We start from the raw sequence: 72,089 nt of genomic DNA, 5'->3' as shown, positions 1-72,089 counted from the left end.
TGTTTTCTTTCTCTATGCTCTTAACAATCTAGAAGTCTCACATAGCTTTTGCATCAGAATAATTGTTAGAAACTTAGGTTAATATGTAGGTAATAATCTTTGCATCTATCTATAAATATATTACATGAGTATCTATGATTGTTAGCAGTAAGTTTCTGAAATCTAGGCTAGAGTACTTATTCTACAAATCCTGTGAGAATATAGCCTAAAGCCTTATATGAGTGAAACATTTGAGAAATGACACAAGGGAGAAGTAAAATCTGGATAGAGAAATCACACGTCCACTTGCTTGATCACTATGCCATATCCTAAGCGAAAATTTAGGCCCTCTTTGGATCGATATAGCCAGAAATTCAAACCTATGAATTATTTTCCGCTAGTCGCCCCTTTGAGCCTTTCTTTAGCATTCCATAAACCACAATTTCTTTACCCTGTTACAAAAACAAAACAAAATAAAAAATTCAACTTACCCAATCTAGAATAAGTCTGAGAATAGAATGAGTGAAGAAAGAAGAAGAGAAAAACCTGTGTAAACAAAAATTAGTTAGTTGCTTCAGAAAAAGAAAAGAAGTTTCCATCCAAGGAAAAGAAAAAGAAAAATAGAAATAAATAAAAAATCCAAAAATAGAATAAAAGGGAGTCAAAAGCCAAAGACAAGAAAAAGAAAAATATTGCTAAGGATGGAAACAAAGTATAGAAGCAAAAGAAAATAACAAGGTTTTCTCTAAGTTATATAATATGAAGACTCTATTATCTCAGACTTGTCCTTTTGAATATCCATTTCCTTCCTTCTTAAACCATCTCCCTAATCCCGCAACACCTAATAAAGACCTCTAGCTCAATTAGGAATAGGTTAGTGTGATAGTAAGTGGCAAATATGTTTGATCGACTCCGGCTTCCTTGTTTGTCATTGAGATTGTAAGGTAAAGTGTGCCCATTACACATTAGAGTAGCGAAACTTGAGCTGAAAAATCATAGTGGTTTTTGTCTTGACATTTATGTGAGGACCTACTTAAGGACGCTATTCCGAGTTTTCAGAAATGAACCTGCTAGGCATTTCATAGTATTACTCATAGTATATATATTTGTATCATAGATGATTGATTATTATGCATATATTAGCTTAGGTTTTTGACTTGGTTATTCTTATTCATTTGCTAGTGAGATGTATAGATAGTTGAGACATGAATGAGGAAACAATAGTTTTATTTCTTAGTCGTTGTAGTATAGATGAAGTTTGTGAGTACCTTCACTGGAAAACTCTAACGAGGCTATAACTCGTCCACTAGGGAATTCCCAGTGGTTTAAGGCCTTATTGCATATGGTAAATGCAATCGCACTCAGCGAAACGAGAGTAGTTAGAACTCTATTTTTGGTCACTTATTCTAATTTCTCATATTTGCTTGAGGACAAGCAAAATGCTGTTTGGGGGTGGTTTGATAAGAGCCCAAAACTGTAGTTTTAACTCCTTAACAATCGTACTTTTAGACCAATTATGTGAATAATAAGTAAGAGTTAATATTGATTACGTGTTTTTATGCATTTCAGGCTTCAAAGTCCATTATGTGCATAAATGTGCCACTTTAGCGAGATAAAGGAGCAAAGGTCGGTTGCTAAGGAGTTATGTGATTAAAGGCCAATTTTCAAGAAGACAAAGCCTCTGTAAAGCCCAGTCAAAAGATGAAAAGTCAAAGTCCACGCGCGCAGAAATAGTGTACAAAGTCAGCAGAACTTCCGAAGACCATATCTTTAGACTTAGACCTTGGAATTAGGCCTACCTTACGTCAAAACGACTGGATCGGAAAGAGCTTTCCAATGGTCTAATCCTTCACCCAATCAGAGGAATAAAAGTGGACGAAAAGTTTGTCAAAGCCAACTCTAGCTGAAGAGGCCTTTTTGGACTGAAAGAATTGGGTTTTGGGCCTGATTATCTGGCCCAAAACATGGCTCCAAGCCCATGCATGATTTTGGATCTGAAACATATAAAAACAAAGAAAAGCTTAGTTATTAAGTTATCTAGTTTTATTTAGAAAACTAGTTCCTTGTAATGGTAGCTAGGGTTAGATTAGAATAATTTAGATCTAGATTTAGTTTTACATTAATTCATTAGTTAATTCTTGTTCAATTTCAGTATTACATTATTGTTATTCGTTTGATTAGATTAATAAAATAGTTTATTATTATTCAATTCATTTTTTTGTCATTACATTTATAGATCTAGTTTAAATTCTTGTTGATATCATTTCTTAATTATTAATTAGATTTCAATTATTGTTTGTTAAATTAGTAAAGTTGGAATCTTGATATTATGTTTAGTTTAGATTCATATGGAAATGATTGCGGAATGATTCTCGGCTAAACCTCCATTAGAGGGGGTTGCGAAGCTTTGATGAAAGCTTGATTTGTGTTAGCGTAGAATAGTCATAATTCCTTTCCACTCTAGAAATGATTAGTCACCATGAGAATGGGTTTAATCGTTCACATGCTAGTTATAATTGGTAGAAATGCCATGTGTAATTAGGGATTAGGAAGAACCAATTGTTCTTGAAGCGATTCAATTCGAGATTCTGACGATTAAATGGATTAGCAAGTTAAGTTGAGTTAAGGTGGAATCAAATCCCCCCTAATTCCTTATCATAGGATCAACTTAGTATTTTTGTAGTTGAATTATCGTATCTTGTTAGTATAAATTGAATCCGTAGTATAATCGTAGAATAGAAATTTCACATAACACATTACTCTCACCATTGTTCTTTGTGTTTGTTCAATTGAATTTGTTTAAGTCTTGAGAGTTAAGAGTGGAACGAATCCTGACTCTATATATATTACATGAATCTATATGTGAGAGTAGGAAATAAAATATTGATACCGTAAGAATAAGGTTAGAGTAATCTAATTGAGTTTTTACGGGTTATCAATATGCAACAAGGCTTTAAACCACTAGGAATTCCCTAGTGGACGAGTTATAGCCTCGTGTGAGTTTTCTAGTGAAGGTACTCACAAACTTAATCTATATTACAACGACTCAGAAATAAAACTATTGTTTCCTTATCTATGTCTCAATTATCTATACATTTCACTAGCAATGAATACAGAATAATCAAGTCGAAACCTAAGCTAATATATACATAATAATCAATCATCTACGTATAAACATATATACAATGAGTAATACTACGAGATGAACTAGCAGGTCCATTTCTGAAAATTCGGAATAGCGTCCTTAAGTAGGTCCTCACATAAATGTCAAGACAAAAACCACTCTGATTTTTTCACTCAAGTTTTAGCTACTCCGATTAATGCGATGGGGCACAGTTTACCTTACAAACTCAATGACACACAAGGAAGCCGGAGTCGATCAAACACATCTGCTACTTACTATCACACTAACCTATTCCTAATTGAGCTAGAGACCTTTATTAGGTGTTGCGGGGATTAGGAGATGGTTTAAGAAGGAAGGAAATAGATATTTAAAAAGGACAAGTCTGTGATAATAGAGGCTTTATATTATGTAACTAGAGAAACCCTTGTTCTTTACTTTTGCTTCTACACTTTGTTTCCATCCTTAGCCATATTTTTTTTCTTTTTCTTTGGCTTTTGACTCCTTGATTCTATTTTTGGAGTTTTAACTCTTTATTTTCTTTTATTATTATATATTTTTTATTTGGATGGAAACTTTCTTTTCTCATCTGAAGCGACTAACGAATTCTTGATTTCAAAGGTTCTTCTCTTTCCTATTCTTCATCTCTATTCTCAGACTTATTCAAAGAATTGGGTAGGTTGATTTATTTTTTATTTTTTATTTTTATTATTTATTATTTATTTTGTTTTGTTTTGTAACAGGGTAAAGGATTTGCGGTTTATGAAAGGCTAAAGAAAGGCTCAGAGGGGTGACTAGCGGAAAATAATTCATAGGTTTGAATTTCTAGCTATATCGATCTGAAGAGGGCCTAAATTCTTGCTTAGGATATGGTATAGTGATCAAGCAAGTGGACGTGTGATTTTTCTATCCGGATTTTACTTCTCCCTTGTGTCATTTCTCAAATGTTCACTCATATAAGGCTTTAGGCTATATTCTCATAGGATTTGTAGAATAAGTACTCTTGCTAGATTTCAAAAACTTACTACCAACAATCATAGATACTCATGTAACATATTTATAGATAGATGCAAGGATTATTACCTACATATTAGCCTAAGTTTCTAAAAACTATTCTAATGCAAAAACTACGTGAGATTTCTAGATTATCAAGGGCCTAGAGAAGGAAAACAATAACAATATTCCTAAGTGTATAACATAAACTTTTTATTAATATTTTTTTTAAATTTTTTTGAATTTTTAACTAGAAAACCAGTGCATATTATACATATCTATATCCTAACAGATGCCTTAATTACACGTGTTTCTATGCCCCCCCCCCAAACAAGAAGTATGCTTTGTCCTCAAAGTATTTAATTACATAGGGTAGAGAAATTCTATGGAAATGCGTGAAATTCTGGAACATATGGAAAACAAGGTTAAACATACTAATATAGAAATGAAAAGCTGATATATAAGAGTTCCACCCGATAAAAGGACATCTCTCTTTTTACTCGAGAGGGGGCATCAATGGAGGCATTACTTAAGGCGATTCTATGAGTGACGTTTTGGAAGGGCAAAATCATAATCAGAATTTGAGAAGACACCGCTCACAAGGGTAAGAATAGCTGAAGAAAGAGTCTTAGCAGGAGCAAGTTCAGCTCTTTTGGCTCCGAACCAAGTCGAGAATCAAGCTCAACGAAGTATGGGTTCTTTGTCGACAAGGTTAGAGGTGACCAACCTCGGCACTGGATGTAGAGGACCTACCTATACCGGAAATCAAAGGAAACATGCCGTCTATCAAGCTCCCCAAGAAAGCAGTAGAAAGGGGTCAACTTTATTGCAAGTATTGTTTGGTGGGTCGGTTAGATTTGCAGAAAATCAATTTGGAAGGCGACGTTCTATAGCGGTAGAAAAATGGAAGCCTCAAGGTGATTGGAAGATTATTCCTTTGGGAAAAGGCTTCTTTATCATTCGCTAACCGATGAAACCGATTGGAGGAGAGAATTGGGGGGGGGGTCCGTGGAGATTTGGGGAACAAACTCTAAGGCTATCAAAATGGACACCGGACTTTGATAATCGATGTTCATATCAAAACCAAAGCTCTTATCTGGATAAAAATCCCTAAGTTGGCCAACATGATCTTTGGGATTACAAATCCCGATGACAATGGGTAAAACTATCGGTTACCCAATTGGTGTGGACAAAAACACACACTAGAAAGAGACTATGGTTTCTATGCGGTGTTGTTTGTTGATGTCGACATCTCTAAACCTATACCAACTCAGATATGGGTCAAAGAGGAGGAAGGAATTTCTTTTGTGCGGGATATTGAAGTAGTCAAAATGCCAAAAAATCTTGTGGACACCGCAAGTCGATTGGGTCATCCGGTAAGAATGTAGGGTGCTCGGAGGAACACAAGAACGAGAGGCAAATGAGAAAAGGAAGCTATTATTCCGGGACCAGTTCCTGATGCAAGGAAACTTAACAAGAAGAGAAGGAGAAACAAGGATAAGCAAAATGCAGGAACAAGTGGTACTAAGGACTCAACTGGAGACTACATCTCTACTCCTCCAATAGCAACACCAACTGCTATTGATGTAGAGACTGTTATAGTAAACGATGATAATAATGTTGGGGAACAAGTCTTGCAAGAGGCTCAAGCAACTCAAATGATGGCAGAGGCTACACGAGGCACTAAACAGAATGCGGTTGAGGTTGAGACTGGGACTGGTATGGCTGAGCAAGAGGCCCAGACAACTCACATGGATGGTGAGTCTGCTAGAGGTACTTGGACGAGAATGAGGCAGATCTGAGACCGGGGACTGGCTTGGATGGGAATCGGTCTCGGGGAAAGAAATGAGACACTTCGTGAAGCGAGTGAAACTAGGGTGGTATCTCCTGTCATGATGACCCCAGTAGCTTTAGTTGTTGAGACACCCATCCCATTTGCTGAAGATGGAAACAATCTAAAATTAGTAAATGAGTGTAATGATCTACTGAGATCGGTCAATTGGGCTGATTTAGCGGGATGATGAGTCCCGACGAAGTCTGCCGAGGGCGGTGAAAAGCCATGGCGAGGCGATAACAAAGAAAAAGTCTAAGCCGGAATGGATGTTGTAGAAGTACTCTCCTCCATCTACGAGGGCAAGGAAAGCAACTCAGCACAATCAACGATGAATGTCGATCCTAACATCAGGACCTTATTTTGTAATCAAAATCGACAGTACAGTCAAGTCGTACTTTAGAGTTCTCTAGAGCACGCTCATTAAATTTGCTTTATGGTGGGAACTTATCCTGTAACTTGAAAACTTTGTCTCCTCGTGTACCCTTCTACTTATATTAAAAATATATTCACATTTTGCAAAAAAAAAAAAAAAAAAAAAAGTTCCACCCATAATGGGGTTAATGAGAAACAAATTGCTTGGGACATAAGCAGACACTAACTGAAACTAACACTTACTTGCACTTTGGAACAAGTCTTCAAAAGACTATTCGGTATGATACGAGGGAATGTCATCCCCAATAAACTTGCTGGAATAGCTGCAAAGGATTCTGGAACAACCTACAAAAAATCGGATTTTTTTCGTGCCCACGGGGTCAGGGCGCGGGGTGCGCTCAACCTATGCTTGGGATGGGTGTGGGATGCGCTCTAGTAAATTTCGAGTTCAAGCACACTGTGAAGCAGGCTTCACTTTTGCTGGGATGGGGCGGTCGCTTTTCGGGATGAAAAATGGAATTCCAGTGTTTTGGGTGCATGTCGTGCTCAGCTCTGGGCTTGGTAGGGCGCGGGTCGCACTCTGATGAAATTCTGACTGACAGTGCCTAGGGTGCAGGTGGTGCTCAACTGGGGCGCAGGCGCACTCTGAGCTGCTGAAATACGGAAAATAGAGAAGAAAAATGGGAATCGTGTGAGTGAAAGGTGAGAGATGTGAGTTTTGTGTGGAGAATGAATGAAGTTTATATAGGTTTGAGTTTCCAAAATGAATCGGGAAGTTTCCAAAAAGTTTTAAGGCAATTGCCAAAAATAAAAATTTCTAAAACCAAAAATGGAAACAACCCATATTCTTGATTCTAATACAAACCTAATATCTCTTAGACTGAATTTAGAATAGTAACTTCTAACTCTTATATATTTCATCCAACCACTACATCTAATCATAGGCATGCCAATATCTGCAATATTCTCAACAATCACTCCAAAACAACTTTGAAAAATGAGGATCATATAAAAATCATGCTAGAATAAATAATACCACCCCTAAACAATTCGGGAAGGTGGGATTAACAATAAAACAATGCACAATTTGAAAAGAACCATATTATATTAAAATTGAAATTCAAACAACATTTAACTACCAAATTCAAATTTAACTACTGAATTTAACAACTTAACAACCAATCTACTAAAAAAAAAATAAAAACAACATCAAAACAACAAATAACAACAAATCTAGCTAAGAGATGAGGAATGGATAAGAATAGGAAGTTGAGTGATCAAGAATGGAAAAACCAAACACCCCACCCCCAAACAAATTTTATAAAACAGAGTTTAGAAAATTTGTTTTAAACGTGGGTCTTTTAAAGTTATATTCCCCTAGACTTAATATGGGGTCGTTTTAAGTCAGATTCCCCTAGACTGTGCACACCCCTAAACAAGCAAGAAATTGGGGTGGCACAAAATAGATGATGTGTGGTCACCTATAAACTAATAGTTGAAAGAGTTGGGGGTCTAGCCATAAAAACATGATACTAAATGCACCTTCAAACAGAATGAAGTTGTATAATTGGAAGCAATCATGTAGAAGAATGAAAGAAAACTTATGCAACCCATCAAAGAGCATATGCAAACCATCATGTTGTTACTGCTTTAAAGAGTTAGAATGACCCAAAAGATGAATTAGTGATATTTTAGGTGAGAAAGGAATGAAGTATGGATTTTGATGTCTTTCATGAGGCTTAGATGAGGAAAAATAAGACAAACTAGGTTTTTCACTACACTCGATCAAAGCTTGGCTCTCAACTACAGGACTGGTGTACTCATGGGATTGTGTACTAGGCAAACACTTTTCACCGTGATGGTTGAGAAAATTATAGAGGGTCTCTGAGGCAATAGGCTAAAGTGCAAATTCGAGGTTCTTCTAAAATGGTGGGTGAATGGATGGCTTAGTTGTGGTAGATGGTTGGATTGTAGGAGGTGGTAACTCAGGTGGATGGTGGTCAGTTGATGGTTTATCAATTGGTGGATCCTCACATGCTCTTAAGAAATCATAGAATTCTTCATCTAGCTTAGCTGAACCTATAAAGTTGTGGTTGGTGGCTTTATCTATAAGAATTTCATCCATGTTTTCCATTGTTATTTCCTCAGCTGCCAAACTAAATTTAGATTCATATTGCTCTAAAGATGTTACTTCCTTTAATTCCTGCACATTACCTTGTTCATGCCTTAGATTAGAATTGTTGATTTCTATTTCCTCACTCTCGTCCTCTAAAACAATATAAGTTTCCTCAATGGCATCATGGTCATTCGAAACAACTCTTACAGAGTTGTCTTCAAGAATTTCCTCATCCAGGTTGTGTGTGGAGTTAATATAATGGTTAATGGTAGGGTCATGGGAAGGTAATGGTTCATCTTGTGTGTCGATCTCTGGCAAGGTTGAAAGTTCTGTGTTAGGTGAAGGGATCATGGAAATCATTTTGGCTAGATTCTGAAGCATAGTTTGGGTTTCTGCATTTTGATCTCTAAACGTTTTTCCATTGTTGGCTATTTGTTGGGAAATTTGGTCAGGGAAGGGTGGCGAGCTAGATGGGTGGGTGATTTCTGGCATGGTGGAAAGGTCTGGTGTAGGTGAGGTTAGCATCAATCTTGTCCGTTCTAGGTTCTGAAGTATTATTTTGTTTTGGGCCATTATTTTATCAAATGTTGTTAGCGGAGGGGAAGCTTGGTGGTGTGGTTCTGGTTGGTATGGTGTTTGATAGTCATAGTTATTGGCGTTAGAGTAACTCTGGTTGATTTCGTACTGTGCTGGGTTAGGTTGACTCCATGTATAGTTTGGATGACTAGAAAACTCTTGGTATGATGGGCAATGAGAAGCCCAATGGTAAGGATGAACATGGTGAAGGGTTTACATAATAATCACATGATTGTTCGTCTACATATTGATATGCCATATTGGTTTTAAAAAATATATTCTAAGACAATTAATATGCAAATGAAACTCTAACTATAAATTTCTAGATAGGCATGTGTGTTGACGTTTACGAAAAAAAAGCTTGATTATACTAGAATTAAACTCCTCCTCGGCGAGGAGGAGTGGAAGAAGGAGTACTGAATGCCTCCTTGCTACAGCGTTTGAATAGCGTCTTGTATACGATCTCGGTGTTTATAACAAGTTAGAAACGAAAACCTTGAAGAAATGGAAGTTTGAAACAAAAACTGTGGAAATCGGGCGGTTTCAAAGAGAGAGGGCTTGGTCGCTCAAAATAGGCCTAAGTAGGGCGCAGGTCAAGCTGGAGTTCCGGGCGTTTGGGTGCGGGTCACGCTCCAATTTAGCCTTGGTAGGGCACGGGTCGCGCTCAGGGAAAAACTCAAGGTCCAGGCGCTTCAGCGCGGGGGGCGCTCGTGTTTTGCCTTGGCAAGGCGCGGGTCGCACTCAGCCAAAAAGTGGAGTTCCAGGCGTTTGGGCGCGGGTGGCTCCAATTTAGCTTGCCCAGGGCGCGGGTCATGCTCTGTTTAATTCTGCGAGGAAAATTTTCAGTGCTAAAATGGACAACCACAGTGAGAATCAAACAAGGGTGGGTGGGTTATGGGACTTTCTAAGACTAACAATTTTAAAGAAAACAATACTAAAGGGAACTAAGATGGCAGCGGCGCTATTTGTTAATACGATAAAATTGAATATAATTCTACTCCGAATAAACGAAAGTAAAACTAAAACTTTATACATATACTATTTATCAAAGATTTCTACTCTCGATACTATTGAAGTAGAGTTGGAATAGAAGATTTGTTCCACTCCTAGTTCTTTAGCATTTAAGTTTTCTACGACTATCAATCCAACCAAAGTCAATGAGAGTTTTACGAATTATACTACGATGCAATTTATACTAACAAGATAATGGGATTATAATGATTCAACTACGAAATTCTACGGAATACTAAAGTTTGAATCTAGAATAAGAATTAGGGGGGAATTGAATCCACCTTGAATCCAACTTAATAAACTAGCATAGATTGTTGTAATCCAATTCTTACGTTCTTACGGTAAGAATTGGTCGTTCTAATCCCAAATTATATATGGTATTTCTACCAATTTATAACTAGCATGTGAAGAAGTCCAACCCATTCTCATGGTGAATCAACGACCTTCTAGAGTGGAATAGACTCTTACAACGATTCTACACTACACAATCAAGTTTTCATCAAGGTTTCATCAAACCCCTCTAATGGAGGTTTAGCCTTGATTCATCAAACTATTATTTCCATATGAATTAAAAGTAGACATCATAAAAAGATTGGAACTTTGCTTATTTAAACTCAAATGGAAACTACTCATGCAATAATTGATTTAAACTGATAATGACAAATAAGTAAATCTAAGAATTGAATCTAATAATTAATGGAAAACAAAATTAGATTATCAAGAACTAAATATTTTATTAATCTAACAACTAAATAACAATCATTCAATACTGAAATTAAAACAAGAATAACAACTAATTAATTAATTGAAAAACTAGATCTAGAACTAAGCTTTAATGGCTACCCTCTATTCTACCCTAACTAATACTTCAGAGCTAAGTCTTGTGTATGGAAATGGAGGAGATCAGATCCACATTTTCGTGCATGGGCTGAGGGTCTATGTTTTGGGCCGAAAAATCGAGCCCAAAACTCAATTTCTTCAGTCCAAAGGGCCCTTTTCAGCTGGCTTTGACTTCAACAGACTTTTCGTCTAATTTTGCTCCTCTGATTGGGTCAAAGTTTGGACCATTGGAAAGCTCTTTACGAGACTGTCGTTTTAACATAAGGTACGCCTAATTCCGAGGCCTGAGTCCAAAGATACTGTCTTTGGAAGTTCTGCTGACTTTTGTGTGCTGTTTCTGCCCGCGTTGACTCTGACTTTTCAGCTTCTAATCGGGCTTTACAAAAGCTTTTTCTCCTTGAATCTTGGTCTTTAATCACAGAACTTCTTATCAACCAACCCTTGCTCCTTTATATCGCCAAAATGGCACATTTCTGCACATAATTGACTTTCAATGCCTAGAATACATAAAATCACGTAATTACCATTAACTCTTATTTATTACTCGCATAATTGGTCTAAAAGTATTATTGTTAAATTAAAACTACAGTTTTGGGATCTTATCAAATTACATTAGGGACTTCAACAAAAGTTTTGTATTATTCTTTTCTGAATGTCAATAGTTCATTACCGAAGACCATAATTTGATAACTTAACCATAAGCTTTGTACCATATTAGATGGCAAACGAACTTTGAAATTAGAATTTGAAGGAAGAATAAAATATTGTGAAACAATACACTTAATAAGAAAAGGTCACAGATTTCAGGCTGCAAAATTCTTTTGAAAAAACTCAAAAAATAATTAAAGACTATAACTATTAAATGAAGAACAATAAATAGATAAGTGATGAACCCATCAATAACCATTAAAATAACTAGCAAGATGCACGTGCTCTGCACGCGATGTCAAACAAAACTTACCGAATAGTGTAAACATAATTTAGGTGAGCATACTATAAGGGGGATTTCCCGTCATTGAACAGATGACACGTATATGGGAAATAACCTAAGACTATAGATGTCCAAAATGAGATGAAGACCATCAGATCAGTTCTGTGAATAAGTGATCTCGTGCTTAGCACGAGTGTTTAGTGGGCATGTGCTAGGCACGTGGCTGACTGCCTCTTAGTACGACAGTTCTTCAAGTCATTAGGAACTGATATAGACAGTTCCTGAACAGAAGGAAACTGAAGATGGTGATCTCTAATGATAAGGAAGGAATCGTGATGACATATCTTAGGAGTTACCTTTTAGATATAATCTTCCCATACACGATGGGACATTATGATCAACAAGGAAAGATACCTCTCATAAGATATGGTTTAGATTCAGACTTCCATAAGGAGAGGAATCCTAATAGGAAAGCAGAGTCCAAAGATAGAAGGGTACTCACAAGCAGTGAGGACAGTCTTAACCCTAGGACTCTCGTAGCTTTTCTTATATAAACCATAGGGATTCGCTCTTAGGAACTATGCAAAATAGGGTTTGATTCTCCTAAATAAACAAGGAGATACTGATAAGAGCCCAAAACTGTAGTTTTAACCCCTTAATAATACTACTTTTAAACCAATCTCGTAGCTTTTCTTATATAAACCATAGGGATTCGCTCTTAGGAACTATGCAAAATAGGGTTTGATTCTCCTAAATAAACAAGGAGATACTGATAAGAGCCTAAAACTGTAGTTTTAACCCCTTAATAATACTACTTTTAAACCAATTATGCGAGTAATAAATAAAAGTTAATGCTAATTACGTGCTTTTATGTATTTCAGGCATGGAACTAAATTATGTGTAGAAATGTGCCACCTTGGCTATATAAAGGAGCAAAGGGTTGGTTGCTAAGAAGTTCTGTGATAAAGGCCAAGATTCAAGGAGACAAAGCCTTTATAAAGCCCGGTCAAAAGCTGAAAAGTCAACACGGGCAGAAACAGTGCACAAGTCAGTAGAACTTCCGAAGACCATATCTTTGGACTCAGGCCTCGGATTTGGGCCTACCTTACGTCAAAACGACCGGCTCAGAAAGAGATTTCCAATAGTCCAAGTCTTGACCATTGAGGAGCACATATAGATGAAAAGTCTGCTAAAGTCAAAGCCAGCTGAAACAGGCTCTGTGGACTGAAGAAATTGGGCTTTGGGCTCGATTTTCTGGCCCAAAACACGGCTCCTCAGCCCATGCACGAAATTGTGGATCTGGTCTCCTCCTTTACATAAAAAAAGACTTAGCTCTTAAGAAAGGGGAGTTAGATAGCTTAGAATAAAAAGTAGCCATTAGAATAACATGTAGATCTAGTTTTTGAATTTCAATTAGTAATTAATTAGTTTCATTCCTTGTTTTAGATTAATTATTTGAATCATTGTTCTTCATTCATTAGATAAATAAAATAGTAGTTCTTGTTAATTTCGATTTTGTCATTTAAATTTGTTTAGATCTAATTTCAATTATTATTTGTTATTCATTTCCTAGTTATTAATTTGGATTTCAATTCTTGAGTAGTTAAATTAGTAAAATTCAAATCTTTATATTATAGAGTTTTAATTCAATTGGAAATGATAGTCTGATGAATCAAGGCTAAACCTCCATTATAGGGGTTTGGTGAAGCCTTGATGAAAACTTGATTGTGTAGCGTAGAATCGTTGTAAGAGTCTATTCCACTCTAGAAGAAAGTTGATTCGCCATGAGAATGGGTGGACTTCCTCACCTGGTAGTTATGAATTGGTAGAAATGCCATGTATAATTAGGGATTAGAACGACCACTTCTTACCTTGAGAACGTAAGAATTGGATTACAACCATCTATGCTAGTCTCTGAAGTTGGATTCGAGGTAGATTCAATTCCCCCCTAATTCTTATTCTAGATTCAAACCTTAGTATTTCGTAGCATTTCGTAGTCGAGTTATTCATATCTTGTTAGTTAAATTTGCATCGTAGTATAATTCGTAATTCTCTCATTGACTTTGGTAGGATTGATAGTAGTAGGAAACTTGAATGCTAAAGAACTAGGAGTATAACAAATCTTCTATTCCATCTCTACTTCAATAGATTCGAGAGTAGAAAACAAATATCTTTGATAAGTCTAGTATAAGTTTAAGTTTATAGTTTTACTTTCGTTTAGAGTTTCATCACTTTATTCATTAGTAAAACTATCTTTTTTACGATTATCAAATGGCGTCGCTGCCATCTTAGTTGCCATTTGCATTGTTTTCTTTAGAATTGTTAATTTTCCAAAGTCCCAAAACCCACCCACCCTTGTTTGATTCTCACTATGGTTGTCCAGTTCAGCACTGAAAAATTTTCTTCAAAAAATTCCACAGAGCGCGACCCGCGCCCTGCATAGGCAAATTGGAGTGCACCCTGCGCCCAAACGCCTGGAATTCCATCTTTTGGTCGAAGCGACTGCTACCGCCAAGACAAAAACACGAAGCACCCGTGCCCACATGCCTGGAATTCCACTTTTTGCCTGAGCGCGACCTGCGCCCTACCAAGGCTAACTTGGAGCGCGACCTGCACCTACACACCTGGAACTCCATCTTGACTGAAGCGAGCGACTTCGCTCCAACCTAGGCCTATTCTCGAGCGACCGCTTAAACTGAAACTGCCCGATTTCCACAGGTTTGATTCAAACTTCCATTTCTTCAAGATTTTCAGTGTTCTAACTTGTTATATACACAGAGCATGCGTAAACAAGACGCTATTCATAAGCGAAGCAAGGAGGCTTTCAGGTACTCTTTTCTTCCACACCTCGCATCTTCTGTTAGAGGTTCATACTAGCATATCAGGATTGTTTGGAGTGTTGTTGTGTTTCATTAAGATTGGTCTTAGCCTTGCATGAGATTAAGGTCAGGCCAAAGAAAAACGCTTAACGTAATTAACCGACAATGGCAACAAACACGTCTTTCTAGTATACCACTCACTACACCTCTAGCTAGCATACCACACACCACACCTGAAATAATGGCTGAAGAAAGAGAGTCTCCTCTCTTAGACTTTTACAAAGCCTTGAACGATAGCCCTAAATCTCGCATCGTTCTATCAGACCCAGTGGGGGATTTTCAAATTCCCCCAAATATATTTAATTTGTTACCCGTTTTTCATGGGTTAGACCATGGAAAGCCCTATCAGCACATGCGTAGGATTGACCAAGTCCTTACTACATTCCACCATCCTACGGTTGGTGCTGAACAAATTAAACTATAGGTATTTCCTTTCACTTTAGCCGATAAGGCGGCGTCTTGGTTAACTACCCAAGCGCCAAATTCTGTGGACTCGTGGGTTAAACTTGTTCATCTATTTATGGAACATTTTTACCCACCACTGAAGACCGATGAAATGCTTTCCAAGATTCATTTCTTTCGACAGAATCCTCATGAATCATTTTCAGAGGCTTGGAATCGTTTCACCGATCTACTTATAGAGTGTCCACACCATAACCTCACGAAAGACACGCTAGTGTAGGAACCGTTATTCAGAATGCAAATATTTCTACAAACCACGAGAACCACGTGCAACGGAATTAATGGGTTCTCATGATTTTGAATAGAAAACATACCTTTTAGATTCGGTTTTGATAACTCTGAGAATCCAAGCTTTATGAACCGTTATTCAGAATGCAAACATTTCTACAAACCACGAGAACCACGCACAACGGAATTAATGGGTTCTCATGATTTTGAATAGAAAACATACCTTTTAGATTCGGTTTTGATAACTCTGAGAATCCAAGCTTTATGAATCCAAATCAATAATCAACCTCTTGATCTTTTGTTGTATTCCTTTAGAATAGATTGGACGTTGTGTGGACAACGATCTACCAATCCCCTTCTTTCTCACAAAGTTAGATCCAACACTTGGATCTAACTTTCCTTGCCTCTTTTTCTGTTAAGATGAATAGTGAATTTCGGCCAGAGAGAGATTATTCTATTTATAGGCTACAACAGGGACCGTGAGGAGAAATTAGGGTTGGGCCTCCTGACGGGATTGGGCTTCCCATGTTCGCCAACAAATGGCTTATTCCACTAAAGGCCATTATTGCACTACAGCCCTAATCCCAAATTACGTGTCAGTGTTTATGGGCTCCATATTATATGCTCGTTGATCTTCCCGTGTTTAGGATATCGAATGTCCGTTGATTAAGTCAAGTTACTGACAACTACATTAATCAACTTCTTATGTCCTTGAGTAGTACCACTCAACCTCATTGTCATGTCGGAATAAATCCACCTGCAGGGTTTACATGACAATCTTTTTGAGCTCCTCAAGGGGACATCATCAACCCGACTTCTTGCGGGGCATAAATTCCTTCTATAATCAACAACACACCTTACATACAATGTCATTACTCAATCCATCGAGTTTGTTGATTCACAAATGAATCTCACTCATTGATGATTTAAAGCAATGTACAATGTATGTAAGTGCCCGTTATTATATCCTGATTAGAAGGACAAACATCCATAATAACAGAGGCGTTTGTTCTCTTATATAGTCAGTATATGGAAAAACAATCTCACTTGGTCTTGTTCAATATACACAAAGTGTACTAGTGTAATCCTATAGTCAAGATAGACTAATACCAGATTATACTACAACCGTACCAATGGTTTGTCCAAATCCATCTAGGTTGTGATCGATTACTTATATTTTATAAGGTACTGATGATATGATCTTCTTTGTGTTCACACCATATCATCTACAACATAAAGTATTAGACACATGCATACAACTAATAACATATATAATATACATAACATTTGCCCATATGATTCTCATTCAAAATATAAAGAATTAGAGTTAATACAAAAGTAATGCTTTTAGTATATAACCCTATCAATCTCCCACTTATACTCAAAGCATTTCTTTTTAGTATACTACTAACAAATCTCCCACTTATACTTAAAGCTATGCTGCCAAGCATCTGATTCCCATCCCCTCAAAATGCCTATCAAGGGGTTCAGCTAGGTTATCTTCTGATGCTATCTTGGTAACATAAACATCTCCTATTTTCTAGGTGGTACTTGCGCTCAATGTGTTTACTTGCTTACAAGAAGTTCCGGACCCAAAACTGATTCTTTGGCTGCCTCAGTGGCTGCCACATATTAAGCTTCCATGGTGGAGTCAGACAAGCATTTTTGCTTAACAATCCTCCATACTATGACTCCACCTCATAAGGTAAACACAGAACCTCAGGTAGACTTACTCTTGTCCCTATCTGACCCTTCAGCACCCTCCACACCGAGAAGTAGTAAGCCACGATAGTGTGGACGTTTACCATTCTTCATTCGTGGAAATACTTTGAGGAGTTCACGATAGTGTAGACTATACACCTTAAGGGAACCAAACTATCTACATGGTATACTAACATATAATCCTTAGTCCTTTTCAGGTACTGATGTATATGTTTTACCGCAATTCAGTGCCCTTGTTCTGGGTTCTTCTGATATCTGCTAACCATGCCAATGGTAAAGAAGATGTCTAGCCTCGTGCATAGCATGGTGTACATTAAGCTTCCTACAGCCGAAGCATAAGGAACCGCCTACATGTCCTCTATCTCTTTTGGTGTCTTGGGACACATATCCTTTGATAGAGGAACTCCATGCCTAAAAGGCAAAAACCTTTCTTGGAGTTTTGCATGTTAGAACGGTCAACACATTATAAATATAGGTAGCCTGAGATAAGCACAACATCCTTTTCTTGCGATCTCTTATAATTTGGATCCCAAGGACGTGATCCGCTTCTATCAATTCCTTCATATCAAATAGTTTGGATAACCATACCTTAATGTATGTCAACACTTTCACATTGTTTCTAATGAGTAAGATGTCATCAACGCAAAGCACGAGAATTACCACTATGTTTCCATCAAATTTCTTGTACAAAACAAGATGCTCTTGACCTTTTTCAATGAATCCTTCTAGTTGCTCCATATAGATGGTTTCCTCAAGACTTCCATTAAGGAAAGCTATCTTGACATCCATTTTATAGACCCACTTGCATCCAATGGGTTTTACACAATTGGGTGGCTCGACAAGCTCCCAGATCTGATTGGAATCCATAGATTCCATTTTAGAATTCATTGCCTTTTGCCAAGATATTACATCTCTATCTTGGAGTGCTTCATTGCAGGTCCAGGGATCAGGATCTTGGTTATCAGTGGTTATGTATAAAGACATTCCCAAACCAATCACCCTCCCACTGTGACGAAGCACCTCTTGTTCTTGTACGTCATTTGTGACAAGTTGTGGTTCCTATTCTTGTATAATTGGTACTGAAGTAGTTTAATGTCTCTCCTCTCAATACTTCTAGAATAATACTACTCTGGGTAAAATTTAATGCACTGTGCGTGGAATAAGATTAATGATGTATAAATTGCCTTATAATGTACCAGAATAGATAAAAAATTTATTTTTCTTAATGACAATCTTGTCATTTAAAAGAAATAGAATATCCATCCTTAATTAACATAGAAATTGAAATCAAGTTCTTTTTAAAATTAGGCACATAAAGACAATTCTTTAACACCTTAGTCTTATTTCTACCAAAACATAAACAAACTTCTCCAACTGTAACAGCTACTACTTTGGTAGCATCCCCAAAGATATGGCAATCTCTCCAGCACTAAGTTTTCTGGTTTCCTGGAACCTCTGCAACAAAATGCAGACATGGTTAGTGGTTCCCGTATCTACACACCAGGTTCTGGTAGATAACACCGCTAAACATGTTTAGACTACTAGTGCATGAGACATACCTCCATTATTCTCTTTGTTGAGAAGAGGACAATCTGGATTCCAGTGTCCTGACTGCTTGAACTTGTAGCATTTGCCCTTAGGCTTTTTCACAGCTCCTTGAGGACACATACCCTTCTTTGGCATATTCTTATTCTTCTGAACATTATTCTTCTTCTTTTCGCTATTAGGCATAGAAGTAGAAACCTTCTCAGTAGCATAAACTTGAACATAACTCTGCTTAAAGAGACTCTCAGCTGACTGAAGTTCTGTCATCAGTTCCGCCAAAGATTACAACCTTTTCTTCATGTTGTAGTTAAGCGGAACGGTTCAAACCTCTCAGGCATCGTCATGAGAATGATATCGACCTGCGCTTCCACATCGATATCAGCTCCAAAGATCTCCAACACTACCAGATAAGCCATCATCCTAAGTATATGATCCCTTACACAAGTCCCTTCAGTCATAGTTGTGGTCATCAAGTTTTTCATGGCAGTTTGCCTAGCGGCCCTATTATGTTGTCCGAAGAGTTCCTTGAGATTGAGCATCATATCATAAGCCGTGGTCATGGCCTGATGCTGATGTTGCAGCACACCTGACATAGATGCCAGAATGTAACACCGCGACATCTCATCTGCCTTGTTCCACTTCTTAAATGCTTCTTTCTCCTCTTCTCTAGCAATATCTTCTGGCTTAGGTGGGCATTCCTTATTGAGTACATATTTGTACTCTTCAGCAGTCAACACGATATCCAAGTTGCGTTTCCAGTCTATGTAATTAGGGCAAAGAAGTTTGTTTTCCTTAAGAATAGTTGCTAGTGGGTTGAAAGTAACCATTTTGAAAACATGAGAATCACATAAAATAACTATTATGTAGGGCAAAAACTTCTTGAGTTAATAACAAAAATTAATTAATTAATCAACCCATTACTTATACCCTCCACACCGAGAAGTAGTAAGCCACGATAATGTGGACGTTTACCATTCTACATTCGTGGAAATACTTATGGAGTTAACTTAAAAATCAATTAATTAACCCGTCAGCACTCTACACACCGAGATGTAGTAAACCAGGATAGTGTGGACGTTTACCCTATCTTCATTCGTGTAGAGAGGTTTTTCCTATTAGTTCTACTTCTCATAAACTAAACAGCACACCACTCGTTAAAGTGGACACATGCCATCTAGACAAGTAAAACTAAATTGCTGACCTACTTTGGTCATACAAATAATAGCAGTGACTGCGGTGGGGAGGATACCATTACTTGCATCTAAGTGTATACCATTACTCAACTTTTTAGTCCATTATTTGTAATGAATCCCTTCAGATGGAGAAGTGAATCCATACATTAATAACTTCATATAGTTGTCCTTTAGAAGTTTGTTCTGGTAATCCGTAATTAGACTCATCCGATATGGAGGAAGGCACTAAAATCGACGCGCAAGTATAATTACATTACCAACAAACAAGTAATGGAGACCATGGGATTTATACGAAACAAATTTCCGCTCCCACTTAGTTATTTAGAACTGGGGATCTTTCTGTTTACTGGTCATGTCTATGTTCATGTTACCTATAATTCATGTGGGCTTAGTTTTAACAAACATCCACAAATAAAAACATGCATATAGAATAAGCAAATATGAACAATAAAATGGAAAACAAATTCCCAACTGTTATGGCCTATATTCATTGCTCCATCCTATTCGCAGAACTTTTTTAGTTGCCTTCGCAAAGTCCGACGGGGATTAGTTTTTTTTTTTTTAGAAATCGTGACATGTTTCCTTTTTTGGAAACCTCACGAAATCACTTCATAGACCCCCAAACAACAAACAAAAATCATCTCATCTTAGAGAAAAAAAATTTCTCTAAATGCCGTATAAGGCGCGACCCGCACTCCAATTGTTCTTGCATAGGGCGCGACCCGCGCTCATGCTCTAGGCGCTTCAGCGGGACCCGTACTCCACTTTTGCCTGTCCAAGGTGCATTGCGCGCTCAAGCTCAATTTTTTTTTCTGGCGTTAAGGGCGCGACCCACTCTCGGTTATTGCTTCAGATAGAGGTTTTACCAGCTCACTTCCAGCTTGCCATGACCAGCTCCAACAGAACAAATCCAGATCTTGATTTCGATCAATCCAAATCTTGATCTTTTGGATCTTTTGATCTTTACAATAGATTACATCAATGATAAAAATAATAACACGATACATACCGTGATTTAAATTACATCCATTGATAATCAAAACTTGTAAAAACGATCAATTTTTCATAAAATCAAAAAACGATCTATTTCTTTTCAGAAATCATTCTGACCATAACAGTTGGTCTAGATGCCTGCAAAACCATGTTAGAACATTTCTACATCTACCAACATCAACATGCTCTATTACCAATTGTAGGAACCGTTATTTCAGAATGACTATTTCTACAAACCGCGAACACCACGCGCAGCGGAATTAATGGGTGTCCACAATTTTGAATAGAGAACATACCTTTGAATCCGATTTAGATAACTCTGAGAATCCAAGCTTTATCAAATCTGAAATCAACAATCAACCCCTTGATCTTCTGTTGTATTCCTTTAGAATAGATTGGACATTGTGTGGACAACGATCTACCAATCCCTTTCTTTATCTCAATATCATAAACGAATTCAGATCTACTTTTCTTGCCTCTTTTTTAGAACAATGAATAGTGAATTTTAGCCAGAGAGAAAGAGTATTCTATTTATAGGCTACAACAGGGACCATGAGGAGAAATTAGGGTTGGGCCTTCTGACGGGCTTGGGCATCCCATGTTCGCTCGGAACACACGGCCTAAGTCCGTCAACAAATGGCTTATTCCACGAAAGGCCATTGTTGCACTACCGCCCTAATCCCAAATTACGTGTCAGCGTTTATGGGCTCCATATTATATGCTCATTGATCTCCCCGTGTTTAAGATATCGAATGTCCGTTGATTAAGTCAAGTTACTGACAACTACATTAATCAACTTCTTATGTCCTTGAGTAGTACCACTCAACCTCATTGTCATGTCGGAATAAATCCACCTGTAGGGTTTACATGACAATCTTTTTGAGCTCCTCAAGGGGACATCATCAACCCGACTTCTTGCGGGACATATATTCCTTCTATAATCAACAACACACCTTACATACAATGTCATTACCCAATCCATCGAGTTTTTTGATTCACCAATGAATCTCACTCATTGATGATTTAAAGTAATGTACAATGCACGTAAGTGCCCGTTATTATATCCATATTAGGAAGAGAAACATCCATAATAACAAAGGCGTTTGTTCTCTTATATAGTCAGTATAAGGAGAAACAACCTCACTTGGTCCTATTCAATACACACAAAGTCTACTAGTATAATCCTATAGTCAAAATAGACTAATGCACCATACCAATGGTTTGTCTAAATCCATCTAGGTTGTGAACGATTACTTATACTTTATAAGGTACTGATGATATGATCTTCTGTGTGTCCACACCATATCATCTACAACATAAAGTATTAGACACATGCATATAACTAATAACATATATAATATGCATAACATTTGCCCATATGATTCTCATTCAAAATATAAAGAATTAGAGTTAATACAAAAGTAATGCTTTTAGTATATAACCCTATCAATCTCCCACTTATACTTAAAGCATTGCTTTTTAGTATACTACTAACAAATCTCCCACTTATACTTAAAGCTATGCTGCCAAACATCTGATTCCCTTCCCCTCAACATGCCTGTCAAAAGACTTAGCCGGTAAGCTTTTTGTAAAGGGGTCAGCCAGGTTATCTTCTGATGCTATCTTGGTAACAGTGACATCTCCTCTCTTTACGATTGATCGTATCAGGTGGTACTTGCGCTCAATGTGTTTACTTGCTTATAAGAAGTTCCGGACCCAAAACTGATTCTTTAACTGCCTCAGTGGCTACCACATATTCAGCTTCCATGGTGTAGTCAGACAAGTATTTCTGCTTGACACTCCTCCATACTATGGCTCCACCTCACAAGGTAAACACACAACCTGAGGTAGACTTACTCTTGTCCCTATCTGACCCTTCAGCACCCTCCACACCGAGAAGTAGTAAGCCACGATAGTGTGGACGTTTACCATTTTATATTTGTGGAAATACTTTTAGGAGTTCACGATAGTGTAGACTGTATACCCTAAGGGAACCAAACTATCTGCATGGTATACTAACATATAATTCTTAATCCATTTTATGTACTTCAGTATATGTTTTACCACAGTCCAGTGCCCTTGTACTAGGTTCTTCTGATATCTGCTAACCATGCCAACGGTAAAGCAGATGTCTAGCCTCGTGCATAACATGCCGTACATTAAGCTTCCTACAGCCGAAGCATAAGGAACCGCCTTCATGTCCTCTATCTCTTTTGGTGTCTTGGGACACATATCCTTTGATAGAGGAACTCCATGCCTGAAAGGCAAAAACCTTTCTTGGAGTTTTGCATGTTAGAACGGGTCAACACAGTATCAATATAGATAGCCTGGGATAAGCACAACATCCTTTTCTTGTGATCTCTTATAATTTTGATCCCAAGGATATGACCCGCTTCTCCCAAGTCCTTCATATCAAATAGTTTGGATAACCATACCCTTATGTCTGACAACACTTTCACATTGTTTCCAATGAGTAAGATGTCATCTACATAAAGCACAAGAATTACCACTATGTTTCCATCAAATTTCTTGTACCAAACAAGATGCTCTTGACCTTTTTCAATGAATCCTTCTAGTTGCTCCATATAGATGGTTTCCTCAAGACTTCCATTAAGGAAAGATATCTTGACATCCATTTTATAGACCCACTTGCATCCAATGGGTTTTATACCATTGGGTGGCTCTACAAGCTCCCAGATCTGATTGGAATCCATAGATTCCATCTCAGAATTCATTGTCTTTTGCCAAGATATTACATCTCTATCTTGGAGTGCTTCATTGTAGGTCTAGGGATCAGGATCTTGGTTATCAGTGGTTATGTCTAAAGACATTCCCAAACCAATCACCTATTTGGTTGCCTAACAACCCTCCCACTACGACAAAGCACCTCTTGTTCTTGTACATCATTTGTGACACGTTGTGGTTCCTATTCTTGTACAATTGGTATTGAAGTAGTTTAATGTATCTCCTCTCAATACTTCTAGAATAATACTACTCTGGGTAAAATTTAATGCACTGTGGGTGGAATAAGATTAATGATGTATAAATTGCCTTTTAATGTACCAGAACAGATAAAAAGTTTATCTTTCTTAATGACAATCTTGTCATTTAAAAGAAATAGAATATCCATCCTTAATTAACATAGAAACTGAAATCAAGTTCTTTCTAAAATTAGGCACTTAAAGACAATTCTTTAACACCTTAGTCTTATTTCTACCAAAAGATAAACAAACATTTCTCACTGCAATAGCTACTACTCTAGTAGCATCCCCAAAGATAAGGCAATCTATCCAGCACTAAGTTTTCTAGTTTTGTGGAACCTCTGCAATGAAATGCAGACATGGTTAGTGGTTCCCGTATCTACACACCAGGTTCTGGTAGATAACACCGCTAAACATGTTTAAACTACTAGTGCATGAGACATACCTCCATTATTCTCTTTGTTGAGAAGAGGACAATCTGGCTTCCAGTGTCCTGACTGCTCGCACTTGTACCATTTGCCCTTATCCTTTTTCACAGCTCCTTGAGGTCCCATGCCCTTCTTTCCCATATTCTTATGCTTCTGAACATTATTCTTCTTCTTTCCGCTATTAGGCGTAGAAGTATAAACCTTTTCAGTAGCATAAACCTGAACATAACTCTGCTTAAAGAGACTCTCAGCTGACTAAAGTTCTGTCATCAGTTCGGCCAAAGAATACAACCTTTTGTTCATGTTGTAGTTAAGGCGGAACGGTTCAAACGTCTCAGGTAGCATCATGAGAATGATATCGACCTGCGTTTCCGCATCGATATTAGCTCCAAGGATCTCCAACTCATTCAGATAAGCCATCATCCTGAGTATATGCTCCCTTACAGGAGTCCCTTCGGTCATAGTTGTGGTCATCAAGTTTTTCATGGTAGTTTGCCTAGCAGCCCTATTACGGTGTCGAAGAGTTCCTTGAGATTGAGCATCATATCATAAGCCGTGGTCATGGCCCGATGCGATGTTGCAAAGACACCTGACATAGATGCCAGAATGTAACACCGCGACATCTCATCTGCCTTGTTCCACTTCTTAAATGCTTCTTTCTCCTCTTCTCCAGCAATATCTTCTGGCTTAGGTGGGCATTCTTCATTGAGTACATAGTTGTACTCTTCAGTAGTCAACACGATATCCAAGTTGTGTTTTCAGTCTATGTAATTAGGGCCAAGAAGTTTGATTTCCTTAAGAGTAGTTGCTAGTGGGTTGAAATTAACCATTTTGAAAACCTGAGAATCACATAAAATAACTATTATGTAGGGCAAAAACTTCTTGAGTTAATAACAAAATTTAATTAATTAATCAACCCATCACTTGCACCCTCCATACCGAGAAGTAGTAAGCCACGATAATGTGGACGTCTACCATTCTACATTCGTGGATATACTTACGGAGTTAACTTAAAAATCAATTAATTAACCCGTCAGCACTCTACACACCGAGATGTAGTAAGCCACGATAGTGTGGACGTTTACCTTATCTTCATTCGTGTAGAGAGGTTTTTCTTATTAGTTCTACTTCTCGTCAACTTAACAGCACACCACTCGTTAAAGTGGACACATGCCATCTAGACAAGTAAAACTAAATGTTGACCTACTTTGGTCCTACAAATAATAGCAGTGACTCCGATGGGGAGGATACCATTACTTGCATCTAAGTGTATACCATTACTCAACTTCTTAGTCCATTATTTGTAATGAATCCCTTCAGATGGAGAAGTGAATCCATACATTAATAACTTCATATAGTTGTCCTTTAGAAGTTTGTTATGGTAATCCGTAATTAGACTCATCCGATATGGAGGAAGGCACTAAAACCGACGCACAAGTATAATTACATTACCAACAAACAAGTAATGGAGACCATGGGATTTATACGAAACAAATTCCCGCTCCCACTTAGTTATTTGGAACTGAGGATCTTTCTGTTTACTGGTTAGGTTTATGTTCATGTTATCTATAATTCATGTGGGCTTAGTTTTAACAAACATCCACAAATAAAAATATGCATATAGAATAAGAAAATATGAACAATAAAATGGAAAACAAATTCCCAACTATTATGGCCCATATTCATTGCTCCATCCTGTTCGCCAAACTCTTTTAGTTGCCATCGCAAAGTCCGACGGGGCTTAGTTTTTTTTTTTTAGAAATCATGACCTATTTCCTTCTTTGGAAACCTCACAAAATCACTTCATAGACCCCCGAACAGCAAACAAAAATCATCTCATCTTAGAGAAAAAAAATTTCTCTCACTGCCGTATAAGGCGCGACCCGCGCTCTATTTTTGCCTGTCCAAAGAGCGTGGCGCGCTCAAGCTCAATTTTTTTTTCTGGCGTTAAGGGCGCGACCCGCACTCACTTCCAGGCGCTTGGGCGCGAACTGCGCTCCCCCCGCGCTCCAGTGTAAAAAAACAAGATCTTGATTTCGATCAATCCAAATCTTGATCTTTTTTATCTTTTGATCTTTACAATTGATTACATCAATGAGAAAAACAATAACACGATACATACCTTGATTTAAATTACATCCATTGATAATCAAAACTTGTAAAAATGATCAATTTTTCATAAAATTAAAAAACGATCCATTTCTTTTTAGAAATCATTATGACCATAACAGTTTGGTCTAGATGCCTGCAAAACCATGTTAGAACAGTTCTACATGTACCAACATCAACATGCTCTGATTCCACTTATAGGAACCGCTATTTCAGAATGACTATTTCTACAAACGGCGAACACCACGCGCAGCGGAATTAATGGGTGTCCACGATTTTGAATAGAGAACATACATTTGAATCTGATTTAGATAACTCTGAGAATCCAAGCTTTATCAAATCCGATATCAATAATCAACCCCTTGATCTTCTGTTGTATTCCTTTAGAATAGATTGGACGTTGTGTGGACAACGATCTACCAATCCCCTTCTTTCTCTCAAGATCAGAAACGAATTCAGATTTACTTTTCTTGCCTCTTTTTCAGAACAATGAATAGTGAATTTTGGCTAGAGAGAAAGAGTATTCTATTTATAGGCTACAACAGGGACCATAAGGAGTAATTAGGGTTGGGCCTTCTGACGGGCTTGGGCTTCCCATGTTCTCTCCGAACACACGGCCCAAGTCCGTCAACAAATGGCTTATTCCACTAAAGGCCATTGTTGCACTACCGCCCTAATCCCAAATTACTTGTCAGCGTTTATGGTCTCCATATTATATGCTCGTTGATCTCCCCGTGTTTAAGATATCAAATGTCCGTTGATTAAATCAAGTTACTGACAACTACATTAATCAACTTATTATGTCCTTGAGTAGTACCACTCAACCTCATTGTAATGTCGGAATAAATCCACCTGCAGGGTTTACATGATAATCTTTTTGAGCTCCTCAAGGGGACATCATCAACCCGACTTCTTGCGGGACACAGATTCCTTCTATAATCAACAGCACACCTTACATACAATGTCATTACCCAATCCATCGAGTTTGTTGATTCACCAATGAATCTTACTCATTGATGATTTAAAGTAATGTACAATACACGTAAGTGCCCGTTATTATATTCGGATTAGGAGGACAAACATCCATAATAATAGAGGCGTTTGTTCTCTTATATAGTCAGTATAAAGAGAAACAACCTCACTTGGTCCTGTTCAATACACACAAAGTGTACTAGTATAATCCTATAGTCAAGATAGACTAATACCAGATTATACTACAACCGTACTAATGGTTTGTCTAAATCGATCTAGGTTGTGAACAATTACTTATACTTTATAAGGTACTGATGATATGATCTTCTGTGTGTCCACACCATATCATCTATGACATAAAGTATTAGACATATGTATATAACTAATAACATATATAATATGCATAACATTTGCCCATATGATTCTCATTCAAAATATAAAGAATTAGAGTTAAAAAAAAAGTAATGCTTTTAGTATATAACCCTATCACATCCGATATGGAGGAAGACACTAAAACCGACGCGCAAGTATAATTACATTACCAACAAACCAGTAATGGAGACCATGGGATTTATACGAAACAAATTCCTACTCCCACTTAGTTATTTAGAACTGGGGATCTTTATGTTTACTGGTCAGGCCTATGTCCATGTTATCTATTATTCATGTGGGCTTAGTTTTTAACAAACATCAAGAAATAAAAACATGCATATAGAGTGTCCATGTTATCTATTATTCATGCTGGGTTAGTTTTTAACAAACATCCACAAATAAAAACATGCATATAGAATAAGAAAATATGAACAATAAAATGGAAAACAAATTCCCAACTGTTATGGCCCATATTCATTCCTCCATCCTATTCGCCAAACTTTTTTAGTTGCCTTCGCAAAGTCCGACGGGGCTTAGTTTTTTTTTTTTTTTTTTTAGAAATCATGACCTGTTTCCTTCTTTAGAAACCTCACGAAATCACTTCATAGACCCCCGAACAACAAACAAAAATTATCTCATCTTAGAGAAAAAAAATTTTTCTTTTCGCCAGATAGGCACCTAACGACCATGCTCATGCTCGGGCCGCCCTACCTGGCGCTCCACTTTTGCCTGTCTAAGGCGCGTGGCACGCTCAAGCTCAAATTTTGCCTTTCTGGCATTAAGAGCGCGACCGCGCTCCTGTTATGCCTGGATAAGGCGCGACCCGCGCTCACTTCCAGGCGCTTTAGAGCGACCCGCGCTCTACCCGCTGCTAGCGGGAAAAATTCAGATCCGAATTTCTACCAAACCAAATCTTGATCTTTTTGATCTTTTGATCTTTACAATAGATTACATCAATGATAAAAACAATAACACGATACATACCGTGATTTAAATTACATCCATTGATAATCAAAACTTGTAAAAATGATCAATTTTTCATAAAATAAAAAAAACGATACATTTCTTTCCAGAAATCATTCTGACCATAACAGTTGGTCTAGATGCCTACAAAACCATGTTAGAATAGTTCTACATCTACCAAAATCTACATGCTCTGATACCAATTGTAGGAACCGTTATTCAGAATGCAAATATTTCTACAAACCGTGAGAACCACGCGCAGCGGAATTAATGGGTTCTCACGATTTTGAATAGAAAACATACCTTTTAGATCCGGTTTTGATAACTTTGAGAATCCAAGCTTTATGAATCCGAATCAACAATCAACCTCTTGATCTTCTGTTGTATTCCTTTATAATAGATTAGACGTTATGTGGACAACGATCTACCAATCCCCTTTTTTTTTTACAAAGCTAGATCCAATTTTGGATCTAACTTTCCTTGCCTCTTTTTCTGTTTAGATGAATAGTGAATTTCGGCCAGAGAGAGCTTATTCAATTTATAGGCTACAACAGGGACCATGAGGAGAAATTAGGGTTGGGCCTCCTAACGGGCTTGGGCTTCCCATGTTCGCCCAGAACACACGGCCTAAGTCCGTCAAAAAATGGCTTATTCCACTAAAGGCCATTGTTGCACTACCGCCCTAATCCCAAATTACGTGTCAGCGTTTATGGGCTCCATATTATATGCTTGTTGATCTTCCTGTCTTTAAGATATCGAATGTCCGTTGATTAAGTCAAGTTACTGACAACTACATTAATTAACTTCTTATGTCCTTGAGTAGTACCACTCAACCTCATTGTCATGTCGGAATAAATCCACCTATAGAGTTTACATGACAATCTTTTTGAGCTCCTCAAGGGGACATCATCAACACGACTTCTTGCGGGACACAGATTCCTTCTATAATCAACAACACACCTTACATATAATGTCATTACCCAATCCATCGAGTTTGTTGATTCACAAATGAATCTCACTCATTGATGATTTAAAGCAATGTACAATGTATGTAAGTGCCCGTTATTATATCCAGATTAGGAGGACAAACATCCATAATAATAGAGGCGTTTGTTCTTTTATATAGTCAGTATAAGGAGAAACAACCTCACTTGGTCCTATTCAATAAACACAAAGTGTACTAGTGTAATCCTATAGTCAAGATAGACTAATACCAGATTATACTACAACCGTACCAATAGTTTGTCTAAATGCATCTAGGTTGTTAACGATTACTTATACTTTATAAGGTACTGATGATATGATCTTCTGTGTGTTCACACCATATCATCTACAACATAAAGTATTAGACACATGCATATAACTAATAACATATATAATATGCATAACATTTGCCCATATGATTATCATTTAAAATATAAAGAATTAGAGTTAATACAACAGTAATGCTTTTAGTATATAACCCTATCAGCTAGTTCGTGCATTTTTCAAGGGATTGTTACACCACCACAAATAGGTGCTTGACATAATGAATGGGGTTAGTTTCCTAAGTAAGGGAGCCTTAGAGGCTTATAAATTTTTAGAAGATCAAACTAAGCGTAATAATAATTGGGGGGTTGTGACGATTTCTCCCATTCTGCTAGTTCTCCTACAACAGTTAAAGCCGCCGGTATGTTTGAGATGAAACCTGATCCAGAACTAAAAAATTTAATCGAATCTCTAACTAAAAAGGTAGAGGCTATTTCTGTTCAACAAACGCCGATCCCCGTCATGAATGTCAAATCCAATCCATGTAATTTTTGTTTGAGTCCAGAGCATCCCGACTCCTATTGTCCTCTCGCCTATGAACAACAACAACAACAACAATAAGATAACGTTTATTCCATTAATAGTGAACCTAACGCATCTTGGCGATAAAACCCCAACTTCGGTTGGCAAAATAATCAACAACCTCCAACGTCGTTTAACCCAAATGTTAGGCCAGCAAACAATTATAACCAAGGCCCACCACGACAAGGTCAAGGACAAGGTCAGGGTAATTATAATAATTATAACAATAATAATTATAATAATAATAGAGGTATCGTTTCGGTAAATAATAACTACCAAAATCTACCCATTAATAATCAACGTGACATAGTTCCGGTCACACAACCAGTAGCAAATACTACTCCACAACCGGATCGTTTTGATACCTTTATGCAATCTCAGCAACAAATTTTACAAGCCATCCAACTTTCCTTACAGCAGTTGGCTCAAGGGAAAGTTTAACCCAATGGTGTGTTTCCAGGACAAGCGATACCTAATCCTAAAACACCAAACATAGCTTATGAGGTAAACGGTAATACTAGTAACGAAAATGCGAACGTAGGTGAGATAAATTCCATCAACACTCTCCGTTCAAGCAGAGTGGTGGATAACAAAGTAACTATGTCTATAGTTACCCCACCAGTTGTCCCTACACTAGATATTACACTAGACACCGAAACAGAAACTGATGATCCTACCGCTGTAGAGGTACCAGTTAAACCACAACCTAAGAAATAGAAAGCAAAGGTTAAATATCCAGTTGATCCATATGCTAAATATAGAGAGAAACCATCGTTTCCTCAGAAATTAGCTATGTTAAACAAGGATACAAATTTTGACGAGATTAGGGAAGTTTTTAAAAATCTAATGATAAACTTACCTTTTCTTGAAGCGATTAAAAAGTAACCTCACCATGCTAAGTTTCTTAAAGAGTTTTGCACTACTAGCCGTAAGACAAAGATTCCTAAAGACGCTTTTTTAACGGAACAATTTCCAACTTTAACGGAACACAATGGAATAGTTAAGTACAAGGACCTGGTCGTCCTACTGTACAATGCACCTTAGGGGATAGTCACATGACCATTGCTTTATTAGACCTCGGGGCGAGTGTTAATTTACTCCCTTATTATTTATATAAACAAATAGGTCTACATGGAATGCAACCTACAACAATGACGTTGCAACTAGCTGATAGGTCTATCAAGTATCCTAAGGGTGTAGTGGAAAATGTGCTAGTTAAGGTTCAGGATTTCTACTATCCTGCGTATTTTGTTATCCTCGATACAGAAGTCGCTAACGATTCTGTTCTAATCATTTTAGGACGCTCTTTCTTGGAAACTGCCAACGCACTTATAAACTGCCGCGATGGTTCGATGTCCTTGTCTTTTGGCAATCTTTCCCTTGCGGTTAACGTTTTTAAGACGATCAAACAGTTGCCTTATACAAATATTGATGGAGAGATTAGCTAATTTCCAAGGAGAGGTTAGTTTTTGAATGCCCAAATGCACAAATTCCTTTCTTTTAGAAGTTCCAACTTCGACAAATACTCCTTGGACGTAGAGGAAATTGAGGAAGATTTCCTTCAACTCTTTTACAACTCTTCCCTGCCAGCTCGGGAGTCCCACCCTGCCAACATCCATTTATCCCGTGACATTATGACGGAAGATGAATTTTTCACCCTCTATCCCAGTGATTCTTTTGACCCACCTATTGAGGAATGTCTGGCATATCTCAAGGCTTCTAATGATCTAGACCTGATAGCTCTAGCGGACAGTCATTCATCTTCCCTCACCAATATTCCCCACCTTCCATCCTTTCAAAGGAACCTGGAGTTTGCGCTTGACCCTTTTGTTTCTTCTGTACTTAATAATTTTCTAAATCCTCTTAATACAAAAATAATTCCCAAGGGAAATGCACTTGACACCTTCATTTTTAGAATTGAGACAGTTCCCACACACACCATGAATGAGTTTTGTGCCAAACCTACATTCTCATTTCTTCCATTCCTTACGTCTAAAATTCATCCATATCTACCATATCTTCTACAAACATCAATCAGATTTCGCTTTCATTTCAATAAGTTGCGTCGTAGAGAATCTTGGTGCTTGATTCTATTTGGGGGTGCATTCCATGTTATTATATATATACACCCTTTAGTGTTTCATAAATCCCCTTTAGTGTTTTTCATATATCAACAATCTAAAAAGTTGAGGGTCTTTCCATATATATATATATATATATATATATATATATAGATATATATATTTCCAGTTATTTGTTAAAGTCTCGAGTATCTGACTATAAACGGCTCATTTTGTTGTTTGGTATACTTCCTTTCATTTCCATATATTGGTAAGTGCACCATTCAGGTAATCGGGCCCTCCCTATGGAGTGTGTGGCTGTAAGTACCAGATCTTAAGTCCACGTTAAACATAATTCACGTTTTCCACTCTTGTATGTTTTCTCAGATTTTGAATCATGTTCCTCTATGGTGTGAATTATGCAATTATTATTTTCTTGTTTTTCTTATATTAAATATTTTTCATAAAAAAAAATTGTTAAAATCATAAAAATAGTTAGTTAGAAAGTCTCGAGAATCTAACTTTAAAATACCCATTTTTTTAAACAAATTTTCTAAACTTCGTTGCCAAAAAAATTTGTTTGGGGGTGGGTGTTCATTTATGTACTGGATTGTTCAACTTCCCAGTTGTGTTGTTTATGCCGTTTAATTGTATTCCGATTCAGGTTGACATTATCTAGGAAATTATAGTTCATTCGTTCATATTACTTACATTATACACGCACTTTGAGGCATTTTCCATCTTCTTATATGTTATCCACAGTCAGAATAGAGTGTTTTATAGATCCTTAGATTGGAAATTCTCTCATGATCATTTCCATATCTTATTCGCATAAATCGGACTGGTAACGAAGCGGGAATTTTAGTTTGAAGTTGCGCTAAAATTTGACAAAAATCGAAAAATCATTTTGGGCTTGGGCCCAACGCACGCACGTGCGTCTCCTTCCTCCAAATCAAACACAATCGTGATTTCTTTCCAATTCCGCCATTACCAAATTCAAAAACCTAACCAAAAAAAAAAAAAAAAAAACCTCAATACACCCACGCCCACAATACAATTCCAACTTTAAATCTTCTCCAAAACACTCCTCCACCAATCCCAAAAATTTCCACCACCGAAAAACACCCAAAACTCAAAGAAACTCGAACTGCCGCACCACCACTACTGTTTTGTTAGTAAGGGAGTCTCAAACTCCATTCCCACAGTCCTTTTAAACCCCAAATTGTTCTAAAATATTAATGGCTCAAAGACGAAGGTTGTTGTCGGAACAAACGTTTACGGCCGACCGCTTCGCACCGTTTTACGATGACGATATGATTAGAAGGGGTTGGAATCGGTTGTGGTACTCGATAGATGATTTCTACCACTCCGATTTGGTCGAACAGTTCTATAAGAAGAGAAAGTTGGACGGTCAGAAAATTTTCATGAAAATGGCTGGGACTAGGAGAGAATTATCGAGAGAGAAGTTGGCTAAAATTTTAGGCATTCCGCTTAGACACCATCTCGATGCCACATTACAGGATTCCCAATTTACTGTTGTAGAACCTTTGATGAACGCGACTATTACGGAAGGGAACTACAATGCGAGCTCGCATTGTGTTTGCCAGTCGTCTCTAAGAACCAACCAGCTAGCTGTAGCTCAGTGGATTGGTAGGAATGTCATAGGAAAGGAGAAAGTCAGCGATATCGGTCTGAACTGCTTTCACGTTCTATGGATACTCCAGGAGCAGAAGTATGAGTTCTGTATTTTGGAGTTTTTGCGTAACATGATTAGGGGAGTTGGAAAGAGTATTGCACTTATCCCTGTTTTGCTAACGAAGATCATGATGACCTTGAGAGCGACTCTGAGGTTTGATAGGATTTGCCCGAAGGAGCACCGAAATTATCATATTTATATAGAGTGTATCCAGAGAGTTTGGAGGTTGCCTAAAGAGAGGGTAGTCAAGGAGACTAACTCGGAGGATGAGGATGACACAACATGTTTTGATGCCGATGCCTTGGAGAGGTGTAGGTCAGATGTAGAACACATGGCTGTGATTCACCGTGGCATGCGTTCTCTCAATACTATTTGTGAAGACCTCCGAACTCCGCAGCTACCATGCATCATAACTTCGAGACTCGTGCCCAACGCGAGGATGAGCGGTGGGAACAGACGAGGGCCGAGATGGAAGCTCAGCGCCAGTTCCGAGACGACATGCTTGCACGCTTCCCACCCCGGGGGGGTTCTTCGGAGGAGGAGCAGTCTGTGAGGCACGAGCATCGTCGCCGCAAGACAGATGGCTCTGGCCCATTGGAAGCTCAAGAGCCATCTCCTTCTCGAGCGCATTCCACTACTAGCAGCGAGTGGTTTAGGGATCTAATGAGTTGATTTGTTTTCTGTATTTGTTTTTATTTAGTACAGATGTAAAAAGATTAGTTCAGTAATTAAATTTGAATTTGGTTGTTGTATGTTATTTGAATTCAATTTTAATATAAGTTGGTTAATTTCGAATTATGTGTTGTTTATATCATTAATCCCACCTTCCCGAATTGTTTGGGGGTGGTATTATTTAGCCTAGCATAATTCTTTATATGATCATCTATTTTAAGAAGTTGTTTTGGAGTGAGGGTTGAGAATATTGCCGATATGGGCATCGCTATAAATAGATATTGTGGTAGGATGAAATCTCGATGAGTTAGGCAGTTTCTATCCAAAATTCAACCTAAAAGATATTAAGGTTGTTTTAGAATCAAGAATATGAGTTGTTTTTGTTTTCGGTTTTGGAAATTTTATTATTTTCGGAAATTGCCTTAAAGCTTTTTGGCAAATTTCCGATTCGGTTTAGCAATTTAAAACCTATAAAAACTGCATTCATTCTACACTCACAACCCTAACTACATCTCACATTCATCTCTCATGTTTCATTCCCACTTTACCTTATTTTTCCTTCGCACTTTGGCCTAACAACTCCCCGAGAGCACCTGCGCCCCAGTGGAGCGCCACCTGCGCCCTTTCTAGCCCAAACCTGAGCGCCACCTCCGCCCAAAACACTAGAATTCCAGTTTTCATTCGGAGCGCAACCTGCGCCCATCTCAGGCTAAAAGTGAGCGCACCCTGTGCCCAAGTGCCTGGAACTCAAAATTCAACAGAGCGCAACCCGCGCCCATCCCAGGCATACCTTGAGCGCACCCTGTGCCCTGACCCCTGTAGGCACAAAAAATTTCCAGTTTTCCGAGGGTTGTTCTAGGATAGTTGCAGCTATTCTAGAGAGTAGTTTTGTGATGACTTCTCCTATAGTAATACCGGAGTAGTCTTTTGAACACTTGTTGTGGAGCGAGTCTTATGGACATTGGTTCCGCGAGAGGATCATGCAGTTCGGATGGAGGCATCTTCTGGTAAGTGAAGAGGACTCGTATTCACCTAAGCTTACTGAATTTTTTTACAATAATGTTGAGTTCTATTGAAACCATGACGGAAAACAAGAATTATCCGTCACGGTTGATGACACACCTCTAGAATTCAATAAGTATGTGGTAGCATTAGTTTCGGGAATACCAATACCTGATCCTATTCACACGTGGGGATATATGACCGATAATTCATACCTCTATGACTATACATATTTCCATGAGTATTATGAGGGAGGGGTATTTCATATAATGGACCAATGGCGTTACAACATAGCCCTTGGTAGCCTGTCCCTAAATATAAGCACCACCATGTTATTCATCCTGATGAATATTCTAGGGGAGTGGTAGTTTACTTCTGCAAATAGTACCGCTGGTGACGTTTTCCTTTCTTTAGCTGAGGGACGTCACCGATATGACATTCCCCGAGTATTAGTGGCTAGTCTTAAGTGAGGCCAAAACATGCGACATAAGTATCTTCTTATGCCTGTTTTGGTTTTCCGCATCATGCTCAATTGTCTACTTGAATTATGTACCCAGTTCACGGATTGGAAAAGGGTTTGAAGTCATGAGACCCACAATTGGGTGGTTCACTCATTTCGAGTAATGGCTTGGCCGGGATGGTAGGTGCATCCTCATTTGGTTTCTCCTTACACCCCATCAGACATAGTAACACTAGACAGGTTAGCACAAGTTGACGACACATGGCGGTAGGCTTGGCAAGTTATCATGGCATGGCAGGATGCGAAGGAACCTCATCTCTTTGAAGAGGGAAATGAGGATGACAATGTTTAAACGGGAGTGCAGGTAATTGTTAGTTTCAGTTAGTGTCTGCTTATGTCCCAAGCAAATTTGTTTCTCATTAACCCCATTACGGGTGGAACAATTATAGAGTTGCGTCAGTTTTCTTTTCTATATTAGTATGTTATAACCTTGTTTTGCAGATGTTATGGAATTTCACGCGATTCAATGGTATTTTCCTACCCTCTTTATTTAAAATACTTTGAGAACAGAACATGCTTCTTGTTCGGGGGTGGCATAGAAACACGTGTAATTAAGGCATTTGTTAGGATATAGATATGTATAATATTCACTTGTTTTCTAGCTAAAAAATTCAAAAAATTTAAAAATATAAATAAAAAGTATGATATACACTTAGGAATATTGGTATTGTTTTCTTTCTCTATGCTCTCAATAATCTAGAAGTCTCACGTAACTTTTGCATTAGAATAGTTTTTAGAAACTTAGGCTAATATGTAGTTAATAATCCTTGCATCTATCTATAAATATGTTACATGAGTATCTATGATTGTTGGCAGTAAGTTTCTGAAATCTAGGCTAGAGTACTTATTCTACAAATCCTGTGAGAATATAGCCTAAAGCCTTATATGAGTGAACATTTGAGAAATGACACAAGGGAGAAGTAAAATCCGGATAGAGAAATCACACGTCCACTTGCTTGATTACTATACCATATCCTAAGCGAGAATTTAGGCCCTCTTTGGATCGATATAGGCAGAAATTCAAAACTATGAATTATTTTCCGCTAGTCTCCCCTCTGAGCCTTTCTTTAGCCTTTCATAAACCACAAATCCTTTACCCTGTTACAAAAAAAAATAATAATAAGAAAAATGAACCTACCCAATTCTTTGAATAAGTCTGAGAATAGAGATGAAGAATAGAAAAAAGAAGAACCTTTAAAATCAAGAATTCGTTAGTCGCTTCAGATAAGAAAAGGAAGTTTCCATCCAAATAAAAAATAAATAAATAAATAAAAAAAAATAAAGAGTTAGAACTCCAAAAAAAAAATAGAATCAAAGGAGTCAAAAGCCAAAGAAAAAAGAAAAATATAGCTAAGGATGGAAACAAAGTGTAGAAGCAAAAGTAAAGAACAAGGGTTTCTCTAGTTACATAAGATGAAGCCTCTATTATCTCAGACTTGTCCTTTTTGAATATCCATTTCCTTTCTTCTTAAAACCATCTCCCAATCCCCGCAACACCTAATAAAGACCTTTAGCTCAATTAGAAATAGATTAGTGTGATAGTAAGTGGCAGATGTGTTTGATCGACTCCGACTTCCTTGTGTGTCATAGAGATTGTAAAGTAAAGTGTGCCACTGCACACTGGAGTAGCAAAACTTGAGCGGAAAAATCAGAGTGGTTTTTGTCTTGACATTTATGTGAGGACCTACTTAAGGACGCTATTCCGAGTTTTCAGAAACAGACCTGCTAGTTCATCTCATAGTATTACTCATTGTATATATATGTTTATTCGTAGATAATAGATTATTATGCATATATTAGCTTAGGTTTCGACTTGATTATTCTGTATTCATTGCTAGTGAGATGTATAGATAATTGAGACATAGATAAGGAAACAATAGTTATTTCTAAGTCGTTGTAGTGTAGATGAAGTTTGTGAGTACCTTCACTAGAAAACTCTCATGAGGCTATAACTCGTCCACTAACTCGTCCACTAGGGAATTCCTAGTGGTTTAAGGCCTTGTTGCATATGGTCAATGCAATCGCACTCGGCGAAACGAGATTAGTTAGAACTCCATTTTTGGTCACTTATGCTAATTTCTCATATTTGCTTGAGGACAAGAAAAATGCTGTTTGGGGGTGGTTTGATAAGAGCCCAAAACTGTAGTTTTAACCCCTTAATAATACTACTTTTAGACCAATTATGCGAGTAATAAATAAGAGTTAATGCTAATTACGTGATTTTATGTATTTCAGGCATGGAACTAAATTATGTGCAGAAATGTTCCACTTTGGCGATATAAAGGTGCAAAGGGTTGGTTGCTAAGAAGTTCTGTGATAAAGACCACGATTCAAGGAGACAAATCCTTTATAAAGCCCGGTGAAAAGCTGAAAAGTCAACACGGGTAGAAACAGTGCACAAGTCAGCAGAACTTCCGAAGACCATACCTTTCGATTCAGGCCTCAAATTTGGGCCTACCTTACGTCAAAACGACAGGCTCGGAAAGAGCTTTTCAATGGTCCAAGCCTTGACCCAATCAAAGGAGAAGAAGTGGATAAAAAGTCTATTGAAGTCAAAGCCAGCTGAAACAGGCTCTGTGGACTGAAGAAATTGGGCTTTGGGCTCAATTTTCCGGCCCAAAATATGGCTCCTCAGCCCATGCACGAAATTGTGGGTCTGGTCTCCTCCTTTACATAAAATAAGACTTAGCTCTTAAGAAAGGGGAGTTAGATAGCTTAGAATAAAAAGTATCCATTAGAATAGCTTGTAGATCTAGTTTTTGAATTTCAATTAGTAATTAATTAGTTTCATTCATTCTTTTAGATTAATTATTTGAATCATTGTTCTTCATTCATTAGATAAATAAAATAGTAGTTCTTGTTAATTTCGATTTTGTCATTTAAATTTGTTTAGATCTAATTTCAATTATTGTTTGTTATTCATTTCCTAGTTATTAATTTAGATTTCAATTCTTGAGTAGTTAAATTAGTAAAGTTCAAATCTTTATATTATGTCTAGTTTTAATTCAATTGGAAATGATAGTCTGATGAATCAAGGCTAAACCTCCATTAGAGGGGTTTGGTGAAGCCTTGATGAAAACTTGATTGTGTATCGTAGAATCATTGTAAGAGTCTATTCCACTCTAGAAGGAAGTTGATTCGCCATGAGAATGGGTAGACTTTCTCACATGCTAGTTAAGAATTGGTAGAAATTCCATGTATAATTAGGGATTAGAACGACCACTTCTTACCGTGAGAACGTAAGAATTGGATTACAACCATCTATGCTAGTCTCTTAAGTTGGATTCGAGGTGGATTCAATTCCCCCCTAATTCTTATTCTAGATTAAAACCTTAGTATTCCGTAGCATTTCGTAGTCAAGTTATTCATATCTTATTAGTTAAATTTACATCGTAGTATAATTCGTAATTCTCTCATTGACTTTGGTAGGATTGATAGTCGTAGGAAACTTGAATGCTAAAGAACTAGGAGTGGAACGAATCTTCTATTCCATCTCTAGTTTAATAGATTCGAGAGTAGAAAACAAATATCTTTGATAACTCTAGTATAAGTTTAAGTTTATAGTTTTATTTTCGTTTAGAGTTTCGTCGCTTTATTCATTAGTAAAACTATCTTTTTTACGATTATCAGATACGTAGGCAGCCACCAGGCGGTTCAACCCTGAACTCACAATCATCTCATCCCTTCTCTACTCAGTCAAAGCTTCTAGATCACAAGGCACAGAGGAAGATCAGGGGATACTCGAAAACTCCCCTACATCTTTTGGTGTCGTCTGTGGGAACGAAAGCAGGTAAACATTCGTTTAAACGATTGATTTAGTTTAAAAACTCTTACCATTGTGATGGCAGGAGCAAAGAAAACAAAGGGTGACACTAGCATACGCAACGTCACCATGAAAGAAGAAAAGCACGAGATACCTGAAGAGGGGGAGAACGTCGGTCACCATGACATGAATAACCCCTCCAAAGACCTATGACCAGCACCGACGGACCAGCTCCTCCCGGTACAGGCACAGGAATAACACTCAAGAGGAGCATCAAGATGGTGAGAATGCTATCCTCACCAACCCAGAGTCTGTTCAGGCAAGTCAGGCAGTTCAGGCTCTGGAACAGCAAATAAGCAATCTTGAACGAGATATACAGTTGCTGAGGCATTTGTATCAATCTGACATAGGGACGGAGCCACTCATCAATCTTGATGATGACGACCTTCTAAAATGTGGTCATGCAAAGAACCCAAGGTGTGTGGGCCTAGCTCGACACGAGACATCTGAGTCGGAATATAGCAACTCAGATGAGGACTCGGATACGGCATCCAAACTAGTGTCAACTGACCAGGATCGTGACGTCGACCCTAGACATAGGAAAAGAGCTCAGACCAAGAAACATTCCACCAAAGAAGCTGCATGGGAAACTGAGAAGAATAACCTGATACGTCAGATGCATCGGATGATAGGCAAGGGGAGAAAAATGCAATACTCCCTTATTCAATTTGCCATAATGGGGGCAGGCCGATCTCTTTTCGCATCTCGAATAATGAGAAAGTCTTACCCCTGCGGCTACCGGCAATCGAAGTTTAGTGTCTTCAATGGCAAGTTACATCCGGTGGATCACGTATTCAGATATCGAGCAACTATGGGACAATATGAAAGGTATGACCACGTCATGTGTCAAGAATTCAAAGTTTCCCTATCGGGATCTACACTCTAATGGTACCATAGGTTACCAGAGCGGCAGATCAGGTCCTCAGAAGAAATGTTTAGGACCTTCATAGATAGGTACTCATGCAATAAGCACTAACCAAAGTGGATTGATGCATTGTTCAACATCAAGAAAAAGGACTGAGAAGTATTGAGGTCCTACATGCAACGATTCATGGAAATTTCTATTCAAATAGAGTCTTGAGACAAACAGATTTCCATAATAGCTTACAAACAGGGGTTGGATGAAAACAACGCCTTATTTGGATCCCTTTCCTGGAAACTACCCCATGATTTAGAGGAACTCCTAGATAGGGTTAAAACTCATGCATGGTGGGAGGAGGATGTCCTGAATAGACGTCAGGAATCAAAAAAGGCTAGTTGGGCAGCTCCTGTGCCCCCTCAAGAAGGGAACTCTTCCCTTCCAAAGTCGAAAAGAGACCGTACTCATGGCCGCCAAAGGGCTGAATCCCCATCAAAGGGACGGATTCCTAGAGGACAGTACCAGAATGTAACCAGTAGCGCAGATGGAAAACCACAGAAGAAACCACGAGTGGAAGGAGCTGAAGAAGCTCTTCCCTCGATGGACAGAAACTTCGCCCCTTTGAACAAAATGCCAGATAAGGTCCTGGGCTCGATCAAGAATCAGAGTTACATCAAATGGCTATCTCTGCTTAAGCAAGGCTCCTTGGGTACTAGAGACCAAATGATCTACTGCAAGTTTCATAAGAGTAAGGGTCACAACACCAGAGCCTGTAGGACCCTGAAAATGAACTACATGATCTGATTGAAAGGCAGCAGTTTGTAGCACACGAACAAGCGGACGCAGTACAATCTGAGGAAATCAGTATGTCAGTTTAGGATCCCCCAAGAACTGGACCGTTCAATGGCCACCTCTAGTTAAATATGATTTCCATAAAGGCAAGCAAACGAAGTGGGTAGGTCACTGAAAAGGGCTCTCGATATCAAATGTGCATCGCCAAGAAAATGAGGATCATGAACAGCGAGCTGACTACGGGTGCACAGGTCAACTCGGCACCCCATAAAGATCCGTTTATCCTCTTCACTAAGGCCGACTGTTATAGCATCTAAAGCCCACATGAAGATGCACTTGTTTTGACACTCCCTTTTGGAGATTATGATTCCATCACATATTGGTTGATCCAGGTAGCTAAACAGATCTGCTATACTACGACATATTCAAGAAGCTGCAGATTCCAGATTTGCTATACTACGACATATTCAAGAAGCTACAGATTCCAGATTCTGAGATGGTTGCACCCAACTCCAACCTATATGGATTCAGTGGAGACAAAGCTCTGACAGTTGGGGAGATCTAACTACCCGTAGCTACTGGTTTGGTAACTCTCATCATAAACTTTGTTGTGGTAAAAGCTAATACTTTGAGCTGTTCCCAGCACCTATCACCAATGTCTGAAGTTCCTGCACAATGGGAAAATTATGACAATCAGAGGGGATCAGGTGGCTTTCAAAGCATGCTATGCTATGGTAGCAAAGTAGTCCCCACTTCCTTTTGAACCAATGGAGGTGGGGCAACCCGCCAAATAGCAATTACAGTTGGACCCCCCTCTCCCATATCTGGTCCCAAGAGAGAGGGAGGGTCCCCCCTCACTAGAGCCATTATAAGAAGTGGAAATTGTGGGAGGCAGCTTGCCAAAAACCACTTTCATCAGCACCTTGTTGAGTTCAGAAGAGCGTCAGGCTCTAATACATTTTCTTCGAGAACAGACAGACGTTTTTGTTTGGTCATTCAAAGAAATGCCAAGAATTGATTCCCACGTGGCATGACACTGGCTCAATGTCCGTAGTAATGCAGTAGTAGTCAAGCAGAAACCGAGAAAGATAGGTGTTGACAAGTCCAAAATGGTAAAAGCCGAAGTTGAAAAATTAAAGGTAGCTAATTTTGTCAAGGAGATCAATTTCCCTATCTGGATCTATAATATTGTCGCAGTATGTAAAAAGAATGGGTCATGGAGAATATGTAACGATTTCATGGATCTAAGCCGCACATGTCCGAAAGACAGTTACCCTCTATCGCGGATTGACAAATTAGTAGATGCGACGGCTAGACATGAACTGTTATCTTTCATAGATTGGTCATCTGGCTATAACCAGATCCCATTGCATGAGGAAGACCACAAGAATGCAAGTTTCACAACCGAGGATGACTTGTACTGTTATCAGGTCACGCCATTCGGACTGAAAAATGCGAGGGCCACGTACCAGCGCTTGGTGAACAAAATGTTTGAAAGATTGATAGGAGACATTATGGAGGTGTCCATAGACAATCTCCTGATCAAGAGTCTGAAATGGGGAGATAATCTCTCCCCCTTGAAACGTGCATTCGACGTTCTCCGAGTGTATCACATGAAACTCAACCCTGCGAAATGTGCTTTCGCTGTATCATCAGGGAAGTTTTTAGGGTATCTGGTTACTAAGAGAGGAATCGAGGCAAACCCAGATTAGATCCAGGCGCTCAAAGAAATGCCTACACCTAAGAATATGAAATATGTTCAAAAAGTTACAGGCAGGTTAGCAGCTTTGAACAGGTTCATCTCTAAGAGTTCAAATAAGTGCAAACCTCTGTTTCAGTTACTTAGAAAAAATACCTCCTTTGTATGGACGAAAGAATGCCAAAAAGCATTCAATCAGCTCAAAACATACCTGGGGGCACCACCAATCCTTTCCAAACCAATTGAGGGAGAAGTTTTGGGTCTTTATCTCTGTTCATCTAAGTACTAATACGTGTGGATGAAAAGAAGGTTGAAAAACCTGTCTATTTCTTGAGCTGAACGCTCCTACCAGCAAAAACAAGATATCCTAAACTTGAAAGAGTTGCTTTAGCCCTTGTTTTTTCAGCAGAGAAGTTACGACCGTACTTCTAGTCCCACACTATCAGGGTAATCACTGAGTGCCAGTTACGATCAGTTCTGGAAAGGCCGAACAGGTCAGGGAGGTTAGCTAAGTGGTTTGTACAATTGTCAGAATATGATATTATCTATGTTCCATGAATCTCAGAGAAGGGTCAGGCACTAGCAGACTTCTTGGGATATTTCCCAATGACCGACACATTGGGTAAGACTTAACAACCCCCAGTTCAGATGAGCGCATCCTGCCTGAACCTCCAAATGCCCATCCAGATCCATTGGAGTCGATCTCCAGATGGCGATTGCTTGTGGATGTGTCTTCAAATGACAGAGGTGCAAGAGTGGGAGCTATATTAGTTACTCTTGACAACATGCGACTGGAGAAATCCATTCGGTTCGGTTGGAATGTCTCCAACAACGAGGCAAAATATGAGGCAACACTTGCTGGCCTCACAATGGATCTTGACCTGGGCCTGACAGACCTCACAATGTTTAGTGACTCACAACTAGTTGTGTTCCAAGTTGATGGAGGATATGAGGCCAGAGACGAGCGAATGGCCAAATACCTGGAACTGGTAAGGGGTCTACAAGGCAAGTTTGAGAACATTCAGTTCTACCAGGTGCCTCGATCAGAAAATTGACATGCAGATGCTTTGGCATATGTTGCCTCGATGTTGGGAAACATCGAGTTTCGTTCTATCCTGATAGAGTTCCAAGAGAAATCCAGTATTCAAGCACTCATAGTTACAACAGTTTGTGTTATTCCAGCCATGACTCTAAATTGGATGGATCCATGTAAGTCCTACCTCAAAGATGGGACACTCCCTGAGGATAAGAATGTAGCAAGGCTTCTGCTTGCAAAGATACAAAGATTCACCCTCATTAGAGATGATCTGTACAAGAAGTCCTTTCTGGGACCTCATGAAGGAATTTGCGGCAACCACGCTGGGGTCAGAACACTAGCTCTCAAGATCCTAAGGAAAGGATACTTTTGGACTTACATGCAAAAGGATGCACAAATTTTTACCTACAAATGTGAAAAGTGTCAACGATATGCTCTAGCAACAGAACAGCACCCATTGGCTAGCCCATGGCCATTTGTATAGTGGGGAACTGACATTGTAGGACCTCTACCACCAACTCCCGATAATGTCAGGTTCTTACTGGTCGCAATGGATTACTTCACCAAGTGGATAGAAGTAGTTCCTCACGTCTTCATTCAAGAACATGATGTCAGAAAGTTCATTTGGAACAACATTGTCTGTAGGTTTGGCATACCCAAAGTTATTATCTCAGATAATGGGCAACAGTTCGTTGGGGGATTGGTTGCTGAACTCTATGAGGAGTTTAACATTTCCCACCTGTTTTCAACTCCAAGGTATCCGCAAGGCAATGGCCAGGCTGAAGCCTCCAATAGGGTTATTTTGGATAACATGAAGCGAAAACTAGATGACGCAAAAGGTTTATGGGTCAAGGAACTACCTAAGGTCTTATGGGCATACCGAACTACACCCAGACGGTCAATTGGTGAGTCCCCATTTTCACTGACCTACAGAACTAAAGTTGTCATACCTCCTGATCTAGTAGCTCCCACTCAAAAATCTGGCATTGTGCACACCCTAGACAATGAGGAATTGCTATGTAGAGAAATGGATGTTTTAGATGAAAAGAGAGAAAATGTCGCACTGTGCTTATCTGCCAATCAGTAGATTCTTAAAAAATCCTACGACAAGAGAGTCTGGATTTGCTCTTTCAAATCTGGAGATCTAGTTCTGCACAAGATCCCAAAGCCTAATTAGGAAGGACCATACATCATCGACAACGTTGGTCAAACTGGTTTTTACTACCTACACACTATTGAAGGAGACATTCATGTCAAACCATGGAACGCACAACACCTTCGCAAGTACTATTAGTAAATTGTTATTAATGCTTCTTTATGCATTGTTTACTCCTCTCCATGTCATCAATAAAGTTCTCCACATTGCCATAAAATTTCTTTCTTCCATCAGTTCTTTATTTATGATCTACACTCGACTAAGCCTTTAGGGAATTATCTTCTCACTATCTGTTCAAGAATATTGTATGCCAATTTGCTTTAGAACCAGTGATACTGAGTATGGGAAAGTTGAACTGTATGCCAGTTCCTTTCACATCCCCTCACAGCTGGAACTGTACGCCAGTTCTTTCAAACTACCATTATCCTCAATGGGTTAAGCCTTTAGGGAATCTGACCACACTAACTGTTCAGTAAACTGTATGCCAGTTTGACTTGGAACAAGAGATGGTGTTCTTGAGAGCCTAAATTGTATGCTAGTTCCTCGAGCTCTCAATACATCAAACATAGGGGTTGCTGGGAAGATCTGGGTTGGATCCAGATCCTAGCACGCAATCATTGGCCTGGAACTATATCGGCATGATAGCGCTGAGGAAGACTCCCCCACTGCTGTTCGGACGATAACCTATTCATTTTTTAAATAAATAGGACCTGTGGTTATGAAACACATTGTCGTGCTCATGGCACCAAGTTACTTTTGCAAAGACATATGTCTCTACTATGATCGAACTCTTAATTACAGTTAACTTGAATGGCGTCCATGATATCCTGATCAGATTCTGGTTATGCCTCATTTTAATATGTTTAGCCTACTAGGGACACCTATGGTTGTTCCAAATGAACTTTGGGGGCATCAGGGGTAGAGTATGCATAGTATCATATGTCATATAACATAAAATGCTATAAATGCAAACTTAAACTAGAAGAGCTAAAAAGTTTAGTAAGTAAGTAGTATGCATGCATAAACTAGAAGAGCTGCAGAGCTCATTAAGTAAAATATTATGTGAGCTACATAGCTCAATATTACAAACCCATAGAATAATTGTTTAAAAATAATTGTTTATGTGAATCATCAACTGAAAGACTTATGAAACAGAGGTAGAATCAAACTTTGGTTCACCATCAGTGCTTGTTGCTGCACCATCGTCAAGAACTTTTGTTTCACTTTCAAGAATAGACTCTGTGGTTGGATTAGCTGGAATGGTTGAAGGCTGAATAGAACACTGACTTAAAGCTAGAACTGGCAAAAAAGGAAGCTGAACAGGAGGCATGTCATCATCGGTGTCTTCTTCAGAAGATGAGGAGGCATCATGCATAAGTTCTTCCTAGATAGCTAAGATATTGGTGTCTAGATCAGGAAACAAGATGAAAGGGTTGGTCACACGCCCCAGAGTATCCAACTGAGAGACATATCTAGTAGCCTCAATAGCCTCTTCAAACTTAACTTGTCTGGCAGCATTGAAAGACTTTTCAGAAACATCAAGCACCCTCAGAACAAAGCAAATGGCATTTTTAGCTGACCTCTTCCTCACCTCCTTTACCACTTGAGAATAGAACTCAGAGGTCTCCTCCAAGAGGTTACCATCATTCTTATCAGAGAGAAGACATTTGGCTTTTAGAGCCCTCTCATAGCTTGACATGACCTCATTTGCATGAATAATGGCTTGGCCAATGGTCCTCATCTCGGTGTTCTTACGGTGAAGTTCTCCTTGGACCTGGTCATGTTTTGCTTGCAGGGTGGTAAAAAGGGTGCTCAGTTCCAAGAACTTCACTTTCCAAGTGGCAGCGTCAGCAGCTCCTTTCTGGGCTTCTAGAGAGCCCCAGAGTTTAGAGATCATATCTCTCATGTTCTTAAAACCAGTATCAAACTTTTTCTTTTTGGCCAAGAGCTGGTCAACCTAGATCTGCAGCTCTTCAGCTCTTTTCTCAGCAACTTCTTTCGCCCAGATCAGCTCACCAATAGCCATGTCATCAGTGGTTGTACCGGCTGAGGCCGCAAAGATGGGCTCTTTCATGGCTAAAACGTTATTCACTAATTGGAAAATGATACAGAGTATGTAAGTGACACAATGAGAGAAACAGAACATTGAGCAGAGAGGGAAAGGCTTACCTTGGCAAGATGAACAGCAGACCGGTGAAAGGACATGTCCATGCTCCCAGCTATGCTGGCTTCAGCCTTGTCAATAGGAAGTCACGCAGCTTCCAGAACTCCAAGCGCGATATCAACATCATTAACAGAATGCTTGTTGGTAACAGGTAATTCATCAGTTCATCCCCAACGCCTCATTTCCACGATCATCTCCCTTTCAGGGGAATTTGGAGATCTTGGCGAAAAGGGAATGTCATCACTCACCCCCCTCCTATCACTGAATCAAGGAGGAGGGAGAGCGATAGTTACAATAGTTGTTTCAGTAATGCCCTTCCCCTTGCGATTATCAAGAAAGGAAGGGTCAACAGTCAGAGGACATTGTCACCAGTTTGAACTGAACCAGTGGGAGGATCTGGAACTAGTAGGGGTACAACTACTTTCTCAAAACTAGAATGGGGAATAGTCACAGGAACCTTAAAAAGTATTTCTTCATTAACAAAGAGAGAACAAAACTTTATTTTCTTACCAGACAGGGCAACATCAGAAGCAAAAGTAGGAGCAGCTCTCTTCAGTTTATGACGGTTGGACAAATGCACTTCCCTTTGAAAATTACTAGCCACCAGCAGTTCATGAGGTAGTTCTAGACCTCTCCCACCAGTGATCACACAATCATCACAAACAGTAGGCTCCAGAACTGGGCCCGATGTCGCAGCATCACTAGAGGTGGCCACAGAGCTCTTTTCCTTGCGGTTTCCTCTTTTTCTAGTACTCAAAGAGGATTCATCCTGAACTGGAAGAGGAAGAAGTCCAGCATCTTGATCCACAGGAGGAGAAAGTGTTATGCGCCCATAATTCACAGTATTTATCCCAAAAAAGGAAAAGCCAGGGGCAAATTGCAGCAATTCTTCAGTAGACATGTTGAAATATTCAAAAAGACGGGTAGGATCAGGAACTATCACCCAAGGCAACCTTTGTTCCTTGGGGATCTTCTTGATGAAGTCCACCGTAGCAGCATCAGTTGCAGTTACTTGATTCCAGGGGAAAGAGTCATCTAAGGAATAATAACAAAGAAATTCAGGCGAAAGACTCTTATATCAAATTATAAAGTTTCTAAGTAAGAAGACTTACTAGTTGGAGCATGGGTGTGTTTTCTGGGAATAGGAATTCTCATTGGCTCACCATCAGCATCAGAAGGACAAACGCCCCATGCATCACCCAACACACGAAGGTGGTGATCAGCACAGCCTTCGTCACTCTACTTATCCTAAAAAAAGACGATCGGAGAGTTCTTGTCTCTGGTCATGAGATAATAGTATGATTGGTCTCGAATCTGCCGGACCTCATAAAAGTAAACAAACACCCAACAATTCAGAGCGAATCCATGTCTCTTGGCAAGAAAGGTAGAATACATGACAATTCTATAAAATAGGGGTGTTGTCTGACCAAGAGCAAGATTGAAGTGAATCAGACACTCTTTTAGCAATGGTTGAAGAGGAAGAGTGAGTCTGACCCTAAGCTGACCAATGGTGATGAGCGCCACTTCCTTATAGGCCAACTCATCAGATAACCTCCCCTAGTCCAGGCCGATATTCTCAGGGATGTGAAATTTCTCTTGGATCAGTTCCAGGGAGGAAAGATCTCCGAAGTTTACAAGTGACCAGTTGGGATTCATGATTGAAAAAGAGAGAAAGTTTCAAGTTTTGGTTAAACCCTAACGAGAGATCAAAAAGTTCAGTATGCAGAAAAAAGTAGCAGAAGAGATAATGAGAGTTCTCTCACCAGATCTTTTTACATACAGATAAAATGGATGGTTACGATTAGCCCAAGCATCGCGTCTTTTCAGGATGGAACTGCTATCATTACCTTTTTCGGGAAATGGCGACTCTGTTCGAGTCGTCTTTTCAGAGCCTTAATTAGTTGGATACGTCAGCAGTTCTAGTAATAGTTTTGGGAACATATTCTCGCGCCAAAAGCAATGTCGCTTCAAGTGCCCACATGCTAGATAGCATGAGAGGGGGCATCTGTAAGGGGGATTTCCAATCATTGAACAGATGACACGTGTATGGAAAATAACCTAAGACTATAGATGTTCAGAATGATATGAGGACTATTGGATTAGTTATGTGAATAAGTGATCTCGTGCTTAACACGAGTGTTTAGTGGACATGTGCTAGGCAAGTGGCTGACCGCCTCTAAGTATGACAGTTCTCCAAGTCATTAGGAACTGATATAGACAGTTCCTGAACAGAAGGAAACTGAAGATGGCGATCTTTGATGATAAGGAAGGAATCGTGATGACATATCTTAGGAGTTACCTTTTAGATATAATCTTCTCATACGATGGGACATTATGATCAACAAGGAAACTTACCTCTCATAAGATATGGTCTAGATTCAGACTTCCATAAGAAGAGGAATCCTAATAGGAAGGCAGAGTACAAAGATGGAAGGGAACTCACAAGCGGTGAGAACAGTCCTAACCCTAAGATTCTCGTAGCTCTTCCTATATCACTCTTAAGAACTATGCAAAATAGGGTTTCGTAGGCAGTCGTCAGGTGGTTCAACCCTAAACTCACAATCATTTTATCCTTTCTCTACTCAGTCAAAGCTTCTAGATCACAAGGCACAGAGGAAGATCAGGGGATACTAAAAACTCCCCTACACATACTTTCAATTCACATTATGCCTGAGCATACACGGTAACCGTTTAAAATTAACTTGAAAGGAACTCCAATTCTATTTGATTTTTGGACATGCGTAAGCAAAAAACTTTTAAGTATAGCTCCAAATCACACGTAATTTGAGCCTCTCATCCTAGCAAGTGTATGTTGCAAATGACAAGATAAAAGGTTAGTTCATCAAAAACATCTATGTAACGTTATTCACTGAAATTAGTATCCAAACCTTAGGTAAATAGGTAATATACAACCGTAGGTATTGAATTGGAAGAATGGGACATAACCTCCAAAGCTGAGTCATCTGGTTTGTTAATCATTCATCCAAAATGGAGTTACAATGGCATCTGCAGCACAACGGCATACTCAGTCTACATAGGATATTATATTATATCAATATAAGAATTAAAGTACACCAATAACAAAAATAAGTAGGTCGCTCTGACCTGTCCTCCACTATAATAGCTGATATGCTGCAACCATCTACTCGTAAGCAACTACTCCTCAAGCGATGATGGATAAGCGGATATGTTGCATTGACCATATACATTAAGGACTTGTCCCAACGCTTTACAAAAACACGCTTCAAAATTTAGCACTTCGTATTAAGAGCTAGATGAGAGACTATTGCCAATTAAGTATCAAACATTTCGACTACATCTTTACAGCTTGGAGAGAGCTGATAAATCTTGAAATAGAAGCACCATCCACTCTGAAAATGAGGGAAAATGGTGGGAAAGTATTGGCCTAGGTGTGAAGGCTAGCCGTTTCAGTGCTTAGTGCTTCCTGCTTGTTTTCTTGCTTTTAATAGCCCAAGGAGCATGATTTAATTGAAGAAAGCTCCTGTAATGTGACTGAAAACTAAGAACGGTATCTCCAAATTCAGCGTACATCATAAATTATTGTCTAAAAGTTAAATACTCATCCATCATGCATTATGCTCATATATCATCTTGAAAGTCTACGTAAATTAGTATTTAGGCATGCAAAGGCCACCAAGTATTCTGGCAATTCTACAATTCTAGCACCAAATATTCTTATATATTAGTGCGCTCTTGAGAAACATATTAATTTTAAAAAATGAGCAAGGTAAATGAATCCCCGGCTACCTAAGTATTTTCTAGGTGAGACCATCAAAGGCTCTCTCTACTATGTATGATGAAAATCTTATCAACTGGCATGTTAGCTATTCCCTTCACAATACCTCCTAACTTGGCCCCGCCAGTTTAACACATGCCAAAGATAAATAAGATAGTGCTGTAGGAACCGTTATGGTTTCATGCAATCGACTACAAACCGTGGAAACCCATGCACAGCGGAATAAAGGGTGTTCACGATTTTGTTAGAAATCATACCTTTGATCAGCTATGATTTCTCTGAGAATCCAAGCTCTACAAATCAATAACCTCTTGATCTTCTGTTGTATTCCTATCCTTAGAATGGATGTTGTGTGGGCAACGATCTACCAACCCTTTCTCTATCACTTTGCCTCCTTTTTTCAATCATTGAATAAAATCAATTTCGGCCAAGAAGAAAATGTTTCTTTTTATAGGCTACAACAGGGACCATAAGGAGAAATTAGGGTTAGGTCTCCTGACGGGCTTGGGCTTCCAGTGTTCGCCCAGAACACACGACCCAAGTTCATCAACAAATGGCTTTTTCCACTAAAGGCCATTGTTGCACTACCGCCCTAATCCCAAATTACGTGTATTATGTTTATGGGATCCATATTATATGCTCGTTGATCTCCCTGTGTTTAAGATATCGACTGCCCATTAATTAAGTTAAGTTACTGACAACTACATTAATCAACTTTTTATGTCCTTGAGTAGTACCACTCAACCTCATTGTCATGTCGGATTAAATCCACCTACAGAGTTTACATGACAATCCTTATGAGCTCCCCAAGGGGACATCATCAACCCGACTTCCTGCGGGTCACGGATTCTTCTCTAATCAATAGCACACCTTACATACAATGTCATTACCCAATCCATCGAGTTTATTGATTCACAAATGAATCTCACTCATTGATGATTTAAAGCAATGTACAATGCACGTAAGTGCCCGTTATTATATCCGGATTAAGAGGACAAGCATCCATAATAACAGAGGTGTTTGTTCTCTTATATAGTTAGTATAAAGAGAAACAACCTCACTTGGTCCTGTTCAATACACACAAAGTGTACTAGTGTAATCCTGTAGTCAAGATAGACTAATACCAGATTATACTACAACCGCATACCAATGGTTTGTCCAAATCCATCTAGGTTGTGAACGTTTACTTATACTTTATAAGGTATCGATGATATGATCTTACAGGTGTCACCACACATATATCATCTACAACATAAAGTATTAGACGCATGCATATAACAAATAACATATATAATATGCATAACATTGGCCCATATGATTCTCATTCAAAATATAAAGAATTAGAGTTAATACAAAAGTAATGCTTTTAGTATATAACCCTATCAAGTGCCACATCCCCAACAATAAGAATAAGTATTTATAGTAACTCGGGTGTCATATGGAATAAAGCAAAACACATAGTTTTGATACGAAACATATTTCCAAGTTTGTGGGCTATATTATAAACCACTTTGCTTTGTAGGGAGTCCTATGCAATACATGGGTAAGCTAAAATGTTAAGCAAAACAGCTTGTACTTAAACTATTCAGTAGAAAAACAATTGCTCACTCACCGAATCATCACTGCATGAGAGGTACCCTTCGGAGGATCTTCAAGTTGAGAATAAAGAAATGGGATTATGGGAAGTATACAACATAAAAATAAAACTTCAGTAAGAACTACCAAGTTTTGAATTCTCATAACCAAAATTGCATGCATTTAAGTTGAAAATATGATTTTGGATATATTGCTCTTACTTGTCGAACACAGCCCAGTTAGCTTGAGCACGTTTAGCTTCCACAGCAACAACTCCACATGGTGTTCTAGAAACAATCTTGATCTTGACATTTAGCTGGTGAATAGTACCATTAGAAAGAAAATTAGTAGCTAACTAAGCACATTGGCACATATACGACGTATACAAAGTTACTAAACCCCTAACCTTGTTTGGGTCATAAACACCATGAAGTTAGAGCATCATTTGAGAGCAAGGATATGTAATATCAATCTTTTCGTCTAAATTAGTTCCCAACTTAAATCAATGAATAAAGTTTTTGGATAAATTATTGACGATGGTGTTGCGCCGAGACCAGACCCCTGTATTTGGATATCTCTGGCCAGTCCATGGAAGCAACCACCTGCAATAGATACATTTTAAATATGGAAGGATGTAAGTAACACATCAACAAGTACAAGAAGAAAAGAGCAACTTATAGCTGCAATAGAAGGGCTAGAATATGGCCCAAGAGGTTTCACTAAAAGTCTTCCATTCATAACACATGACTCCTGAATTTCAATATCCACAACTTTGACATTACCATGCTTATTTTAAGTTCTATAAAATCGTTTAAAAGATCCAAAGTACACTCTATGTCAAAGGAGGAATAGCCTATACCCTAAAAGTAAGCATACCGTCCAAGAACTAGGATTGTCAGCGGCCCAGACCAGTTTAGGCATATAACGTCCAACCAGCATTTGCCAACCTGGTGTCTTTTCCACTCCCTTCCTTCGTCACTCTCCTTACATCATATTTCACGTCATCTGCATACATGGTGGAGAGTAGAACATAGTCACCACTATAACGTTCTAAGTTTTGACTGAAGGAGCCTTCTCAGCTGCAACACCTGCCCAATCGTGTTTCTAGGTAATCGCCAGCAAAAGAAGTCAGAGTTCCTCTCCAAGCTTTTGGTTGTTGAGAAGTGCTACATTAATTTGGTGTTTATTGCACACCTTTTGCCTCTTCGAACAATGTTGACATTTTGGTTGAACACATCAGAACTTCGAGAGGCATACCTAAATCTACAAGCATTAAAACTAAAGCGAAAAGTGACATCATTAAAGCATAAAACCCACTTCGTTCCATGCAGTTGAAAAAGAAGGATAATGTGCAATTGAAAAACCATATGCTTTAATACTTCTTCATGATATAATTAATAACGAAAATGCTTGTGTTAGATCTGTGTACTAAGGCATTTACTGCAGTCTAGAATCACCTAATCATTTCAAGACAAAAATACTAATTTTCCCACTTGATCTAGCTAAGTAATTTTTAGGATAGGTACCTGTCCACTGTAGACCTTGCATCGTGGCATAAAGTATCAGATAGTGCGATAGCTCCAATGACACCTTCTCCTTCACGTCCAACATATACAACAGTTTTTGAGTCATTTGATGATGATATCCCAATTGAAGTTTGTTGTTCCAAAATATTCCCCAGATCTATTAAAGAAGAGGGTGATGTTTTATTCTGGAAAATGCTCATGAACCCACTCCATCGCACCAACAGCAACCAAGGATCCATCTACTTATGCTAAGGATCCAAAACTTGATTCCGTCAACTGTCCTCTGGTGCTAGGAACAGTCAAATTTAAGATCTCTGCTTTTTTTTATAATAGCTTTTGCAATTGGATGAAATGTCGTTTATTTTCTCCACTGCAGCAGCAACCCGAAGAATTTCCGATTCTTGGTAATTTAGAGAAGAAATAGCAGAAACAAAAGGTTTCCCTTCTATGAGGGTTCCTATCTAGAAACGTTGAAAATTGTGTCAGCTAGAAGATTGGACTTTTTAGTAATGTATACTTTGTCTAAAGCAACATAGTCTACGCTAGCCAAACGTTCCAATACATCTCCTCCTTCGTATAAGAAGCCCTTGTTTTTTCCCTGGCCCAAGTAACAAAGAAGATACTAAAGTTAGTACTGTACTGAGGACCAAGAAGTTATAATTTCTTACAGAGCAGTCAATCAATTCTTATAAAATCCACACTGAGGTAGTAGTAACAAAAAGTTAAACAGCAAACAACACATGGCTGCAGATCAGATAAAACCAAATAGGCTAGGGCTAGATGATGTACCAAGAGAGGTATTTCTTTCAATCCCCATGCAAATACATAAATAACGATGTGCAACAAATGGCAGGTCTTTCTCTCATGTCATCAGTCAAGTTTTTAGCTAAAGCTAAATTACCACACTTTGGTGGGTCGCCTTCAACCATTTCTATGGGACTTGACATTTACCAATTTCGCACTTTTGTAGAATATAAAAGACATACCTCCTCAATTCTGCCATATTTAGTATCTGTATTGAAAGAGAGCATCATGTGTTCATCATTCATCAAGCAAATGTTCTAAATCGTCGATACTTAACGCTACTGACCAGCACAATAAAGAAATTCAAATCAATACCCAAATCAAAACATCAATAAACACTAAATAAGAAACACGTAGACATGTTCTTGAGGTCTATTAAAGTAGAAACTGAACTACCTTTAGGTTTAGAGATCCAAGATAAAATATAAGCTGCAAGATTCTCTGATTTCTAAAGATGTTGATGATGATTTGTTGAAGGTGAGAAGATGGGCATAAAATCCCAACGAGAATTTGAAGAGCAATGAGAGAGAGAAGGGAGATAGAGAGAAGCACAATTTGAAAACGAGAAGATTGAGAAGAAACAATGCAAAATTGGGGGTTCAGAAGGGGAAGGGATTTACCAAGCTAATTAAAGTCAGTATTAATGGCTAATTAAAGTTGGTATTTATGGTGGCGTACAATTCAAATGGAGTAGTTCTACGGAGATAGGCATTTTGGTTTGGTTTAGTGACCTGGCTTATCTGTCTTGTAATTTTCTACTCTCTCAACTCTACTACTCAAACCAAAAAAAACAAAATTACTCTACTACCCTCCTTACTCTCAATAATGGAAACCTTCTCTTCTTTCTTCCACATCCATTTACCTACATCCCAAATTCTTCTCAAATTGTTGTCCATCTAATACTTAAAAAAATCAAAGCACAAATGCCTCATCTCTAAACCAAAAATAACATAAAATTAAAAGAAAAATTGAGTTGAGAATTGGGTTTGCTAGAAAAGAGGATTTCAAGAATGGTGTCATTAATGGAGAAATCCCTTTTCTTCGTCTTTTTTTTTTTATTATTATTTTTATTTTTGGTGTTTGTCTTTTTTCTTAACCGGAAATTGGTACTGTGTGGGTGAGAAAGAAGAGAACAATGTTTTACCTGCAAAGAGGGGGATTGGGGCTATTTTTCAGTTTATTCAATTTTTTGTCAACATAGAAAAGATGTTAAAGAGTAGTCAAAACTAGCTGCCACGTCAGCACTGTCACTAAACCAGGCCAACAATACTTTCGCCCTAGAATTATTGATTCAAATGATGCGTGGATTTTGTATTTTTATTCACCAACACATGAAATGACCAATTACTCCTCTTTAAAGTTCCCTAACCAATACTTTAATTTAAGGACACTATGGGTACCAAAAATTAACAAAAGCAAAAAAGACAAAATAGTCATTCAAATTATTATTTGGGTGTTTTGAGTTAATAATTTATTTAGGGGTATTATGTGTAAGAAAAATAACCGGATTAATTTAAGAGTCTATGTTAGTTATAGGAGATACTACTAGTAGAGATGATATCCTCATATCCCCATAACAATGACTTTATCAGTTTTTAAGAAAAAGACAGTACAATGAAATAGACATGGCAGATATGATTTATGATTTGTTAAACATGTACGCAACAAATTGGGGAAAAAAATGGAAGAACCAATAGATTTAGATAAAAACAATCCATTACAAAAACCAAACTTCCAAATAACACAATTTGATAAACCTAGATAATAAGACTCTAAATTAGAGTATGTTAGTTGTTCCAAGTATTGACTGAATTGAAATAGTAAATTGTTTGACAAGAAATTGGTCTCAAGGCCTAATTCCGATTCATAACAACTCTAGAGGACAAGATTTTTTTATAATCACTCACAAGGACAAATTTCAAGTGAAAATAACCCGGAAAACCAATTTTTGAGTGAAAATAACCTCAAGGACAAATGACCCGGATTTGAAATAAATATTTTCCGATTTTACCCTTTCTGTCATTTTGCTATGAACAATGAGTGCTCATACATTATGCGGATGTATGAACAATGATTGTTCATACCCAAATAGGTGAACGTACCTTATATAATATATTGATGTATGAACAATGATTGTTCTACTTATGTTGAGGTATAAACAATGATTGTTCATATTCCAATAGGTGTTCTTACTGATCATACATTATGTTAAGGTATGAACATTGATTGTTCATACCCCAAATAGGTATCAACAATAAGAACAATTATTGATCATACCCTAATAAATGTTCATACTCTAATAAATGTTCTTATTGATCATGCATCTACCCGAGCCATTTTTAATTTCGACTATATAAGATGTCAAGTATATACTCTAATAAGTGTTTCTCTTTATACCGACTATATAAGATAACAAACACCTCTGTTATTATGGATGCTTGTCCTCCTAATCTGGATATAATAACGGGCACTTACGTGCATTGTACATTGCTTTAAATCATCAATGAGTGAGATTCATTTGTGAATCAACAAACTCGATGGATTGGGTAATGATATTGTATGTAAGGTATGTTGTTGATTATAGAAGGAATCCGTGACCCGCAAGAAGTCGGGTTGATGATGTCCCCTTAAGGAGCTCATAAGGATTGTCATGTAAACCCTGCAAGTGGATTTAATCTAACATGACAATGAGGTTGAGTAGTACTACTCAAAGACATAAGAAGTTGATTAATGTAGTTGTCAGTAACTTGACTTAATCAACGGGCATTCGATATCTTAAACACGGGGAGATCAACGAGCATATAATATAGAGCCCATAAACGTAATACACGTAATTTGGGATTAGGGTGGTAGTGCAACAATGACCTTTAGTGGAATAAGCTATTTGTAGACGGACTTGGGCCTTGTGTTCTGAGCGACCATGGGAAGCCCAAGCCCGTCAGGAGGACCAACCCTAATTTTTCCTCATGGTCCCTATTGTAGCCTATAAAAAGAAACCCCTCTTTCTTGGCCGTTTTTACACTAAGAAAAACTCAGGTTTTGCTCAAGAAAGACAAGTTCCAAATTTGGTTATGATCTTGTGAGTGAGAGAGGCCAAGAAAGAAAGAAGGGGTAGGTAGATCGTTGCCTACACAACGTCCATTCTAAGATAGGAATACAACAGAAGATCAAGAGGTTGTTGATTCGTTGAGCTTGGATTCTCAGAGTTATCACAACTGATCAAAGGTATGAATTCTAAACCAAATCGTGAGAACCCTTTATTCCGCTGCACATGGGTTTTCACGGTTTGTAGTAAATCATTACATGAAACCATAACGGTTCCTACACCTTGTTTCCATTATACTGAAATTGTTATATTCTTCTGTGACAGAAAAATGAGTAAGAGAAGGAAGAGAAGCTTGTGGGCAGGGGCGGACCTAGGAGAGGGCTACACCATGGTTTAGCTCGGGGCCTGTTTAATTAAAAAAAAAACTAGTAGTATACATCACTCTAAACTTGAAAGCCCATTAGCCCAATGAAAAAAAAGAAGCAAAGGTGAATAACCGATCTTTCTCCCTACAACTACCCCCTCTATCTCTCTGCAACTCTACCTCTCTCGAATCTAATTTGTTATTTATTCAAAGATGAATAAGTGAATAACCTATCTCTTGATTCTTTTACTATTCGTTGCTCATCAGTCACCTCTTTGAATTATATTTTTTTTGTTATTTATGAATTGGTATAATAGTATCCAATGATTTTTCAATTACTAGAGCTTCTGTTTAAAAAATTGATTATCGAAGCCCAATTCAAACTGTTAGCAGTAGTATTTTAGCTAACTCGCACCGATAAAAGAAGAAGAAGAAAGTGTTTGAATGTTTGATCTAACTTGGGTTGTTCTTTCATTTGTAATGTCTAATTAATGAAATGTTGTTCATTCCTTTCATATAATAAAATTAGTACGTAAAGTGTTGTTCACTTGTTTGGTGGTCAATTGATTGTGGAAGTGTGTCAGAATAATAGAATTTGGTGCTACAGGATCGGCACAAGTTGTTCTTGTCAGCAACAAGATTGCATAACCTTTGAGCATCGGTATCGCGTTGATATATTTAACAATGCCATAGATTTTCAATTAATGGAGTTGAAAAGTAGATTCACCGAGGAAACAATAGAGTTTTTTAGTCTTAGCTTTGCTTTCAACCCTAAAGATGCTTTCAAATCATTTAGGATTGATGATATTTGTAGTCTTGCTGAGTGATTTTATTTTTGAAATTTCACTGATCAAGAGATACATATATTGAGAACTCAGCTGGAGCATTATGAGATTTATGTTTGTCATCATACGGTTTTCTATAATATGTCCACAATGTCTAACTTGTATAGAAGATTAGTTGAAATTGAAAAGTCGAAGGTCTACCACTTGATTGATAGATTGATTCATTTTGTGCTTACTCTTCATTCCCATATCTATAACAACTATAGAAAAGGCGTTCTCAGCCATGAAACTTATCAAAACATAGCTTCGAAACAAGATGAAAAATGAGTTTCTTGCAGATTCAATGGTCATCTACATTAAAAGAGATTTTGCTAACGATGTTGATCTATTTGTCTATTTGTGAATTCTGACATTTTTTTTTTAGCCAGGGGAGAGTTGAAGTGTTGGGTCCGCCCCTGCTTGTGGGCAAGGTATTCCTACAGTTTATCATTTTTTGGATCTGCGTTCTGTCATCAAGTAATAATACATTTTTTAAGTCCCACTTGGACTGGAGTCTTCTACTGTGTAAAGATTCAGGATTTCGGCCTTTCGGCCTTTCATGCAGCCCTACATATTCCAATTTATCAACACTGAATTTTATTGATCAGAAAAGGCAAAAAATTGTTCGGCGATTTGGTATACTTGAATCTTAGACTTCTTTTTGGCTTGTGTTAAACTTGATTTTCTTATTAGAGTTTATCGCCAATACTCCACTAACCAATATCCACTAATCTACTGTATTGTTTAGACGTGTGTAATAACTAATTAGCTATCCGCTAGAGCTGAAGCGTGAAGACTGAAGACTGCTTCTGTTTTTAGATTATGGGAGTGACTACACCACATGGCCCAACAAAAAAACCATCCGAAGACGGCTGTGATTGGCTGGTGGAGAGAGAGAAAAGATGAGAGAGGAGATAGAGAGAGAGTTTAACTCGTTATTTTATTTCCACCAACCAATCACAATTGACTTCGGACGTTTTTTTTGTGTTGGGCCATGTGTTTTAGTTCTATCCTTAGATTATTAAGACTGCAGTTATAAACATGATATAAGTACCAGACTGATAATGTTGGATATGCAAGGGACAACTACTTAAAAACCAAAAGTTTGCCATAACTTAGGGAAATGTTTAGTATGAAATTTAGATTGTCACCTTTCTATTAGATGGTTATTTCCAAGCTTACACTTGTAAAAGCATTTTGGTCTAAGCATTATATTTAAAGGCTTTAGAAAAATTTATCTGGGTACCACATAGGGGGTACGGGGTTGAAAGACCTATTTCCAGAATCCTAAACCATGAACCCATAAAGGCGGAGATGTGACTGTAATTATGAAATGGAACTTGTGTTAATGTCTTAGGAAGTCTTGGGTAGTTAGGAGTATTTTCTTTTTGGGCTTTTTAGACTTTGGTACAACTTTTTAGACCGATATTAGGAAATAGTACCAAATTTCAAAAAAATTAGGAAGTAGTACCACTTCTATCAGTTGACCGAAGTCAAACTATTTCAATCTATTCAGATTTTCATAATGTCCATAATACCCCCAGGGCTTTTTAGACTTTGGTACCACTTTGTAGATCGATATTAGGAAATAGTACCAAATTTCAAAAAAATTAGAAAATAGTACCACTTCTGTCAGTTGACCGAGTTAATGGAGATACAACTAGCAGGGTGTTGCAGCCGACAAGTTCACGCACCACACCTAATGGATCTAGAAGACGGTGGAGGCATGTGTCTGATAATGAAAGTGAGGGTTTTGATAACTTGGATTCTATGTTTGGGGAGAGTGAATCCATTGCAAGCTTTGGTGGTTATGGGGCTTTTCATGGCGAGGGTGATGTTGTTTCTTATAGTGTTTATGGCGGTGAGTCAGATGTTTTGTTGATGTTCATAGCTTTATGGACGGGGAAGTGTTCATCCAACTAGACGGTAGAAGCGATTTTGACAGTGATACCAATATTGATCCAATGCATGCGGACCTTGACCAGTGGAACTCTGAAGACCAAGATGAGGAAGACAAAGATTGGGGAGAAAGCAATGTTGAAGAGAGTACAGTTGGAAATACTGAAGGAGAGCATTGAATTCAACATGTTCTATCTAGGAGCCCAAATGAAAATAGTGGGTCTCCCAATTGGTTGTTTGGGTTGCAGTCTCCTAAAAATGAGAGTATTATACACAAAAGAGTTCGAGAAATTAGACTCCCTAACATCTTTGCTACTGATAAATGATAAAACGATAGTTTTACCCACGCATAAGCGACGAAACTCAAACGCAAGTAAAACTAAAACTATTTACGTGCTATATTATCAAAGTTTTCTACTCTTGATGCTATTGCAATATAGTTTGAATAGAAGATTCGTTCCACTCCTAGTTCGTTAGAATTCAATGCTAACTACGATTATTAGTCTATCAAAGTTAATGAGAGTAACACGGAAATTATACTTCGATGGAAATTATACTAACAAGATACGATAATTCAACTACGGAATACTAAATTGATAATATGATAAAGAATTAGGGGGATTTGATTCCACCTTAACTCGACTTAATTTACTAACTAAGAATTGTCGTAATCTGAATTGAAATGCTTTCGCATAGCAATTTGGTCTTCCTAATCCCTAATTGTTCATGATAATATCTACCAACTAACAACTATCATGTGAAATAATCAAACACATTCTCATGGTGAACTAATTATTTTCTAGAATGGAATGGAATATCACGAACTATTCTATGCTAACAAAAATCAAGCTTCATCAAGGCTTCTTCAAACCCCTCTAATGGAGGTTTTAGCCTTGAATTATTATGCTATCATTAATATATAAATCATAACAAGACATGATAAAAAAGATTATAAATTTACTTATTTGATTTAAAATGGAAATCTAATCATGCAAGATTTAATTGAAACTAGTAATGATAATTAACTAAATCTATGAATTGAAGCTAAAATGATTTAATGAAATGAAACTAGATTTATGAATAACTAACTAACTTTATTGATCTAATGAATAATAACAATAGTGATTCAAAACTGAATTCAAAACAAGGTAATAAAACTAATTAATGGAGTCTAAACTAATTTATTTTCTAATCTAGTTCTAGATAATGAGTCTTCCCTTTCCTCCTTTCAAGAAGAGAAAGAGATCCCCCATTTTGTGCTTGGGCCTGGAGCCATGTTTTGGGCCAGAAAATCGAGCCCAAAGCCAAATTTCTTCAGTCCACAAAGGTCTTTTCAGTTGGATTTGACTTCAATAGACATTTCATCCACTTCTGCTCCTCTGATTGGGTCAAGGTTTGGACAATTGGAAAGCTCTTTCTAAGATAGTCATTTTGACATAAGGTAGGCCCAATTCCAAGGTCTGAGTCCAAAGATACGGTCTTCGGAAGTTCTGCTGACTTTTATGCGTTGTTTCTGCCCGCGTTGACTTTGACTTTTCAGCTTTGACCGGGCTTTAAAAAGGCTTTTTATCCTTAAATCTAGGCCTTTAATCACAGAACTTCTTAGAGACCAACCCTTGCTTCTTTATCTCACAAAAGTGACACATTTTTGCACATAATTGACTCCAATGCCTGAAATACATAAAAGTACATAATCAACATTAACTCTTATTTATTACTCGCATAATTGGTCTAAAAGTATTATTGTTAAGGGGTTAAAACTACAGTTTTGGGCTCTTATCAAACCACCCCCAAACAGCATTTTGCTTGTCCTCAAGCAAATATGAGAAATTACAATAATTGACCAAAAATGGAGTTCTAACTAATCTCGTTTCACTGAGTGCGATTACATTGACTGTATGCAACAAGGCCTTAAACCACTAGGAATTCCCTAGTGGACGAGTTATAGCCTCGTGAGAGTTTTCCAATGAAGGTACTCACAAACTTCATCTATACTACAACAACTAAGAAATAGAACTATTGTTTCCTTATTTATACCTCTCACTAGCAATGAATATATAATAATCAAGTTGAAACCTAAACTAATATATGCATAATAATCAATCATCTATGAATAGACATATATACAATGAGTAATACTATGAAATGCACTACCAGGTCCGTTTTTGAAACTTTGGAATAGCGTCCTTAAGTAGGTCCTCACATAAATGTCAAGACAAAAACACTCTGATTTTTCCACTCAAGTTTCGCTACTCCAGTGTGCAGTGGGCACATTTTACCTTATAATCTCAATGACACACAAGGAAGCCAAAGTCGATCAAACACATCTGCCACTTACTATCACACTAACCTATTCCTAATTGAGCTAGAGGTCTTATTTAGGTGTTGCGGGGATTAGGAGATGGTTTGAGAAGGAAGGAAATAGATATTCAAAAAGAACAAGTCTGAGATAATAGGGTCTTCATATTATGTAACTAGCGAAACTCTTGTTCTTTTGCTTCTGCACTTTGTTTCCATCCTCAGCCTTTTTATTTTGGCTTTTTGACTCCTTTTATTCTATTTTTTTTGGAGTTTTTATTTTGTTTCTATTTGGAAACTTCTTTTCTTTTCATTGGATGGAAACTTCTTTTCTTTTTCTTTTCGGAAGCAACTAACTATTTTTTTGTTTACACAAGTTTTTCTCTTCTCTTTTCTTCACTCATCCTATTCTCAGACTCATTCTAAAATGGGTAGGTTGATTTTTTTATTTCGTTTTGTTTTTGTAAAAAGGTAAAGGAATTGTGGTTTATGAAAGGCTAAAAAAAGCTCAGAGGGGCGACTAGCGGAAAATAATTTCATAAGGTTTGAATTTCTTGCTATATCGATCCAAAGAGGGCCTAAATTCTCGCTTAGGCTATAGTGATCAAGCAAGTGGATGTGTGATTTTTCTATCTGGATTTTATTTTTCCCTTGTGTCATTCTCAAATGTTTCACTCATATAAGGCTTTAGGCTATATTCTCACAGAATTTGTAGAATAAGTACTCTAGCATAGATTTCATAAACTTACTGCCAAACAATCACAGATACTCATGTAATATAGTTATAGATAGATACAAAGATTATTATGTATATATTAACCTAAGTTTCTAAAAACTATTCTCATGCAAAAGCTAACGTGAGACTTCTAGATTATTAAGAGCATAGGGAAAGAAAACAATACCAATATTCCTAAGTGTATATCATAACATATTTTATTTTATTTTTTGAAATTTTTGAAATTTTTACTAGAAAACAAGTGCATATTGTACCTATATATATCCTAACAGATGCATTAATTACACGTGTTTCTATGCCACCCCAAACAAGAAGCATGCTTTGTCCTCAAAGTATTGAAATAAAAAGGGTAGAAAAATACCATAGAAACGCGTGAATTCTAGGACATCTGTAAAATAAGGTTAAAACATACTAATATAGATAAGGAAAAACAGACGCAACTCTATATGAGTTCCACCGGTTATGGGGCTAACATGAATTAAATTGCTTGGGACATAAGAAAACACTCACTGAAACTAAAAACTTATCTTATCTCCCGCGTTTAAACGTCATCCTCCTCCTCATCCTCATCCTCTTCATAAGCCATTCGCCGTGTGTCATCCACCCGTGCTAACCTGTCAAGCGTTACTCGGTCTGATGGGGTGTAAGGAGCAACCAAATGAGGTTGCACCTGCCATCCCAGCCAAGTCATAACTCGAAATGAACGAACCACGTAATTGGTGGGTCTCATGACTTCAACCCTTTTCCAATCCGTGAACTGGGTACAGAATTCTGGTAAACAACTGCGCATGATGCGACAAACCAAAATAGGCATAAGAAGATACTTATGCCTCATGATATGGGCTCTCTTTAGACTAGCCACTAATACTCTGGGAATGTCATATCAGCGACGTCCCTCAACTAAAGCAAGGAAAATGTCACCAGCGGTACTATTTGCATAAGTAAACTGCCACTCCCCTAAAATATTCATCAGGATGAATAACATGGTGGTGCCTACATTTAGGGACAGGCTACCAAGGGCTATGTTATATCGCCCTTGGTCCATCACACGAAACACCCCTCCCTCATAATACTCATGGAGATATACATAGTTATAGAGGTATGCATTATCGGTCATATATCCCCACGTGTGTATAGGATCAGGCAAGGGCAATCCTGAAACTAACGCTACCAAAGACTTACAGAATTCCATTGTCGTGTCATTAATTGCAAGGGAAAATTTTTGTTCTCCATCATGGTTATAATAGAAATTAATATTATTATAGAAATATGCAGTAAGCTGAGGTGAATACGAGTCGTCATCACTTACCAGTAGATGCTGCCATCCTAACTGCAAGATCCTGTCGCGGAACTAACCTCCATAGGTCTTGCTTCCCAACAAGTCTTTGAAAGACTACTCAAGTGTGACTGTAGGAGATGTCATCTCAAAACTACTCTCTAGAAGAGCTACAAATGATCCTAGAACAACCCACAAAAAATAGGAATTTTTCGTGCCTACGAAGGTCAGAGCGCGGGTGGCGCTCAAACTATACCTTGGTAGGGCGCGGGTCGCGGTCAGGTGCAAATGGAGTAACAGGCGTGTCAGCGCTAGGTGCGCTCACAATTTGTCTTGGGATGGCGCGGGTCGCGCTCCGTGTGTCCTGAGCAGGGTGAAGTGAAAAAATAAAAGGGAAAATTAGAGGTTTAAGGTGAGAGATGAAAGTGAGGTGTGTGGGTTTTGTGTGGAGAATGAAGAAAGTTTATATAGGGTTTTAGTTTCTAAAACGAATCGATAAGTTGCCAAAAATCTTTAAGGCAATTGCCTGAAACAAAATATTTCCAAAACCTAAAACAGAAACAACCCATATTCCTTATTCCAAAACAAACCTAATATCTTTTAGATTGAATTTAGAATAGTAACTTCCTAACACATTGAAATTTCATCCTACCCCAATATCTAATCATAGCCATGCCAATATCGGCAACATTCCCACAACTCATCGCAAAAAATACTTCTAAAATGGTGGATCATATAAAAACAATGCTAAAAGAAATAATACTACCCCCAAACAATTCGGGAATGTGGCATTAACGCAAAAATCATCGCATAATTTGAAAAGAACCAAATTAAATTAAAAATCGAAATTCAAATACAATTAACTACCGAATTCAAATTTAACTACTGAATTCAACAACTTAACATCCGAACTAATAAAAACAATAAAAAGAACATCAAAGCAACAAATTTTTCCAAAACAACTAGCCGCGAGATGAAGATGGACCCTAAGTTGAAGATGGGCCAGAGTCAGTCGTCCTTCTTCGATGACGCTTATGCCTCACAGACGTCTCCTCAAAAGAAGAACCCCCCTGGGATGGCAAGCGTTCTAGCATTTCTACTCGAAACTTGCATTGTACCTCCATAAATGCTTTCATCTCTTCCCAACGCTCATCCTCGCGCTGGGCACAAGTCTCATAATTCTGATGTATGGTAGTCTGCCGACTCTGGAGATCTTCACAAATAGTATTAAGAGAACGCATGCCATGATGAAGCACTGACATGCGTTCTATATCAGAAGTACACATCTCCAAGGCATCGGCATCAAAACATCCTATGTCCTCCTCCTCATCATCCGAACTAACAACCCTATCAACCGGCAACCTCCAAGTCTTCTGGATATATTGCGTGTAAATACTTGCATTTGAATGCGAGTTCAACATAATCCAATCAGATTTCAGAGTAGCTCTCAAACTCATCATGATCTTTGTTATCAACATGGGGAGAGGTGCAATACTCTTCCCAACTCCTCTAATCATATTTATCAAAAACTCGAGGATACAGAATTCATACTTCCTCTCATGGACTATCCATAGAACGTGAAGACAATTTAGACTGATGTCACTGAATTTCTCCTTGCCAATGACATTCCTACCAATCCACTGAGCTACAGCCAGCTGGTTCGTTCATAGAGACGACTGGCGAACACAATGCGAACTCGCATTGTAGTTTCCCTCCACAACCGTCTCTTTCATCAAAGGCTAGATCCCACCAATTTGGGATTCCTGCAATGTGGCTACTGATAAGAGCCCAAAACTGTAGTTTTAACCCCTTAACAATAATACTTTTAGACCAATTATGTGAGTAATAAATAACAGTTAATGCTGATTACGTGTTTTTATGTATTTTAGGCATTGAAGTCAATTATGTGCAGAAATGTGCCACTTTGGTGAGATAAAGGAGCAAGGGTTGGTTGCTAAGAAGTTTTGTGATTAAAGGCCAAGATTCAAGGAGAAAAAGCCTCTGTAAAGCCCGGTCAAAAGCTGAAAAGTCAAAGTTAACGCAGGCAGAAACAACACATGAAAGTTAGCTGAACTTCGAATACCGTATCTTTGGGCTCAGGCCTTGGAATTGGGCGTACCTTATGTCAAAATGACCGGCTTGGAAAGAGCTTTCTAATGATCCAAACCGTGACCCAATCAGAGAAGCAAAAGTGGACAAAAAGCCTGTTGAATTCAAAGCCAGCTGAAAAGGGCCCTATGGACTGAAGAAATTGGGCTTTGGGCCCGATTTTCCTCAGCGTATGCACGAAAATTTGGATCTGGTCTTCTCTATTTCCACACATAAGACTTAGCTCTTAAGCATCAATTAGGTTGGGGTGGAAAGTAGCCATTAGAGATAGAGTTCTAGATCTAGTTTTCTTCTATTAATTAGTTTTCATATCTTGTTTTAATTTAGGATTTTAATCACTTGTTATTTATTTATTAGATCAATAAAGTTAGTGTTCTTCATAATTAGTTTCATTTTCCATTAAGTATTTAATTTCAATTCATAGATTTAGTTATTTGTCATTATTAGTTCAATTAAATCTTGCATGAGTAGTTTCCATTTGAATTCAAACAAGTAAAGTTAGAATCTTTATACCATGTGTTGTTTGAATTCCATGAGAAATGATAGTATAATGATTCTAGGCTAAACCTCCATTAGAGGGGGTTGAAGAAGCCTTGATGAAGCTTGATCTTTGTTAACATAGAAATCATCTTGAAAATCTATTCAATTCTAGAAAGTAATTAGTTCACCATGAGAATAGATTTGGTTGCTTCACATGCTAGTTATTAATTGGTAGAGATTGTCATGTATAATTAGAGATTATAATTACCATTTTGATATGCGAAAGCATGGAAATTTGGATCACAACGAATCTTTGTTAGTTGATTAAGTCGAGTTAAGGTGGAATCAATACCCCCTAATTCTTTATTTAGTATCAATTTAGCATTTCCATCATTCCGTAGTTTGAATTAGTGTATCTTGTTATTTGAATTCACATCGTAGTATAAATTACACACCATTACTCTCATTAACTTTGGCTAGGACTGATAACATATAGAAAACTTTGAATGCTAAAGAACTAGGAGTGGAACGAATTTTTTACTCCACTCTATTTCGATAGATTCGAGAGTTGAAATCTTTGATAAATTAATCTTCGTAAAGTTTTAGTTTTACTTGCGCTTTGAAATTCATCATTTTATTCGTGAGTAGAATTATTTTCAATTTTAGCGTTTTATCAAATGGCGCCGCTGCCATCTTAGTTCCCTTTAGTATTGTATTCTTTAGAATTGTTAGTCTTCCAAAGTCCCAAAACCCACCCACCCTTGTTTGATTCTAACTGTGGTTGTCCATTTCAGCATTGAAATTTTCCTCGCAGAATTACACGGAGCGCCACCCGGGCCCAAACGCCTGGAACTCCAGTTTTTGGCTGAGCGCGACCCGCACCTTGCCAAGGCAAAACTCGAGCGCCCTCCACGCTGAAGCGCCTGGACCTTGATTTTTCCCTGAGTGCGACCCGCACCCTACGCCCAAACACCTAGAACTCCAGCTTGACCTGAACGCGACCTGCGCCCTACCTAGGCCTATTCTGAGAGCGACCTACGCCCTCTGCTGAATCTGCCTGATTTCCACAGGTTTGTTTCAAATTTCCATTTTTTCAAGGTTTTCAGTGTTTTAACTTGTTATATACACTGAGCACGCGTATACAAGACGTTATTTATAAGCGAAGCAAGGAGGCATTCAGCTACTTCTTTCTTCAAACACCTCGTATCTCCTATTAAGAGGTTCATACTAGCATATTAGGATTGTTTAGAGTGTTGTCGTGTTTAGTTAAGATTGGCCTTAGCCTTGCATGTGATTAAGGTCAGGCCGAAGAAAAATGCCTAACGTAATCAACCTGCAACGTCAATGATAAGAGCCCAAAACTGTAGTTTTAACCCCTTAATAATCATACTGTTAGACCAATTATGTGAATAATAAGTAAGAGTTAATACTGATTACGTGTTTTTATGCATTTCGGGCTTCAAAGTCCATTATGTGCAGAAATGTGCCACTTTAGCGAGATAAAGGAGGAAAAAAGTCGTGAGAACTTCGAATACCATATCTTTGGACTCAGACCTCGGATTGAGGCCTACCTTATGTCAAAACGACTGGCTCGGAAAGAGCTTTGCAATGGTCTAAGCCTTGACCCAATCAGAGGAGCAGAAGTGGACGAAAAGTCTGTGGAAGCCAACTGCAGCTGAAGAGGCCTTTTTGGACTGAAAGAATTGGGTTTTGGGCCTGATTCTCTGGCCCAAAACATGGCTCCAAGCCCATGCACGATTTTTGGATCTGAATGTATAAAAAGAAAAGCTTAGCTCTTTGTTAAGGGCAGTTAGGTTAGGTAGATAGTTAGACCTAGATTAGTTAGCCTCCATTAATTAGTTTTAGAACTTAGTTTAATTAGTTTCAATTCATTGTATTAGATTAAACCTTTGAATCTTGTTCTTCATTTGATTAGATCAATAAAGTAGTATTTTTTATCAATTTCGATTTTTGTCATTTCCATTTCTAGATCTAATTTCAATTCTTGTTCTTATTTCATTTTAGTCATTAATTTAGATTTCATTATTGTTTAATTAAGTAAATTTCAATGCTTTATATTATGTTTAGATTTAATTTAAATGGAAATGATTGCGGAATGATTCAAGGCTAAACCTCCATTAGAGGGGGTTGAGAAACCTTGATGAAAGCTTGATTCCAATTATCGGAGATTGTCGTAATTTCCTTTCCACTCTAGAACGTTTAGTTCACCATGAGAATGGGTTTAATCGTTCACATGCTAATTATTAATTGGTAGAAATGCCATGTGTAATTAGGGATTAGGAAGAACCGATTGTTCTGCGTAGCAGTTCAATTCGGATTACGACGACTCATCGCTAGTGGATTAAGTTGAGTTAAGGTGGAATCAATCCCCCTCTAACTCCTTAACATCGAATCAACGTAGCATTCCCTTGGTTGTGCGATAGTCGACTAGTTGCATTTTCGTGGGTAGTTGCATCGTAGTCTAATTCCCCTTCGTAAAGCTCTCATTGACTTAAGACTGATTTCTTAGACTTAGAAAACAATCCATGCTAGGGAACTAGGAGTGGAACGAACTTCCTACTCCACTTAGTGCAATTCGCATCGAGAGTAGAAGCTTTGATAATTGAGATAGTAAAAGTCCAGTTTTAGTTTATTTTACGATTTGAATTCATCGTTCATTTAAGTAGGTAAATTATTCATTTTACATTTATCAAATTACCGCTGCCATCTTAGTTTCACTTTCGTATTGTTTTCAGTAGTGTTAGTACTCGCTTTTTAAAGTCCCATTTCACCCACCCACCCTTGTTTGATTCATACCGTGGGTTGTCCATTTGAGTTGAAAAATTTCGGGGCAAAATTACGTTGGCGAAGCCATACAAAAAGCTTCATACTAAGCTCAAACGCTGGAACTTCGACTTCACACCGAACCGACCGCCCTAAAAACACCGCCTTAAAAATCTGAATCTGAAAATTACTAGGAGCCTTGGCCTTGCTGAATGGCCGAAGCGCCGATTGTTAAAATTTTCGGATTTCCACAGTTTGATTCGAACTTTGATCTTTCATATTTTTCGGTGTTCTAACCTCGCTCTATACAATGAACAAGAGTAAACAAGACGCTATTCATAAGCGAAGCAAGGACGCTAATCGTATTCCTTTCTTCCACACCTCGCGATCTCTCGTTAGAGGTTTATACTAGTATATCGAATTGTTTGGAGTGTTGCATGTTTAGTTAAGTTCGACTTAGTCTTGCATGAGATTAAGGTCCGCCGAACAAAAACACCGAACGTAAATACACAACAACATCAACAATCAAATCTATCTAGTATACCACCCACTACACCTCTAACTACTATTTCACACACACCACCGATATAATGGGGAAGAAAGAGAGACTCCTCTCGGACTTCTACAAAGCCTTGAGCGATAGCCCCAAATCTTGCATCGTTCTAGCGGACCCGGGGATTTG

Source organism: Coptis chinensis, chromosome 4, assembly GCF_015680905.1.
Source record: "Coptis chinensis isolate HL-2020 chromosome 4, ASM1568090v1, whole genome shotgun sequence".
Taxonomy (NCBI): Eukaryota; Viridiplantae; Streptophyta; class Magnoliopsida; order Ranunculales; family Ranunculaceae; genus Coptis; species Coptis chinensis.
Note: the sequence above shows the minus strand (reverse complement) of the source record.